The following is a 72089-nucleotide window of genomic DNA, read 5'->3' as shown; positions in this document are numbered from 1 at the left end:
AAGAACTGAAAAGGGAAGATATGTGGTATGGGTTGCTGCACCTCCAGCTTTGAACCTTCTGCTCCTGTGTCAGCAAGCTATCAGTCAGCTCACCAATGAACAAAAGAGTGCTCCAAGGCATGGATTTTATTTAGTATAATTTTACAGGACATTCCTGATAACAGGAGAAATAAGGAAAAGTGTAAGTGAGAAAAATGAAGGAACTGTTGGGGCTGCAGACTGCATGGAGAAACACCTTCAGCTGCTGGCCCTTCTCTTGAAAAGTATCAGAAATTGAGCTGCATTTGGCAGACAAGATGGGGAAATGATAGAGCATAAACTGCTTTTATTTGTAGTGATTTTCTGCTTTTCTGCTTGGTCTCTAAATGCTGCTGCTCAGAATAATGTATCTCTGTTCAATTCCAGCATAGGAAAGCCCTGTGGAAACCAGATGGAAATTTGTTGAGATGACTTCTTTTTAATGGTTAGAAATCTGGGGGTGGGAGGGAGCTTGTCTGTAAATACACTCAGAAGTTTTCTTATTCTGTTTCTGAGTCCTATGCTGGTCCTTGCAAGAAACTCTGGAGCTTTGAGGTCCCTAACAGCTGGAGGAGAAACATGGCCTTTGTTATCTGGCAGATCTTCGGCAGTCTCTAGGATTTAAGAGACATAGACATACTGGAAAGAGAACAAGAAAGGGCCACAAAGATGACTGAAGGACTGGAACATCTCTCTTATGAGGCTGAGAGAGCTGGAGGAGAGGAGGCTCAGAGGGGATCTCATCAATGTATGTAAATACGTGAAAGGAGGGTGCAACAAAGATGGAACCAGGCTGTTTTCAGTGGTGCCCAGTGCCAGGACAAGAGGCAATGGGCACAAAGTGGAACATAGGAGGTTCTCTATGAACACTTTTTTTTTTACTGTGTGGGTGACTGAGCATTGGCATAAGCTGTCCAGAGAGGTTGTGGAATTTCCCTCCTTGGAGATCTTCAAAAGCCATCTGGATGTAGTCCTGGGCAAGTGGCTCTAGGTGGCCCTGTTTCAGCAAGGGGCTGGACCAGGTGGCCTCCAGAGATCACTGCCAACCTCAGTCATTCTGTGATTATGTTATTATGTGATTCTATGATTTCAAAGCCATTGCCTCCAACTCTCTATGTGGGAGATATGTTTAGAACAGGCTTGTTGCCTGACACTTAGAAGTAGCCTAGCAGTAGCAGCAGTGGGAAAATACTTTTGGTTGAAGTTCCAAGATAACAAAGATGTGAATTTCATGAACTACAAAGAATAAACTGTAAAATTTAGTTTTAACCAAGAGTATTGATGCTAAAGAACCTGATAACAAAACTGTCTTTTTCACAGATGGAAATACTGCTTTAATGAGAGCTAATGTGGACTTTTCCTATTGCCTGCTCTTCGGCATGCAGTAACAAAGGAGATACAGGCAGTATGAAAGTAAGTTTGCTTTGGGTCAGGGTACTCTGAATTAAGGAGGTAGGTAGGGAAGACTGCTAGAAATCTAGCAGCTATTTCACCACATTTCACCAATGATATTTTGGAAGAAATTACCTATTTTTATTCATTATTATTCTGGTGAGTGAAAGTCCCCATTGTTTGTGAGGGTTGGAGGCTGGTGTTTGAGTCAGAGGGACTGTGCTCACTCCATTTTCTCAGAGACAAAGACTGTAGAAAATAAACAAGGAGAATGCAATACCTGGGGATTTTTTGAGTCTTCTGCTTTCTAACTATGCCCAAAGTGACAATTGTGTTAAAAATTATGTCAAAAAGGAACTTGTTCGTGGAAGTTACAAGCCAGAAAGCAGAGAAGAGATGTTGAGATTCAGCCTCACTACGGATAGCCACCATCCTACTTGCAGAACTGTACACAAATAAACACATTAAATAAATACTACGAATATAAAGAAATAAATTTACTATTACTTTAACTTGGGTCTGTCAACCAAACATGGTTCCTTCATGTTTGACTTAAGCAGGCCCGCAGAGTCAGCAGGAGTCCTGTGTCCCATTATAGGGTTTTGGAGTTAAAAAAAGAGCCTTCTGAGTCTTTGAAGATAGAACAGCACTGTCTGCTTTTCAAATCTTTTTCCTATTGACTTTGTGGTGCGAGGTCACAATGAAAAGCAGAGTTTTTTGTGACAAACCTAGGAAGCACATGAGCCATTTTCAGGGAGTGAGAAATCTGGAATATCTGATGACCGTGCTTGTTGTTATCCCAGTCATCCAGGAAGAGCTTAAGAACAGGCACAGCTCTTGGAAAAATAAGCTACTTTTCATGTATGACATTCCAGTTTTACAGTTAATGAAGAATGGTTTTAATGCAGAATTAAAAACAATTACACATATAAACCAACTATGACATATTTCTATTTATGAACAAACCTGGAAAGGAATGAGGTGGGAAAACTTTCCTTTTAAACTATATTAGGAACAAAGGGTTGATATTCTGGAGCCTAAAATATGTGTGTGTGTGTGTGTGTGTGTTGAGAGAGGAGGATAATTACAGTAAATAATCTTTAGGGCTGAGCCAGTACTGGGGTGCTCATTGTATGAATTCACTTTGATTGTCTGGGGGACAGTTACAAATATTGGAAATAGGGATTCAAGGTTTTCCAACTATTTTCATGCTAAAGGCTTTGAGAACAGACATTCAAAAGCTTGGCGTGGATGAAAGAAAAGATGTTTCTTTCCATTTTGGAAGAAAAATCTTACAAGAACCCTTTCAGATCTTGCTATCCATGGCATTAAGTTGGCTTATAAGTGGCTTGGATTTTCATCAGGATTTCAGTGAAGTAGGTGAGACTATTGGATAGCTTAGGACCTATTTTAAAATATGTGGGGCCTAATGCTGTGAGGTTTTGAAATCAACAAGAGTGGAGAATGTTTGGAATGCAGGAGTTATGCAACATCTCAAAAATTACTAAATGTACAGTGTTTTCTCTTTTATATTTTGTGTAAAGCATTAATTTTCACTGTAGTCCATTTCTAAGGAAACAGATCATGACATGGTCTAAGTTTATAGCCTTACATTCAAAAAAAGTATAAAAGGTATCTGGGTTTTGCTGGCTTTGTCTTTAACTGCTTACTGATTTCTGAATACTATGAATACAGCAATGCATTTGTACTTCAAAAGCCTATAAAAAAAAGACAAAAAAATTGCTAAATTTTATGCTTTTTTTTTTTTTTTTTAATGCTAAGTTTTATGCTTTTAAGAAGTTGGTCTGAAGTTTCAGAATTTTTCAGAAAGCCAACCCTCCACCTCGTCAATCTTCATTAGCCTTTTTTTCTCCAATTTAAATTAATGTGATCACTGTTTGCATTCTTTCGTGTGTAAACAAAGCACTTCCAGGAAAAAAAATACATTATGAAGAGAGTTTTATTTACATGAGAAAGAGATCTAGATGACAGCCATGGCTTAGTGACTGGCAAAGTGCCCTTGACAGATTTGTCTCCTACCAAACCAAGCTGCACTGTTTTCCAGACAAAGAAAAGTATTTTCCTCCTCAAGTGATTTACTGTTTGTACAAATTAATGTCAAGGATAGATTTCAGTGCAGTGATGACAGATTTGGAACACACAGTGCAGTTTACGTGTCAAATAAAATTATGTGGATATTCTTCACTTTCACAGCAATCGTTCACAAAACACAGGAACATCAATAGATTTATAGCCTGCAGAGTGTGAAAATGTCTTGGTGAGCAGTGTCATACTAGGTCACCCTTCCTTAATGATACTGTTTCATATTTATGCCACAAACAAAACCAGCTCAAGGCAAAATGAAATGTTACACTGATTGTTGCTGGCCTTCCATGTAGAAGGACAAAGAGAAGCCATCAGACCCTGTGGCTGGCTTCATTTACAAAGTAGTCAATGTAGATTAAAGATTGTTAAATATCTCCCAACAGCATGGGCCATGTGATTAGAAGCCCTGGTGTTCCTGCAGTGAAGACAATTTGTCATCCTGAGTTTGGTGGTTTGCTGCTAAAAAAAAAAAAAAAAAGGAGAGAGAGAGAGAGAGAAAAGGAAAAGAAAAATGCCTCTGTGATAATTTAAATTTGGAGGGCATCTGTGATGTTCTGTTTCATGATATACCTAATAAAAGGAACAAGAGCTTGGTAAAAATGTGACATGGTACAATGACATTTTAGCTAATTTATTCCATAGCCTCTGAATGAATGTATACACTGGGAAGTGTATACAGCACTTCCCAGCATTAGTTGGGTTTCACTGCTGAGGTTTTCTCCTCCTGCCAATCTTCACATGCTTCCCCTTTCCCCACCCCAGTCGTGCCTCCGGCTCTGGAGCAGTCACCTGGCCATGCTTTTCACGTTGGCAGCCTCAGCCCAGTGGGGTTAGTAGCACCTTGGTAAGGAACCAGTGGTGCAGGGCTTACCTTCAGAGGGGCTTTTTCTTTGTTCTAAAGGCATCTCCACCTTCTGTAAGTAAGGAAATACAAACCCTAAGATTTTATAGTCTAACTTAATGATAAGAACGCACCGTTAAGTTACAAAATAATATCTACAGTTTCAGGCATATTGCAATGTGAGAAACTACCCTAAATTGAGTGATCTGGAGGAACTGGAGAGATTCTTGAAGAAATTAGGTCTCCTTTCCTTTCCTTTCCTTTCCTTTCCTTTCCTTTCCTTTCCTTTCCTTTCCTTTCCTTTCCTTTCCTTTCCTTTCCTTTCCTTTCCTTTCCTTTCCTTTCCTTTCCTTTCCTTTCCTTTCCTTTCCTTTCCTTTCCTTTCCTTTCCTTTCCTTTCCTTTCCTTTCCTTTCCTTTCCTTTCCTTTCCTTTCCTTTCCTTTCCTTTCCTTTCCGGATTTGGTCTTTTGTTACCATTCATGGTGTTCCACAGCAGGGCAATATGAGCATCCTTGGACTATGCTTACATTTATTTGTTCTTAGAACACTACTAAATAATACATCAACCAGCAATTAATTATTTAAAAAATGCGAAATCATTATATTATTCATTAAGCTTGAGATGGACTTTTTCCTCTTTTTCATTCTTGGAAAGCTCAGAGGCAGAATTCCTGGATGACAGGGGACCACAGTCCTCCAGTCTTGCATTTGCTAACCAGGGAGCTTATTTTCCTAAGAGAAGAGAAAGCATGTGAAGCCATGGCTGGTTCTTGCTGCTTGTTGTGAAGACTCATGGGCAGACTGAGAATACGAATAAAACAATATGAGTACGGTATACAGAAGTACATGAGACGTAAGATTACAGTATACATGAAGTATTGTTAGATGTTGTTAATACATTGAAGCTGACACTCCAGTGTGCACTTGTGAGCACTTCTTGCTTCCCTAACATATCAGCATCTTCTGCAAACTATTAGTAGGACAGTTTGTCTGGAGCTTGAGGTTCAGAGCCATCACTGCCTAAGAGCTGCATGGCATTATTTTGTTGAAATCAAAGCCACCTTGCCACATGCCTAGCTTCAACAATATCAGAGAGGTGTTTTTCCACATATTCTTGGAATTGCAAATAACAGACCTAGTGACACCATTTTCAAAGTCCCATTTTTGAGACTAATATAATATTCAAAGTGTGCCTTTGATTTCCAAATTATAACCACTTTTTGAAAACTTAGAAATATTAATGAAGATCAGTTTTTACTATGATTAATCAAGAGGTGTCAGGAGGTATGACAATATAGTTCTTATCAAGACAGTTCATTATCCTTCTTTACTCATCTCAAATTTTAAAATGTCATTTAATCCTATACCCTAATTTGTAGATGGAGGGGTTGTAAAGCAAGCATGCTATGTTGTTACCTCATAAAACCATTTTATCTGCATGATACTGCTCTTAGATCACTGCTAGACTTCCATATAATCACAGAATCATTAAGGTTGGAAAAGACCTTCAAGATCAACTGGTCCAACCATCCCCTACTAGCAACGTCACCCACTAAACCATGTCCCTAAGTACCACGTCCAACCTCTCCTTAAACACACCTGGGGACAGTGACTCCACCACCTCCCTGGGCAACCCATTCCAATGCATGACTGCTCTTTCTGAGAAGAAATGTCTCCTAATTTCCAATCTAAACCTTCCCTGGTGCAACTTGAGGCCATTCCCTCTAGTCTTATCACTAGTTATCTGTGAGAAGAGCCCTACCCCCAGCTCCCCACACCTTCCTTTCAGGTAGTTGTAGAGAGCAGTAAGGTCTCCCCTGAGCCTCCTCTTCTCCAGACTAAACAACCCCAGTTCCCTCAGCCACTCCTCATAGGACTTGTGTTCCAGGCCCTTCACCAGCTTTGTAGCCCTTCTCTGGACACATGCTCCAGGGCCTCAATGTCCTCCTTGTACTGAGGGGCCCAAAACTGAACACAGTACTTGAGGTGCGGCCTCACCAGAGCAGAATACAAGGGGATGATCACCTCCCTGCTCCTGCTGGCTACACTATTCCTGATACAAGCCAGGATGCCGTTGACCTTCTTGGCCACCTGGGCACACTGCTGGCTCATGTTCAGCTGAGCATCGACCAACACACCCAGATCCCTTTCATCTGCACAGCTTTTCAGCCACTCTGCCCCAAACCTGCAGTGTTGCATAGTGTTGTTGTGACCAAAGTGCAGGACCCAGCACTGAGCCATGTTGAACCTCATCCCATTGGCCTCTACCTATCGACCTATCCTGTCCAGATCCCTCTACAGGGCCTTTCTACCCTCTGGCAGATCGACACTTCCCCCTAGCTTGGTGTCATCTGCAAACTTACTGAGGGTGCACTCAATCCCCTCATTCAAATCAATAAGGATATTGAAGAGGATGGGCCCCAACATCAATCCCTGAGGAACACCACTCATGACCGGTCGCCAGCTGGATTTCACTCCAGTCACCACTACTCTCTGGGCCCAGACGTCCAGCCCATTTTTAACCTAGCAAAGAGTGTACCTGTTCAAGCCATGGGCTACCAACTTCTCCAGGAGAATACTGTGGGAGACTGTGTCAAAGGCTTTGCTGAAGTCTAGGTAGACTACGTCAACAGTCTTTCCCTCTTCCAAAATGATGATTACAACAAATATGAAGAAGACCAGATGAAAGAGCAAACCATACAAAAAGTGAGTTTTTATTTTAAAAGCAAATCTTACTCACCAGTGAAAAAATCTTTTTTTCGGGGTATGTGCATAGAAAGAAAGCAGTGGTGGAAGGGCCAAGAATCATATGAAAGGAGCTTCATGCATGAATGATTTATTTCTACCTCTAAAATGGTTTTATTTTAAAGGAAGCATACTTCGTCTTATGCATTATCTGGTAAGTCAGCATGTACCTACAATCAAATATTTGTGTAGATAACTTTTATGAGCAGGCAGGCACACGCAAACAGGCTAGTCTTCTGCTATGCTAGATTTTTCAGACACGATAGTCCTTGGAGATCCTAAGCCCTACCATACACGTAGGACTGAAATAGAACAACTAACACAAGCAGGACTGAAAACGCATACCATTTGTTTGAAATATCACACGTAGGCCACATGTTCCTCCAAGGTAAACTGACTCCAGAAAAGATACAGCAGTTATAGTAGCTACAGATTAGTATGCTATGTTGAAAGGAATGCATCTGATGGTCTCACTGTCTTGCTCCATTTTGAGACCTCTAAGAGTGTATATGTCATATGGACTAGAGATTTCTCTGGTAGCCTAGGGGGATTTGTTATTTCTTAGTTTTGTTTATTTTGGAGGGGGAGGAGAATGAGTAGGACTATAAATTGGTCCCTTCCCACCCACTTAATTTTGTTTGTTTGTGGCCCCATCTGGGCCTCATTAGTTGCAGAGCACCAGGGCTGCAATCAGCAAAGCAAGGGACACGGCAGAGCTCCTTACTGTTCAGCATCAGAACAAACACTGTCAGGGGAAATTAGGTCAGAAAATAATTTCCTAAACCCGTATTCTGTAAGAGACTGGAAGCAAGCATGTGTTTCAAAACAGAGCTCTGTTAGCTCCGCTATGATGAGTTTCCCTTTTTTCTTCCTCTTTTTTTGTTAAAATATTGTTGAATTTGTTGTATTTTAAACCCTATAATGATATCAGGACCATATTACAACAATGCTTTTTAACTGGGTTTGAAATGCCTTGTTATTTTCTACAGTCATAAAATGATCTAATCAGATGTCGTTGGTGTCTTCAGCCATATGTGTATTGTATACTTGGGTTTGTAATCAGATGCATTAGCCAACAGTACAAAAATCTCATGCAACTTAAGTATTTGAGTAGAATACTAAAACCAAAACAAAACAAACCCAGAATAATATAAACATTTATTTATAGTGTTTCATCTAACTCTATGGTAAACCATAATATTATACTTACTTGAACCTAATCAACTAAACTGCATGTTAAAAGCCTGGGGTCAGGTTATTAAGGAAAAATTTTGTAGAACAAATTCCACATAGTCACTGTAAATTACATCTGCATGAAAATCAGTGTCAGCTGTTGTATAATATCAGATCTTTAAAGTATGCCTGCAGTCCTTTAAAGACACATTTGGGCAAGAGCTACTCCTGTTGCTGAAATCAATGAATCATAGAGTTGGTTGGAAGGAGCACTTGGAGGAACACGACCTCAAATCTAGCACCAGCAACACATGAAGTCAGCTTTGTGTAATTAAACCTTGAAAATCAATAGAGATTCTCTAACCTCTTCTGATACTGCACATTTTATTATAGGAATGAAATTTTTTATCCTAATCCTTGACTTGGACCTCCTATGCCTCCTAAATCCCTCTTGCAGACAGGGCTCAGAAGCAAAACCTGAAGCAGAAACAAAGTCTTCTGATTTTCAGGGTATTGGGACTAAGCTGGTATTGCATGGCAGGTACATGCTTTATATTGTTACATTTATTTGTGAGGTATCGTGTGTTTTCCTTGATTTACTAAAGCATTATAAGTGAAATTATTAGAATCATCATCAGAATGCAAAAGTTTTCTGTTTCATTCTCAAGGAGCTTAAAATATTTGGTTATAAATCTGACATAAGCCTCCAACTAAGGTGAGCTCTTCAGGTGAACATAATCAGAATTTAAACCTGATTAACATTCTGTAATGATGACAAAATTTATTTCTTCATGTTTTTGCTGATTTTTATGATAAGCACTGAAGATTTTGAAAACCTGTGCAATGAATGAAATGACATTCTCATTATTGTAATAAATCCTTGAAATGTAATTTAGGGAACTATTACTCAAATGATAAAATTTTCTATCAGAACAGTGCTTAGCAACCATGACAAAATTAGGTAAACATATTTTTAGAAAAATATTGAGGGTAAATTTTACAAACTGGAAATTTTCATGCTAGGCTGACATTGCTAAAGCTGTAGGAGGAATAAAAAAAAAAAAAACAAATTACTACCTTTTCAACAAAGCAACTATATTCTTCTTTGGGCTTTTAGGTGTAAAAATGTTCATTAAAAATATATTTATTCCATCTGAAATGCTGTCTGTTCATTTACTTGTGCTTCCAGATGGTTATCATCACTTTATGGGAAAACAATGGCAGTTGTCATGTCAGCAGTGGAATACCCATAACTGTGATAGATATTCTGTCCATAAAATCTCTCAGTTTTAAGCGTTACATCAAATAGCTGCAGGACAGAAACAGACTGAACTAGCATGTTATTGTTAATATACCCACTTCCAACGGTCAGAAAGACCTGACCTGAACATTGTTAAAATGGAATGGAAAACTGAAGTGCATTAATATCGATTTATGGCAGTGGAAAAGACTGAAAGTAGGACAAGGTCATTTTGTCCATAAAAAGAGAAGTGTGAGGAAATGCATCTCAAGTGCAAGACAGAAGACTGAACAGCTTGTGGAGCTGGCATCTGCTACCTGCCAAGCTGGGATGCATTAGTGCTTTAGACTCCGATCCTTGTGCCTAGTTTTCTGTCCTGCACGTATATCTGTCAAATGAAGTGTTATTTTGGGCTATTAAAGAAGGTAGTTCTGTGTATCTGTGTGATGTTTTTAAACTTTTTGTTTGTTTGTTTGGATTCACTGGCACTTTTTTTTTTTTTAATAATAATCCAACACATTTTTACAAGTAAGTTTTTCAGCTTTCTCTGAGAACACGAGTACTACTGGAAAATGGTTGTGAGCTAAAGCTGAAGGGGCATGGTAGGTAGTGACAAGCACAAATCCATGTTTTTCTAGCGTTCATAAATTGAGCACTGTGACACTAATAAAAAATTTAATTAACTCACAATTCTGTTACTCAGGTCATGCAGGCCCATAACAATCACTTACTAGATGATTTCTAATCAGTAATTTCATGATAAAAGCTTGAGAGTCATATGAAAAGAGTAAGGTATCTACTTTGCTGATACCAAAACACTCCATGATGCACTGATGGCTCACAAGGTTTGTAAATCAAAAAAATGTGAATGTTTCTCCACAATACTGTTTTTTAAAGGAGAGGCCAAATCTTTTGTTAGGTTGAGGTTTTAATCCCATTCAGTCTTTGGGTGTTTGAGGATAACTCTGATAAAATATGGGAAGAATGGTGATAATAATGATGATATGGGAAGAATTATGGTGATAATTCATTTCTCCGTGTGAAAGTGTATTCATTAACACCTGTGAATATTTTCTTTTGATTACTTGGAAGCATTGTATTTCATTCAGTTTGTTTCTGCAGTGTTCCTTTCCTTAGTCTCAAAACTTGCTCATTTAAACCTGCTTTTAAAGAAAGCTATTGTAATGGATGGTTTGTCTTGGCTCACTCTCGTTTGCAAATGGCATTTAGTTCTTATATTAATTTCTCATGCTTGTCTTATTTAGCTGTCTGTACTTGGGTATGGGAACACTGCTTTACAAAACCCCACAAAGCAGCAGAAATAATGAGTCATTAACAGAAACTGACAATTGTGTGTATTTTAGAAAAAATGACTGTGTGGATCTCGTGCTTGAAGGGACAAGTTCATGCATGGTCCCTGTCCACTGACAGCAGAACATCTGAGGGAAAAAGCAAGCATCGTTGTTCAGTAAAAGGGGTGCTGCAGAAAGGAAGGGAGGGATGGCCCTGCAGATGCACACTGAGAATGGGGAGCTTGACACAGGATAGCAGGGAGGAAAGAAAGGGGAGGAGCACAATGTTGAAATCATATAGCAGTTTGTCTAATTAAAACCAGATGTGCATAGTGATCAAGATATTCTTAACTTTTGTTTTCCTTTTTCCTTTTTTTTTTTTGTTGTTTTGTTTCCATAGTGTAAGCCAAGAAAAATGGAGTATCTTCAGAGTCTGACATCCAAACTGCATGTATAATATAATCAGTGGATGATGGGATTCATATCTAAAAGGTCACTTTCATTTTATTTGAATATGCCATGGTTTTGCTGCAGCAGCACAGACCCTTCTACCCTAAAGTATTATTTAACCTCTTATCTTTCCAGGGCTTTAATCTGTACAGTCTCACTCTTTTGAAATGGGTCCATGTCTGGAACCTGTTTCTGCTTTTAGGAAAGTCTTCCATGCATTAACCTTTGCATTATGAGCACAGACCTCCTGGTTAATAAATGGAGCCATGTGCTGTGGCAAAGGTAGCATCAAGAGCCCTGATTTCACTGAGAGCTTGCAGCAGCCACACACTGCCTGGATGCAAAAGAAAAGAGGCAAGACAACGTGAGGCCTTCTGGTTCATTTTAGTTTGGGAACTCTGATCTCTATTGGATTTATGTGGCCAGGTTTTGGTAGCGGGGGGCCACCAGGTGGCCTCTGTGAAGAGTCCAGCAGCTGCCCCATGTCAGAGCCAGCTCCAGCTGGCTCCAAAAGGGACCTGCCACTGGCCAGAGCCAAGGCAAGGAGTGATGCTGGTTGGGCCTCTAGGAGAACAGATTTAGGAAAGGGAAAAAAAAAAAAACAACAAAAAAAAACAGCAGTTTTTTGTTGTTGTTGTTGTATAACAGCAGCTGGGAGAGGGGAGTGAGAAAATGTGAGAGAACCAGCCCTGCAGACCCCCAGGTCAGTGCAGCAGGAGGTGCTCCAGGCAGGCAGCAGCAGTTCCCCTGAGGCCTGTGGAGAGGCCCCTGGTGGAGCAGGCTGTCCCCCTGCAGCCCATGGGTCCCACATGGAGCAGATCTCCATGCTGCAGCCCCTGGAGGAGCCCCTGGTGGAGCAGGTGGATGTGGCCTGGAGGAGGCTGCGGGCCATGGAGAGCCCCTGCAGGAGCAGGCCCCGGGCCGGAGCTGCAGCCCGTGGAGAGGAGCCCACGCAGGAGCAGGGGGTCTGGGGGGAGCTGCCGCCCACCCGTGGGGGACCCGTGCTGGAGTAGTTTGCTCCTGGGGGATGGATGGACCCTGTGGTACGGAGCCATGTGGGAGCAGTTCTTGAAGAGCTGCTGCCTGTGGGCAGCCCCCGCAGGCTCAGTTCAGGAAGGACTGCATCCTGTGGGAGGGACCCCACGGGGAGCAGGGGCAGGGAGTGACCGTGAAGGAGCGGCAGAGGCAGTGTTAGGGACTGACTGCAGCCCCTATTCCCCATCCCCCTGCACTGCTCAGGGGAAGGACATAGAACAGAGTGGATTGGGGGAAGGTATTTTTAGTTTGCTATTAGTTTCTCACTGTTTTAGTCTGTTGGTAATAGGCAAGAAATTAAATTACTGTTTATGTTGAATCTGTTTTGCCTGTGACAATAATTATTGAGTATCTCCCTGTCTTTATCTCAAACATTGAGCTCTCTTAATCATATTTCTCCCCCTTTCCCATTGAGGAGGGGGAGTGAGAGAGCAGTTGCAGTGAAGTTCAGCTGCCCAGTGGGGTAAAACCACCACAGAAGCACACTGCTTTTTGGACATACCATTAAATGTTGTCTAGCTTCTCTCCGATCCAGCACTACGCTGGTTATAAACAAAACAAATCTGATCCTAAGCACTCTTTTAGCAGAGTGCTGTGACAGTGTTGAGGCACTCCCGAGCTTTTTTTTTTTTTATTTTCCCCTGAGTGCTTTAGTCAGTTCTATCCGTGGTGGATGTGCCTGCACCTCGTTAAGGTCAGTACCTAGTGGTGGGGCATTGACCTCAGGTAGAGGGGAGCTGCAGCGGCATTGCTTGTCTCATTCCTGGGTGAGTAGGACAGGACATTTTGTGTGTAGGGAGAAGGGGCTGATGGTGCTGGGCTCTGGCTGTGGGTGGGCAGTGCCTGAAGGTGTCAGCTTAGTGTGGCTGCATTAGTTAGAAAGCCACCACCAGCTCCTCAGTGTCTTCCACCTTTCTCTACTTTAGTGACAGGTTCTTCTGTTCTCATGGGAGTATGCGCATCAGCAGCCATGATCCTTCTGCCATGAGAAGCTGCTTAATAAATTGAATAGGTGTATATGCACCTGGTTAAAGAGAGAACGAAAGTCCTTCAGGGAAAGGTTTATTCAAGGGCTCCCTTAGAATAGTACTACATCTCCCAAGAGAAGACATAGATAACTAGAGAACCCATTCAGACCATGCTGAATGCCTGTAGGCTTGCCTTCAATTTTTCACTTATGACTTAACAAGGCGAAATTTTTCAAGTTGTAAGACCACTTTTTGTTTTAGCTCATCTTAATTAGGTTTTTAATTGAGCGTAGGGTTTAAAATACCTATTGTGGAAAATATGATTAATGCTAAGTGCTACACAGGAAAAAAAACAAAGCAAAACCTCAGTAAACAGCATTAGTAAAAGATGTACTTGCATAGTTGTCTTCCAGCTGGGCAGAATTAGACAATTTTATTTGCAAGTAATACTTAGAAGTTGAAAAGTTCAACCTGGTTGTAGATTTTCCTTCAGGGATACTTGTGATAGTTCCAGCGCTGCTTTCTTGTTGTTATAACAGACCTCAAATTGCTAAAGAAAGCAAAGTTTATTTCAGAAAGTTAATTTTACTGTATGAATTTCCTTATAGTTTTGTTAATAGTAGCTTAGAAATTATTTTGAACTTTTGGCTATTTTTGATTATTTTCTTGCAGAACCATTAACTTAGTTTTAATGCTAGTTGTGACAGCTACCTTGAGCACAGCCACAAAGCTTTGCAAAGATCTGCTGTCAGTAGTAATATCTGACCAACCTGCAAAAACAAGCACATGTGCGAGTGGCTCTTACAACAGCAGAAATGTATTAGCATGATAAGAGGTCAAGCTCTAGTGGACTGCTCATACCCCTGAAAAATTCAGGGAGGGACATCAACATTTCAAGCTATGCATACAAGAAGTATCAAGTGCTTCAGAAGCTTTTAATCTGTGTGAAGGACTGAGCCGTGAGCCACCTTTCCCGTGTGTCATCGCTGTGCCACATGGAGCACACACCAAGGAAGGGGATTCTGTCACTCCAGTGGGTCACCGGCCTGTACATATCAGCCCATATGTCTACAGTTATTTAAATTAAAAAAAAAAAAAAAAGGCATCTTGGAGTATTAGATGTGAGTTTTTTTTTTTTTTCACATGCATATTTGGAAAACCATAGGCATGTTATGACTATAATCTTAATGCAGGCTAATGGAAAAATTTCCATGCACATGGGCTTTTACAATAATATGATTTGCAATGTAAATGTTACTATAGCAACATAAGTTTGCAGCCAACTGGTAATTTTCTAATTCATCGTTATGGATTATTACATAGCATGATGGATGAAATGTCATTACTAGTAAATATTTATCCAGAAAGAAAATAGAAAATGGTAGGCTTCTGTATGTGTACCACCAATGTTATATGGCAGTATCCTCAATGCACATAGATGTTAACATACTGGGGGTGGGGGAGTGGGGCAGAACTTTATGAACCCAGGGTCAACAATGTCAGCACTTAATTCCTATTTTTCAAATGTAGCATATGCAGCTGGGGCTTGATGCCCATGTGGATTTAGGCTCTAAAACAAATATCACAAAGGAAACCTTTTTGATTCACCATAGAACCAAAGACCTCTAGTAAAATACTTAGGCACTCTCTGTGGCACAATAGGAAAATGGATAATGATGTAAAAGAATGCAAAAAAAAATCAGCAAGTAAAACACTTAGAAAAGTATTGATGACCCACTTATCCTTCTCTGGCGTTTTGGTAGGATGACACTAGCTGGCAGCTAAGCTCCTAGCAGTTGCTTGCTCACCCCCACTCCCCAGCAGGATGCGGGAGCAAGTTGGAAGGGCAAAAGCAAAAGAAACTAATGGGTCAAGATAAAGGGAGTTTAATAAGTAAAGGGAGAAAGAAGAAAGGGAGAAAGAAAAGGAAAGAAGGGAAAAAAGAAAAAGAGAGAGAGAGAGAAAGAACCCACAACTGATTCAGCAACAGTCACCCACTCGTACCAGCTGAGCAACAGCTGTCTTGGAAGATCTCTTGCCTGCTTCTCCCTGTTTTATTGCTGAGCATGATGTTATATGGTATGGAATATCCCTTTGGCCAATTTGGGTCAACTGTCTTGGCTGTGTCCCCTCCCAGCCTTTTATTCACCCCTAGTCCATTACTTGCTGGGGGGACAGATAGGAAATGGATAAGCCCTTTGCACTGTGCAAGTATTGCTCAGTAATAGCTAAAATGCTGGTGTAAAAGAACGAAAGATTCATAAGGCCAAAGATGTGAAGGAAGCAGAAGCATAACCCCTTTGACTAGTGGTTGAAACTTTAATCTTGAAAGAATGAGGTGTTGGTGTCCAGTAGCTGCTGCAACTGTATGTAAAGGTAGGATGATCATGGCTGCATCGTTTGTACAGACCCTGACTGTGTTCATGCTGTCTACCCACAAGCTGGTACCTCCTGCATTGTAGGGTAGTGAGGCAAAGAGTCCTTGCCTAAAAATCATGAAGGGTTTAGTACCCTACAGAGGATGAGTATAGCTGAACAGAATGGTACAAAGTAATGCAGGGAAAACCATGGGAATACCAACCCACCACATAACTTCACATAAGAGGCAAGCTGCGTGGGAGAAAGAAGATACTTTAACTAGATTTGCATCTAGATCCAAAGACAGCTCAAGCAAGTAAGAAGATGAAGCAAGGAAGTCATTGTGGGTGTTAAGTAGTATGTTTAGTTTGTTTCTTGAATTACCTAAAGTGAAAGTGAGTAGATGTGGAAACCTCGTGAAGCCTGCAGGTCTGTTTTCTGCAATAACTGAAAGTGAATAGGTGAATCATAAAACCCAAGGTGTCCCTAACAGCAGACCTCTGGAAAAGACTTACTTAAACTACTGGTAGTTAAGCCAGGAAGTTGTACTTACGTGAGGAAGTGACAGGGAGAGTCTGTTTTCCATGAAATATGTGAGATTGGACAAGCAGTAGCCATGGTGTTGTAGAAGTGACTTCTTCACAGAAGGATATAAACAAGGCAACTTTGGAGGGTGAAAGCATGGCTTTTGTTTAGCTAACATGTATATTCAGAAAACAGTTAAACTTTAAGCCCACGAGACTTCTTTTGGTGTCAAACAGAAGCAGTAATTTTCCAATTTTGTAGAGCATCCACCAATTGTTCCAAGTTTAACCTGAGCTAAGCAGAGAGCTTGAGAGACTGCATATGAACCAGTGCTGCAGCTTGCCCAGATGGAGGGAGCAGTTTCAGGTATCCCATGCCCCCTGCGACGCACCCCAAACAGTTGCTGGGTGGGCATCAGTAACAGCTGCTTGATGGTCTCTGCAGCCCTTTAAAATACAATGAAGTACTTCTGAATTTAACCCATTACTGTGAGCTACTTTTAGCTTCATAGAAAGATCTGATATGCACGCAAATTTTAATTGCTGTATCTTTGTTTATGAGAAACATCTGTGTTTATCACTTGGAAGCAAACTGCTTTCAGCTGCAGACCACAGCAAAACTTTATGGATTTTCCAAAGAGAAGGGAAAGACTAATTAGTTAGCTATCGCTGGATATGTAGCATCACTATAAACTAGAGTATCATCTATATAGGATATCATCTACTGGGGAGGTCTTTGATTTTATTTATTTATTTATTTTTTAGTATTGGTATATTGGTATATGACATATGATGAGAAGGAATGTTTAATCTCACTAAACTTTCACTGTAAGGAAGTTCAGCACCCAGCCTCCACTGTGGTCAGTGGTGAGAGAAATACTTCTTCGCATTGTGAATCATCCCCTCTGTGTTGGATGCAAATCCTCAGAGAGAAGAGCTCTCTGAATTCTGGAGCTCAGTTATAGCATAGTTAAGAAGGCAAACATTAGTTGAAGCCCACCGTAAAAGCACAGATGTAATTTGGTTCTTCTTAATGTGTCTTCCATAGGACTAATCTCTTTTCCTGACTTACATGTATCCATCTGTTTGTGTTTATCTCAGGGAAAGGGACCAACGAAGAATGTAATTTATTTCACATTGAGGGTTCTGAATAGAGTGGTACTAAGACATTAACATAAATGAAAAAAACAACTTCTCTTTTGATTTTCTGATTCATAAATATATACTACTGAAATTTCTAAGCTTCTGTGAAGTGAAATGTTGTATTGTATTGCACTGCATTTTCCTTAGCACTATCGAGTGATTTTGTAAATATCATCTTTACATAGTTTTAGTTTAGAATTAAAATTAAAAGCTGTTTTACAGTAGAAATAAGTCTGATTTTTCAGTCATATATATATATATATATATAAAGTTTTAGAAATACTTTCCCCAAAAATTTCATCAAGACATTTTGTAGGCACATATGATCCTAAGTCTAGGCTTGAAAAGTAGCACTTATTTAATATACATGAGATAGTGTTCTCTACCACAAAACAGAGAAGTGAACAAAGCACATACCGTCATTCTTGTATAAACATAATCAATGGAGAGCAGTAGTAATGATCCACAGATCTCTGGGATGTACTAGCAATCAAGTTTCAAATTCTACAAATGCATATTCTGCTCCCTAATTTGAGCAAAACCATGAATAACTTCATGGCTATTAACCACCTGAACTAGGCATGTTAAGTTGATGTAAACTAAAATAACACCTTCAATTTACTCTATAAATGTTATGCTAATATGCAAAAAACAGAAAGACCTGTGATTTTCTCTGTCTCAACTACTCATGAATATGAGCAAAGTTCCCCAAATCATGGGATTTCTTTAAATACAATAAATCTCTAAAGATAGTACATTCTGTGTTCTTTTTCCCAGCCTTACAGTTTTTGAGCACTACAAGCTGTATATTCAGACTTATTTGCAGTCAGGACAAGTAGAAATAAATTGCTATTTTTTTAAGAACATCGAGATACATAATTGCATCACTTTAAGGAACTGTGTCTTTTTAGCAGGAGTTTCAGGAGACACTTAAGGTCTGATTTCAGTTAATGCTGAGTTTAAAAGCATAATGGATTGGTTAATATAGATAAATTGCAGCTGATTTTTTAAACTTTTGGATGCTAGTTAACTTTGAAGACTGTGAATTCCGCAGAACTGGAATTTAATGATGGTTGGTGTTGTACATTAAGATATATACTCCTATTCCTAACCCATTATCTTTTAAATTGACCTTAACTATGTTTGATTTAAGTACATTTGTTAAGGTGTGTTTTGAAACAAGGCCTAAATGACAACATCAGCATTTATTGGACTGTACAGGGGTTATAAATGATTGATTGTACTGCTTTAATCAACATCCCATTTCTTTTTGTAAGGAGACTGTGTCGTAAAACTAGAATGGACATTGGAGAGATAAGCAAGGAATTTAATATAAACTAGTCACAGGATGTGGTAAGGAATATGGCTGACCCAAAATAAAGTCCACATCTGTTCAGGTAATAGTGGGAGAGGGAGGGAGAAGAATTCAGGAATGCTTCCCTAGTTACTTTAACAGGAAACTCTGGATCTGTTTTTGTTGTTAATTCAGGAAGTGCCGATATATGAGGAGCTGTGACAGAACTTTAAACAAGGAGGAGTGAGCTCTGATTTTTGTAGCTACATTTGAATTTTCGCTGCAGTGAGAAAGCAACCTTTCAAACACCTTGGGAGCAGGGCAGTGTAGAATTTCAACTGATTAAAAATTGTATATGACAGCTATGAATGCTGCAAATGTAGTATTTTTGTATACCAGAAATAATGGTGAAGAACCAAAGGGCTTACCCAATGCAAGAAATATTACTTTGGAATATGCAAATTTTATGCTGCTATGCATTTGCATTGTCTCTCCAGTAATGACATTTTGGGATTTTTTTTTATTAATATTTTTGATCTGCACTGTTCTTACTAGAGTCTTCACTGAAAACCATAAGACTTAACAATTTGTTTTAGTATTGGCGCTGCTGCATTGCAAGCATGTGCTATTAAGTGTTACAGTCTCCTAAGGTTTCTTGTGTGGTTTTGATTAGATTGGATTAATTCATTTACTGACATGACTGAAATATTTTTTAGGAATTGCTCTTGCTTTCTTCAAAATATAGATAAGAACATATAAATGTCCATAATGGATCAGACTAAAGACGATCTAATTTTTCCTGTTTATATAAGTGATAATAGCATCTGCATAGGAAAGACTGTATGAACAAGGAATGTATACCAGCATACTTTTTCACCTCCATCAGGGATTTCCTGAGCTTTGTAGTTAATGGTCCTGAATAGATTCTTTTTCCACGAGTTTGTCTGATATGTTTTTGAAGTCATATAAACTATTAGCATCCACAACAAACTATCTAGTTATATTAATTTCACTTGTTGGTTTTGGGGCTGGATTTGACCTTAACTGCTAGCAGAACTCTACTGATTTGTTCTTATCTGGAAAAAGCATTCCAGATGACACAGGGAATTTGGTCTCAGGAGTACATATTAAACAGAAACATATTCAATGTTAATACTGCAATAATATACTCTGTCTTCGAGAGAACTTAGTGATATCATAGACATCTGTGCTCAATCAAGTCAAACGTCTGAGCTGTGAACTGGTTGAATACAAAGATTGAAAGGCCTCAGAGTTATGACACCAATGCATGGAATTTCATGGATGACTTGTTTATATACATTTTCATTCTCTGAGTGACAGTAAAACAAATAAAGAAAAAAGGTGCAGATTTGTAGAACAGATTTGCCTGGAAATGACACTGTAACCTCTTTTTAAACAAGATGAGGCTGATTTAAAACCCATAGTAAAGCATGTTGCAAAAGCATTTAAGTAAAGATCTACAATACTGCACCTGACTTTATGAGCATATAAATCTCAAAGATGGAAATATCATTTCAAAGCAGCTATTTACCAGACAGAAAATACGTCTGCTCTGCGCACAGACTTTGATCTGACTTTGTGGTTCCTCCAGATTCGAATTCAAGCGATAATGTCTTTCTGACTATTGGCACTGAAATATGGAAGGTACAGAAGACTCAAGTGTTTACTGCTGAGAAAACAGATCAAACATTTTTCGCTAGAGTATGTCCAAGAAAATGTAATGGTCTAAAACCCAGGAAAAATAAGCATATAAGAATCATATCAGTCTCTTCTGGCTGTAGGAGTGGACTAAAAATTCATCCTTTTTATTAGTATTTTTGCTGCAGATTGAGTAATTACCTGAGTGACTTTCAATATAAAATATTGAAATATTCCACTCAAAATATACCATTTATAACTGATTACAGCCTCAAATTCTGTGTTGAAATTTTGAAATGTAAACCAAAATCATTTTTTTTTAAGTTTTGTACAGGAATTAAATAATACAAAAAATGTTTGGGAAATTGTTCTGTCTCCTGATTTTTCACACCAACTGTTCCATTACTGAAGGAGTGTGCTAGAGTCAGGGCACTGTGTGGGGCAGCCCTGTGGGATCAGAGGCAGGCAGAGGAGTTTCACGGAGCCTGAGTTTCACAGAGGAACTGGGCAGCCTAACAATACTGGGAGCCACGGTATAAACAATGATGCTTTTAGGGCAATCCCTGAAGAAGCTCAGTGCTGCAAAGTTTCACTGGAGAATTCCTTATCACTTCTAGCATTTTTTCATTGTTTTCATGTGTATGTAGTGTATAGATTGGTTGCACAGTGGAGGCACATACTGAAGCAGATTTTCGGAGTATTTTGCAACTAAACAGACACATCATCACATAGTTCAGGTTTTCAGCAGCACATTGAAACATTCTGGTTTGAAATCAAGGTACCAAATTTAAATGCCTTTGAAAGTCTCACTAGGGACAGAAGGACAGCTTTAATGACCTAAATAACTCTAAAAGTGTCATCTCTGCTGCTAGGAAAGTACCAGAAAGGAAGGTAACAGGCTCAGAAGTGGGACCAGATTAAAGGGAAGTGTCTTGCAGTGGTCAGGCCACGGAGAGATGAAATTCATGCCAGCTATCAAGAGTCCTGAGCATGTTCCCTGTTGACATAATCTCTCCTGAATCAGAATCTGTGAAAGATGCAGTGGCTACAGAGACCTTAAAGATCTTTTATGGACATCCAAAAATGTTTCCTCCATTAAGTATTGGATGAGTAGGCTTTCAGACATCTTCCCTCATTAGTGAAGTACTAAATCATGGACTATTTACTAAACTACTGAACAGAGTGGAATACATTGAGTCTTTGTAGATTAATTTATTTCTTTACCAGGCTTGCATTATGACATATCGAAATAAACTGGTCCCTCACCTCCAAAAATACCTGTTCCTGCCATGAAATAATTTAAGTTGCTGGGGTATTTGCAGAGTGTGTTATATATTTGTATGAGAGCTAACAGACAGATCCAAGCATACAGTCTGTGTGAGTTAAGTCATGTATCAATAAGTCCCCTGGCAGCTTGAGCATGTATGTGAATTCATCCAATAGTGTGCAAAATAAAGACCTTAAATAAGGTTTCTGGACAAATCTTACTCTTTTTCTTCCTATAGAATCATAGAATGGCTCAGGTTGGAAGGGACCTTAAAGATCATCTAACTCCAACCCCCCTGCCATGGGCAGGGATGCCACCCACTAGATAAGATTGCCACAGGCCCCATTCAATGTGGCCTTGAACACCTCCAGGGATCGGGCATCCATTCATTGCTTCCCTGGGCAACCTGTTCCAGTGCCTCACCACCCTCTGAGTGAAGATTTTCCTTCTAACATCTAATCTATATCTCCCTTCAAGTTCAAAACCATTACTCCTTGTCCTATCACTACACTCCCTGACAAAGAGCGTCACTCCCCCTCCCCAGGTCTCCCCTGTAGACCCTCTTTAGGGGGGTGCTATGAAGGCTGCTATAAGGTCTCCCCAGAGCCTTGTCTTTGCGCTGAACATCCTCAGTTCTCTCAATCTTTCTTCATAAGAGAGGTGCTTCAGCCCTCTGATCATTTTCATAGACCTCATCTGGACCCGCTCTAACAGCCCCACATCCTTCTTGTGCTGGGGGCCCCAGACCTGGATGCAGTACTCCAGGTAGGGCCTCACAAGGACAGAGCAGAGGGGGACAGTCACCTCCCTCGACCTGCTGGCCACTCCTCTGTTGATGCAGCTCAGGATGCAGTTGACCTTCTGGGCTGCAAACGCACACTGCTGGCTCATGTTGAGCTTTTTGTCCACCAGAACCCCCAAGTCCTTCTCTGCAGGGCTGCTCTCAATGAGTTCTTCTCCCAGTCTGTACCCATGTCTGGGATTGCCCTCAGCCAGGTGCAGCACCTTGCACTTGGACTTGCGTATCTGTTGCATAGGGGCACACTGGGGGCAAGGGGAGGATCTCTCCCTCTGCTCTGGGCAGAGGCAAGGGTCCAGTCTCCCTTGTCTTGTGAGTCAGTCAAGTCCATCAGCTCAGGGTTGGAAGCTAGCTTGCCTTCCCCTTGCAAGTACATAAGGCAGAGAGAGCTGCCTTGCAAGTACATAAGGCTGGAGAGCTCCTCTCACAACACATCAATTCCCTTGAAAACTCCATCCAGCTGGCCACACTAGCACCCATGACATCCACCTCTGCCTTCAGGCCCTACGGATACTTCCAGATTCTGGAGTTCCCTTCAGCTGAGGGTCTAGGCAACTTTTGATCCTAGGGAGGCCTGTCTGGGTGTTGGTGATTGCCTGGAGAGGTTGTGAAACTCTGTCTGAGCTTCAGCCTCAGCCTGGCTGTTGCAGTGGGTGGACACTATTTTTGTTTCAGTAGCAGGCTGCTTCTTGTTGCTTCCAAAATAGAAGAAAGTGGCCTACCTTCTGTCCTCCCTGCACAAAGTTCTCCTTTTATTTTTATTTTTATTTATTTTTATTTTTATTTTTATTTTTATTTATTTTTATTTTTTACAATTGGTTCAATTTTCTTATGTCCTTCAACATATACCTATTTCTGATTTATGTAGTTATTTGAGATAAAATTGGCCTGTTACAGAACACCTCATTCTCAACTCTCAAATGCTGAAGCTGGGAATCCCCTGCATCTCACTATGAGGGTTTCTGTTGTTATACATCATAAAAAAAAATGGTTCGGATTACAACTTCAAATTCAAAGAACTACTGAAATTACTAACTATGGACTTTTGATTCCACCCTTTGCAGTAAAACAGCAGTGACTATAACTATCTCCCTTCCCCAGAAACTTCTGTATTCCAGCAACTTCAAGGATACAGCTGTGTTTAAGAAGCTCACCTGATGACTAATCCTAAGACATAGCCCATGTTTGCTTTATAAATTCACTCCAATCCTGTCATCCCTTTTTAAACACAAAACAAAACAAAACACACAAACAAAAAAAACCCTATATATTTTGTATTAAGCTTTTTAAAATGCTTACCTTTTGTCCATAATCACAACTCTCCAGTGAAAATCAAATGCAAAAACCCTCTGCATTGTTTAGATACAATGATAATGACTTAATGAGATTCTTTCTCTAACAGGGAATCAAAGGATGGATATTACAACATTAGTAAGTTGTTGTTGTATTTAATTCATGGACTTTCCAATCAGATATGATGCCAATGATGCTGTTTTTAGGGCATATTTGTAATGAATTGCAAAAGGAAGAAAACTCAATTCCTAGTGCTAAATTTTGAGAAAGTAAAACAAAACATTGGAAAGCATCACCTAATGAACAAACCTTATCCAAGGCTGAATACAACTGGAATATAATGACAGATGTCGGTACTGCAGTTGGTGGTATTAAGGTGGCTGCTGCAACCATATTTAACTGTATTTATGATCCCATGAATTTATTCTGGGAATGTATTATTTATTATTAAAAGTATTTATGGTCCTGTAGTCTTCATGTCTACGGTTCTCTGGCAAGGTTTTGCAGTGTAGTTAAGCTACACACTGCTGTCTTAAGTTATGTGCTTAGGTGGCTTGGAGTTCATCTGTGTACAACTGTAATGCACTCAGTGCAGGGATCATTCCCTTTGGTCCTTGTAGATTCTGCTGTGAAATGCTCTGTGGTATGCCAGAGTGCAGTGAAGATAAGGAAACAGGCCTGGACTGGCTTAACACAGATTCATGAGATACATACTCTAAACTGTATCCAGAATAGAGGATCCAGCCCACTGATTTCTCTTTTATTAAGTGATAGTATTTTTTACTGTTTTCTTCTGAAACTAAATTAACTAAAATTCAAATACATTTCCCAGTGTCTGAAACAATGAAATCTATTTTAACCCTAACTTTGAGAAACAGAAAAAAAAGATTCCTTTCTTAAAATGGTGGAGGATTGCAGGATGTCTTTGGGAGTTTTGTCATGCATCTCTAGGACTGCCTGATTTTGATCTGGAAAATCCCATAGCCTCTAATTGACAGGAGTAATAAGTCTCAAAAAGCCTGCCAAAAATTGCCATGCTTTTTAATATATATATATTTAAAGCAGTATTTGGACAGAAGTATGCAGTGCTGTTAGGTGAGGCAGTTGTTTCTGTAAGCTTATGGACCAGAAAGCTGCTGGGGAATGTTACTCATGTCTGAGGTGGTTCTAGTTACGGGAATTCAGCTCACTGAAATTTTGGGCATAACAACATCTGGAGCTCACTGAAGTGCTGCTGGGGCTTGGCCAACTCACAAGAAAGAAAAGAACAAAATTTTCTGTAATAGTATGTAAAAGTTTTCAAGATATTCTTGCCTGAAAACCCATGCAATCTGATGAGGAGTTGTACTTGATACTTCTTTAAAAGACACCAATGTTGTCACAGCTGCTTACCCACTTGGAAGGTATGTCTCAGTTTTAGAGGTCCACATTCAGTCTCCTTTACATTGTGAACAGTCCCAGTGAAATTACTGGGAATTAACTGAAGAACAAGGCAAGAGCCAGCTTGAGTAAATGTATCAGAGTAGAGGCCCAAATTTCAAGCATGGAGCCACAATCTGTGTATGAAATATGGAAACTGGAGAAACATCGGTAAAAAATTCTCTGAGACTCAGGGAATTCAAGTAGGGGAGTTCCTAATGAAACCCACGTATTTAAATACATTGATCAAACATTTTTCAAGTATCATAGTTATCTAAAAACATACACTTTTTTTTTTTGACTTGTAGCATGTGTTTTTAAAAGCTTTCATTACATGCTTCTGCTTTTAAAACTCAAATTTACAGCCTTATTTTCTACAGATTGGCCATGTCCAGTCCCCATTATTTGGTGCTGATCTTGTCAATTTATGCTATACCTGTAAAGGAGGAGAAGAGAGCCAGTGCCACATGCAGTTAAATACAATATAATTTGTTTTATCTACTGCCTGTGTGTAGCAGTATTAACTACGGTATCGTTTACTGTTTTTCTGCTCTTCAGGGATTACCTATACTGGGAAAAACATTGTTCAGCTCTGGAGACCTTTCCCTGCTACTCTGGCCAAAATGTTGTGCTAAACCTGACAGAAGCACATGTCTCCATTGCTTCATACTGTGGGTGGTCATTAACAGCAGAACCATTTTTTTTCCAATTAGGCTAACGCTTTTTGAGCACATCTCAATTTTATTATCTGATGTAGGTAAATCTACAAGGCACAGAACAATGAGCAATCCATTGTTTATTCACCAGAAATGTGTTGGATTATCATCGTCTCTATTACACATACAAGTGAGGCATCAGAGGGCAGCGATTTCCACTCTTTGTCCAGAGAAGAGTGAAACTGAAATCATCATATCTATAGATAAAATTCAGATGATTTTTTTTTTCCCCCTAAGTGTAGAGGGTCTGAATATATGAAAGATTTTAATACTGGTCTAAATTCCAGCCCCTCAAATTTGGAATTGATTCCAGTTCAGTGAAGTCAGAAACACCAAACTTTGCTCATCATATGCTCTACACACATCGGTAATCCAGTGGTTCTATGATCATACACAAAATCAAATGTATGTCTATGAATTAGCAGATGTGTGGACTCAGCATGGTTTTCTATTGCTGAACAGAGTTGTTTTGAAGTTGGGATACAGGTAAAGGTCTAGCAAGGCCTCAGAACAAGACACTGATTATTGCTGGTAATTTCAAGCAGCTTGGCAATGCTTCAATTCAAGCACACTGAAAATATTAAATGAAGAATTAATTGTTGTTGTAACTGTATTAGAAGGACTGAAACCTTTTTTTTTTTTTTTTCTTTTTTTTTTTTTTTTCAGGAATACTTTAGAAGTTCATTGTATAGACAGTTGTCCAACTATTAGGTCTCATTACTGGTGTAGCAAGTAAGTCCTCCCGTCTTGAAAGAGAGGCACAGCTCTCTTTCAGTTATTTTAATTAAAAAACAAGTTTGTTTTATTTTTCCTAAACTTTTTGGTTCAGTTATTCAGGAAAAAATGATACCATAAAATATTCATCATATTCTGGAGAAAAAAAATAGAAAAAAAGGAGGGGGAGGGGGAAGAGAAGTAACGATTTTCATATGATATGTAAGAGTAGACTGTTACAAAATTTTGAGATTTTTAAAATATGAGACTACTGTTACATGAGGGATACAAACATTGTAAACTGGTAAATTGACTAGAGGTAAAAGGAGTGCTGTACTAGACGCTTGTTAAGTTTTGATGGTTAAAAAAATTCATTGAATCAGTATTGAGCCTGCATGCTCCATTTAAAATGAAAAACATCTGCTCAAGGGCTGTTCAAATGCTATCCAGAACAAATTAATTTTGTCTGGAGAGAAAAATACCTATGTAATGGTTAGGTATGGTTTTGAAAAGATAAGCTAATATGAATTTGAAAGAACTGCACTACAAGAGAAGGGAAAAGCTTATTCCACTTCTTTTTTTCTTTCTTTCTTTTTTTTTTTAAATTATTATTTCTTATGCTCACTTATTTGTCTGTGCTAACACACCAAAATGCCAATATCTAGATTTCCTCATTTGCAATTCATAGTGAAGTTCCTCCTTACCTGTAAGACTAACATTCTCCTATATCCTTTGGTGGGAATTTTGAAATAATGAATCCCTATGGATATCTGTTTAGCATGTTACATCACATTGTAAGTGAATTGGCAAATTAAGCAACGTGAGCTTAACTGAATGTGTTCAATAGTGTATGCTAACACACAGATATTAAACAAACAAACAAAGAAACAAACAAAAAACCCAGCCCAGTCTAACAGGGCAATCAGACTTTAATCTCCCTCTACAATTAACTAACTGATCTTGTATATTTCAGCATCAAAGAATCATGGACATATTATGACTTCATTTCCTTTTTCTTTTTTTTTAATTGAACAAATTTATTTGGATACATGCTGAAAAAAAAAAAAAAGTTGCTTCAGAACGGAACTGGAATTATTTAAGGCTTTTCATTTATTCCTGGCATACTGCTTTTGGCAGGAATATAGTCTAGTAACTGAAATGTGCTTATCTTTTGCAGAGTCAAATGTGAGGTATTTCTACAGAATCTCTTTGCTGTGGAAAAGCTCTATATAGAGACAGTCCTATTAGCAAAGCCCAGACATGAGATTTGAATCTATCACTACCAGTAATGCATTTTTGCAAGTGTTGAACACTTCTAGAGAAATACTCATAGATTAAAGAAGCAACAAAAATCTTTCATTAGTCCGTTTGCTACAACTGACAGCTAAGAAGATCACCTGTGGCTCCAAAAGGAAGCCTCCAAAATGTTTAGAAGTTGTAAATCATTAGCCATTAGCATTGTTTTACTTTTGTAAATTTTGAGCCCATACTCCACCATTCTGAGGATATAGTGCTTAACCAATACCACTTCTTCAGAAAGGCTGCCTTTTCCAAGGAAACGTTCTTAATTTCCTGAGTAGATGTAATTTTGCACCTCATTGTCCCTTGCAAGATATTGCAGGCTACTTTTCTTTCAAGGACACATTGTGGTGATTTAGCTGAAGCTAAACTTAAAACAAATTAAGCAAATTATTTCTGTGGTATACTTCCGTCCAAGGTATGGTTGATTTAGATTTTTGTACTGACCTTCACAGCCTTATCCCAGAATTTGATTTTTTCTTTTCTGTAATGTCAATGCAAAGCCACACCTTGGGGCTGTAAAGGAGTCTTTACAAAGCTCTGCTAAATGGAATTTGCATGAATGAGTCAAGATCATCAAGTCCAACCACCAGCCTGAGTTCCGTCACTAATCCTTGTCCCTGAGCACCATGTCCACGTGTCTCTTAAATACCTCCACTGATGGGGACCCCACCACTTCCCTGACACACCCATTCTAATGATTTTTTACTCAGGAAGAAATTAGGAGAACTACATATGGTGGGAGGGTTCTTTACTTTTGTGTCTTCTGACTTAGAAGGTAACATTAATACATAAAGAAATTTTTACTGAAAATTCTCATGAATTTCCTATAATAAGTGCAAGATCCAAAATGTTTCTAAAGACTAATTTTATTTTATTTTCTGTCTATTTAGAAATAACCCATCAGGGCAGCTGAGTTGTATTTCTAGTTTCTCATGACCTTTAGTCCTTCTGTGGGGCTGTCCACATTTCACTTGATGTATGGTGCTCTCATAGATCATCAGCATGTAGGTCTGAAAGTACTTACCGAGTCCTGGAAAATATTCATTTGGTCCAGAAGTCTGCTATTCCAATAAAAAGGCTGTAAGCTCATGTTCACAATCACAAATATATCAAGCATCTCTTAAAACTCACTATGGTGGTTGCCTTCAGGTCTCCAAAGGAAAGATATTCAAGAACTAAACTTTCACTCTCATTTCAAGCCTAACGGGTTTATGAACTTTCTGATGAGGCACTGTTGTGCATTTTGGACTAATACAGTTAAGCTGCATCACAGAAGATAATGAAGCAGCAGACGCAAGGATACAGCACTGCTAATAACAATAATAATAATAATTATTATTTTAATTCTCAGTCTAAAAGCAGGAAACTTCCTGGTTTCAAAAAAAATTTTAATTTTTCAATAAAAGACAACAAACCTTAGCAGGTGGAAGGAGAGAAACTTGATTTTACTTTTTTTTTTTAATGATCTCATTCACATTTTGACTCCCTTTCTTCCCAAACTCCACTATACCCTTTTCCTCTTCCATCCCAACACTCATCTTTCCAACCTTGAATTCAGATATTTTCTGCCCCATTCCTTACTATTTTTTCAGGTACTTCAAGTACTTCAGGCCCCCTAGATTGCAGCTCTTTAATAAGAAAAGTGGTCCTTTGACTTGTCACCACTTTCTTTGCTGACACTACACATACTTTCCCTATTCAACACCTTCCTGTTTCCTCCACTTACAAGGTTCCAAAACCCCTCTCTCCCATAAATTAGAAACCTGGGTTAACTTGGTTGCAGTTGCTCACCTCTGAATTCTTGACCTCCCTTCCCCAGAAAGTTGTATTCCTTGCTTTGCAACAGCTGCTTCTATTTCCATCTGCACTTTGTGTGCTTTTTAGGGCTCTATTCAGGAACTGTTTCTTTAGCTTCAACCATACCTGTACTTTTTATTCAGAAATGCCTCTGTTTTGTGCTTTATACAGAGCAGATACATTAAGCATATACAAAGCATCTACTCTGAGGGAATAGCAAGGTGGAAAGGACAGAAGTGCAGAGGTGACACGAGGAGTGTCTTGTGGGAGGGGGGACTGGTGAAGTATGCATTGGTGTAAATGTAAATGCAAAATCATAAAAGCAAAATGGAGAAACAAGCAAAATCTGGTCAGTGATGTATCATTTACTTCCCTTTTATGACTCAACAAACCAAGTGAGTCACCTAATTTTTCTAGGAATTTATTCTTTCAGTTTGCTTGTACTCCTCAGGATGTGAGTATGGGCTGTTGGCCATGGAGCCCCATTTGAGCAGAGAGGCTGGTGGTATCTGGACAGAGCCTCAGCTCCCTGAACACTGGTGGATTGGCTATGCTTGTGGGGCAAGCCAGATACAGGACACTTTGGATAAGCTGTTCAACACAAACAGAGCTACTATATAATGCAATTTAACTACACATGCTCGGCAAACACATCCAAAAAGTTGCTGGATTTTCTTCTCTAGCCAAGTGGCAAACATATGTAATTGCTGTTGTAGCTGATAGGGTCAGACCTAAAACTCTCACTCATTTCCCAGGAGGAGTAGGGAAATTACAAGGGAACAGGCTGTAGTCAGACTACTCAGGAGAGGGAACAGGAGAGTCAGTAGCACTGTCCATTTAGCAGTTTGTTCAATATGTATGTTTCCATACGCCCACAAATGTGACCTAACTTCTTGTTCCACCAAATTAGTAAGAAAGTCACTATGAATCATTCAGTTACATGAAGTAATTAAAGAGTATCCAGAAAGGAAGAGAGACCAAAGTTCTTTGTGCATTACCTCAGTTATGGCTCCCAGCCCTGGGTAGGGGAAACCACTTCTGCAAGGAGACTGGGATTCCTGTAAGGGGCTACTGGAGTACTAGAGGGTCCTCACCGCACCTGCTCATAGCTCATCCATCAAGATCCCCGAGGTCCCCACCATATGATGCAGGCATGTTCCTGATATCCCCTGTCTCTTTGAGGTAGGTCAAACAACACATGCTTCATTTTGGCACTTTCCAGTGGATTTCACAGCCTGGATCCTTCACTGAGCCAGCTAAGTCTTGAAGTTTCTGGATGCCTCAAACTGAAAAGCTCTCAGACTCTGCAGTGTGCTATACGTGCTGTTGACCAGTTTAGAAATAGGAACATACACATAGGAGATACAGCAGCTTGTGTTATAAAAAGAGATTCTAATTATGTGCAAAATATTTTATCTATGCAATTTGCAAAACACCGCTAGCTTTTTGAGTGCAGTCATCACCAGTGAATTAGCACATCAGACTGGAATCAGAGGATTAAATGATAAACTCCTACAAGTATGGGGGAAAAAAAAAGACAAAAAATGTTATATACAAAGATTTCTGGCAGCTGTTGAGAGTTGAGTGGAATAGCCTGATTCAATAAAAGACTCAAACATTGAATGCCGAACCTACATTTTAGACATATAGGCCCAAGATTGCATTTCTAAAAATCCCCACTCAGATTGGCTGGAGAGACCCCAACCTCATTTGTCTCTTTTTGTTAATTTTGTTCATTTTGGTTAAACTTTAGGGTTTTATTTGACATCATGTCTTTTTGTTTTCCCAAAATTACTCTAAAAACTTGTTAAGACTTCCATTTGTGTGTTATAGTAGCTATATGATAATTACTCTTTATAAATGCATCCTGCTCATGAATATTTATTTATTTACTGATTAAATTTACAGGACAGTGACATCTAGACTAAATATTTTCTCTGCTGATTTTTCCTTTTTTTTTTTTTTTAATGCAGTTTCCACACCTCCCTTTTTGCTGGTTATTTTAATGTGGAATATTTCAGATTCTTTTTCCATTTATTGCAGTGAGTTATATATAATACAATTAGGTAATTCTTTGTTTGGCTTGCAGTTTTGCTTCACTATTACACTGTACTCTTTGCACACAAATTGTTGTTTGCTTCTTTTAAGTTCATCTTCTTCACTAGCCCTAACAGTAGTGTTATTATGTTGTGTTATGGCTGTTCAACCCCCTCTTATTTCTTAATATTCTTTGATGAACATTAAATTTATAGAGATATTTCCTGTCTGCTGTGATTTTCAATTGCTTCCTTTGGCTTGCTGTATATCTGTTCATTTTTCTGTTTCTATAACCATGCTTTTTTTTTTTTTTCTCTCAACACAGCATTTGCTTCGTAAAAGCAGTGCAAATTTTAGCTTATTATTTTTATCTTATTTAAATCAAAATAATGAAAAATATAAAAAGTATCAGGAGAGGAGTGCAGAATTTAATATTTTGAATTATTTCAGTATCACTATATATACACTTACAGATAAGGATTTTGAATTGGGCCTGCATTTTCACTATGTTGGATTCACACTTTCAGTTGTAGCTGTTCAGCTATTATTTTGTTAACAGCAAATCGTTTTATGGAATCTTGCACAATGTCTTTCTAATTATGTCATTTTTTTCAAATAATACTTAATAAGAGCAGAAACTGTGTTAGGAAAAATGTAAGTTTCCTAATATGTAAGTTAGACTTGCATAACATTTTTTGCTTTTCAGGTAGTGTTTTGCTTACAAAATATCACTGCTTTCAAATAAGGATGTCCTATAGAAGCCTGTTGCTGGAGAGGAAATTGTTACCATGCCATTGGTGTGCTGTGATTTTCCACCACCCACTACATTGCAGAGCCAGCCAAAAAGTTAGTTAAAAACACAGCAGAACTCCGGTGTTTCTACTCACTTTAATGGGAATTACTAATGTTACTATCCTGAATAGTATATATTGTGATCTCCCTAAAAATAGCAGCACATACATAAGGAAAGCAGCAGACTGTAGGACTAATCTCACTTAGTTCCACTGGTTATGTATTTAAACTCTGAAGGAATTCAGTTTTGAATAAACAGTGAAAAACTGCAGACACCTTAGGCCATTTGAATGCTCACATGTGAGACAAATACATGGGTATTGTGCCAAAGGCACAGGACACAGAGGAATCGCAGTGGGTGCACCTTCCAGTGCATGGGCTGCTTAGGTTTGGGGTGGGAGGTGGTACACTGGGTCTCACTTTCATCAAGTGGGACTTAATGGTCTGAAACAGCAAAAAATGTGTGTTTATCCAGGCACGCTCCCAATTCAATGACTTTTGAAAGATGTTGCTTGGAATGAGAGTTCAGCTTTGCTAAAATGCATAACCAGCACTGTGAGGTGCTGTGTGGAACTGGATTTTGTGTTTCACTGGATCCATTACCTCTAAAAGTCAGACATTTGCTGAAGGCACGATATTTTCTTGACAACTGTGGAATTCAGTTTTGGAAGACAAAAGTAACATTGAATGTTAAAGCTGGAAAAAATCTTTGCTATAATCCAATCTGCTGCATGAAAGAAGCTGTAAACTATGAAAAAAACTCACCACTTTATACACGAACTCTGCATGAAACCTATCGTTTGGTTTTGAGATAGACCTTTCTTTTCATAGAAATAATTAACCTCGGTTTAAAATATTGACCAATGATAAATTCACCATATTCTTTACTATATCTCAGCATGAGAGGTTTTGAGATAAAAATGTAACTCCTGTCACCTAGCTTTCTCTCAGAAGAACCACAAAATTTGAAAAGTTCAGGTATTTCTTAGAAGATAAAGATAGCAGGCACTACATCAATGCTAGTATGATGGGAACTATTACTAGGTCAGAAAGGTCAGATAGAAAGTTACAGTTATTACATACAGGGTTTCTGAAGAGCAGGAATTTCTTCAAAAGAAAGATTGTGATCCAAGATGCAATCATACAATTCTACTGTAAAGTCAAACACTGTAATCTATCCTAAATTAAAAGCTATTATTGAAATTGTAATAATTTTGATTGTAAAGGCAGTACTGCTAAAATAATCCCTATTCCTGTTATTTTAACTTTGCTCTGGTAGTGTTTTTCAGAAAGGATTCAATTTGTGGTGAAATCAAGTTGGCCAGTGAATAACTGAATGATTGTTCAAGATTTAGGTTGCTGTGCAGCTTGACTGCCATCTCCAGTGTGGCCATATTTCAGAGTTCAAGTATGGAAAATGAAGACAACTTCTAGTTTATAAGAACAACAACAACAAAAATTCTAAAAATAAATAAATAACATTTCTATAATGATTTCACAGTAAAATTTACTTTCAACAAATTAAAATGTATGTCACAATTCAGAACTCACCAAGTTTGTTTTTTCATTTTGCTTTTAAATATAGATTAAACTAAAATAAAAGCCTATAAGATGTCAAGACCAATTTTCCTTTAAGTGTGAGTGAAAAAAAAAATTAGGTCTCTGAATCAACTATTGAAAGTTGGGTGCAATTTTAATGGTTGTTGAGTACTGTTTTCTGGATGATTTTGTGGTCTGTTTGATTTCAAGTATCAATACTCAGTAATGTTGGTTCTAATATCCCAAGGACCTGTACCTTAGATTTTGGATTCAAGGAAGATGTGTTTATTTTTTCTGGACATATACATGCACATACTTAAAATGTATGCTGAGGAATAATAAACTATGTGAAATCTATAAATTATTCATAGGTAGCTGGGACTTTTAATAAGTAGTAAATATGTAATCTCTTAGTTGTTAATCATCATGGTGTCAATTGACCTCTCAAGAGATGAGTTTTTTCTTATGATTTGGCTTATGATTAGAAAAGTTTGCATCTTGTCATTTGGCAATATTACTCAATAACTGTGGTTGACATTATTGACTGTAATTGCCTGTCATTATATACAAAGAATTTAGGTAAATTGAAACAGGTCAACTGCATTAACTTTGACATACAAATAATCCTCAGTAAATGATTTTTTCATGAATTAGTTGACAGTGATGAAAATACTGCATTTATTTATTAGGATATTTATTACAGGTTTTAAAACTGCTTAATGTTCACATTTCAACAAAGGGTGACTGTTTTATTTGGAAATGGACATACCCAGGTAGTTCCACGCTGTATGGAGGGAGTTGCTGGCAGGGGCTGTCACAGGAGACATCCCAAGCTTGGCTTCCACTTTTGCTTCTCAATGCAATTACTCAGAAAACTGAAAACCCCTGTACCACATGACTTGTATGCATTGCTGTGTTTGTCAGGGAGGGTGAGGAAGCATTGTTCAAAAATGACAAGATAAACCAGAAGGTAGGCTGCTGGAGAGAGTCCTCTGTTCCTCCATGAAAGGTAACCTCAAGGAAAGGTAAGGTGCAAGTAGCATAGGAAGCTTGACACTAATCAGACATTAGCTATGTTTTTTCTCTGGCAGAATTATTTTATTGGACTACCAGATTTATTTTTCCCCCTTTATGTTTATCCTTTAAATCACATGCAGGAGTTATAGTCTTCATTTTGCCAAAGAATATGACTTAGGAAAAAATATAAAATTTGAAGAAAAATAATTTAAACATTATTTTCAGGAAGGAAAAAGTTCTACAAGATAATTAACAGCAGAATGCCTTAAGAATCCTACAGTCTATTACACATTTTGTTTGCTTGCTTTTCAAAGGCTGGCAAAGCTCATAGAATAGTGAAGTGGTGACAAACATTCAAAATTAATCAAAAGTCAATATGGATGAGGACTCTCTGAAAGCTGCAAGAGTGTTCAAACTGAGGAATGAATGGACTCACAACAGTGTTAGCTTAGTGCCAGACAGTGGGCAGCAGAGCAGAAAAACCTGTTGAGAAAGAAAATGAGGTTGTGAAATGGGAGAGATTACAGTTCCACTGTATAAATAAGACTTTCCTAGCTGGAATATTCTCAGTTATACATGGCACTGCTGTAAAAGTGTAAGTGGTTTCTTCACAAGGAAATATCAAACAGATTGGACCTGTTTCCTGCTAGCCTAGATACATACAGTGAGAATGAAGAATAACACACAAAACATTCTGAAAGAGGTAACTAAGATCTTTATCCCTTCTTGTGTTACCGCAGTAAGGTACTTCCAGTGAATCTGAGAAAAAATGAATTAAAATTAATTTCAAAATATATAATCAACCCATTGATGATACGTGACCTATGGGCCACAAAGTTGTGTTAAAAGAATAAGACCTTGAAACTTTAAAATGCAAGTGGCCTGAGGCAATGGAAAGCTCTCAATGGTCTCATGCATATGATTGCCCTTTGTATTTTTCTCAGATGCAGCTATATCTGACTGATGTTAGAGATGAGATACAGTATCAGTGGTCTGATCTGGAATGAGAAAATCTACTCTATGCTGTTTTCTTAAGAGGAAGAATGAGTCCATTAATACATGGGAATCTGCTTTCACATCACTTTTTACCGGAATGAATTGTGAAGCCCTCCGATAGCTGTTCCAAAGGCAGGAGTTCTGTATTTAATATGAAGCAGGTCTCAGAAAATACAGCCAGATAAAGCAAAGAAAGGGCAGAATCACTGGGATGAGCTGAACAGATAGTGGGGTTCAGTTATCTTACTGCTTTCAATAAGGAGTGTTGGGATAATCTAAGTAAACCACGAAAATTCAGAACTCAAAATACATGTGAGATCTGAAGTGTTTTTGGGTATCCGAAATTGCTAATTTCATGGGAATCATTAAAAAAGGAGTGTGAGCATGTAGGATTAAGATTCTAAGACCACAATACCATGTGTTTAAGACTTCGCAATATTTATTGCCTCAGAAAGTATGTGATTTCTTCATGTTTCTAGTATTGCTTCTTGTATTCTTGTGAATGCCTTTTTTTTTTTTTTTCTTTTTCTTCTTTTGAAGAGTTTTCAGATTGGCAATGAAGTTATTTATAAATCAACACTAAGAAAAGAATTATGCCTCCACAGTCCACAGCATGGAAATGAGAATAATCTTTCCCTTGCTGTTTTTTCTCTCTCTCTTTTGAATAAGCTGTTTGGCTTGCAGTTCATCCTTCGCTATTTAAAATAAACATTTAACATTTCACAAGCACTGCTTTAGAGTCTGACCCCTAAACTAACAGAAACCAAAGCAAAGAATTGCATTGACATCAGTAAGCTTTGGATTAGCTGTACAATACACCATCAATCACTTTTTCTTTTGCATAAGACTTCAAACATTTTGCTACCAAGTGGAGGATATTGATGTGGAAATACTTTGCAAGGAAAATTAACAGAGAGTGTAGAAGGTCTTGCAGTATTACCCAATTAAAAAAAGATAATAGTGGTCAGGTTATAGCAGCTGCTTTCTATACTGTTACATTTAGTGTCTGGACGTCTAACACAGCTTAACATAAAGGAGAACAAGTTTGCTTCCAAATTTCTCCTTCTACATAATTACATTTAGATTATGGGATTTTTTGTGCTTTTGAGAAGATGTATTTATGTTACAAAAGTATGTTGCATGAACATTGTATGTTATAATTGCTTAACTCTTCTGTCATTTCCTTGACCTTTTTCAGAAGAGGAAATCATACTAAAAAGAAAATCTGAGGAAAACATAGAAGGATCCAAATGTAGTGCAATCCCCCCAGTTTCTGGCAAATTTTTCAGCACAACACCCAGGGGGTTGATCCCAGCCAAAAGAACACTTTGGCAAACAGAAGTCTGAAATAGCAGACACATATGGTGGGAAAATTTGGCTGTTGATAAGCCAGAGAGACCTGGTTAAGGACCAAGTAATTTTAAAGTCTGCTGAAAGATCATTTCTGAGCTGGTTTGGGATTTAGGGTATTTCACTGTCAAACTGATGATCTAACAGTGAGGGTGTGCAAGAGACTGATTTCCAGCATTACTGTAACTTACCGAACGTTATAGTATAATTATTAATAAAACAAAGCGCTGTGATGACTTGTGAAGGAATGTGGTCTCAGTTACCATAACACCCTGGGGTCATTTAAAGAACACATATTTGTGTGGAAAAAAATCTGAAATATTACAATTGCTTATTTTGCAACAGCTACATGTGCTACATAGTTTCTTTACGATGCTTATTTTTGCTCTGGAGGGAAAGTATATATATTACTTTATATTTCTCTAGTAAACTGAAACTTAAAAATCAAGCACTTGCCAAATGTTTATGAACACTTCCTAGCCTCAAAATACATTCTAGGGGTTGGGTGTTATTGTCTCAAGTTTTCATGGAAGAGAAAGCAAAATATTCATGATTAACCACAAGAACATAGTTGTCATCATGAACTTAGCCTCCTTGGTGCATGAATCATCTTTTGTTGAATATGCCATACCTGAAATAATGGAGCTTTAATTCGTGCCAGGGGATGTTAGTAGGGCACAAATAACAATAGTTGGGGAAGAAATCTGTAGCAGAAACAGAAATATAGCCCTTGGGTTTTTCAGCACCCAGTGTTTCCTTGAACAAGACGACACATTTCATGTTACTGGATAGTTAGTCATGCCTCTTTAATATTTAACTATAAAAGTAAGGTTCTTTCTTGGAAGGGATCTGGAGAGTAGACAGTAGGAGTTGTTGCAGGAGATGCAGACACTGCCTTTTCTCAGGTACATCACCTAATTTTCTGCAGTAGCTCTTAGCCCTAAACTGATGTGCTTCCTTCCCAGAGGACTGTTTTGAAAACTGTTCTTCATAAAACATGAACATTAAGGATCATGAGATCCTTTCATGAGAGAGAAGGATTTGCTTTTGCCTGGCTTTGTTTGTTGCATCCTGGACCTTTGTTGTTTCTAGAGTATTTTGTTCTGCAGGTGTTTGAAAGGAAATGACTTTTTGAATGCTAAGAAAAGTCTTGCTCTTGTATAACTTTGTCAAGGTGTATTACAAAGTAAATAAGATACCAGGGAATAATTATAAGTTTTTTAAAAACTCAATCAGAGTTCAAGTAGTGTTATCCTGTTGGAAGGGGATGGGAAGGCTGAAGGGAGGTGACCAAATGTCTTGACTCTTTTGGGCAAATACAGTCTATTCCTGTAGGATTACACACTTACATATGTTGGAGAAAAAAATGTTTGCTGAAGAAATAAGTGAGTGACAAGTGTTTAACCAGCCTGCTGTTGATTACATAGTTTTTGTCTGTTGCTATATCTATGACCCTTATTAAATGTTATAAATTTGTAAAAATTCTGGGAGATCAGAAAAGCCAATTTTTATTACCTCCACAACTGAAATAACTGTAATAGTCCCTTTGTAACTCTGTACTTGCTGTATACCTCTAAGTTTCTAACAATGTGTTTGAAAAAGAGGCTTTGAAACCTGTTCTTTGCTTTGCAGAAAGCAATATATTCATTCTCTGGAAAAATAAAACCTGCACTTGGCCAATATTTTTGACCATCCCCCAAAGAACTGGAAAAGATAAAACCACAAGATTTCCCTCTCTCACACTCACATGAGCGACTAGTTGAAGACAAAAGATGCGTGAACACTCCACCCCGTTATTGTATATGCTATCTTGGTACACCACATAACCTTTTGCCAAGTCAGAGCTGACAATTCTGAAGAGATATGTCTGCAGCCAGTGATGATTTCACAGACAGCGCTACATGCCATGTCTTGGCAGCCCAGATCTGAAATATTTGCAGGGTCAAGGACTTGTTTCTGAAAGAACTGCTTTAAAAGTTTTTTCATGCATTTAGTAGTCAATGTCTTGCATGCTATTCATTAAAACAGTTATCTTTCACTGAGCCTGCATTAATGAACCAGTAAAAGTAGAATATGTGCTCAAATGCTTCATAGATGTTTATTGACCCACTTGTCATTGCTGTTTTACAGAGGAGTTTTCCAAAGGAAGATGGCTGAAATGCTGCTGGAGCTGCCACAGCTCAAATAATGAGTGGGGAGTTTCAGAGAAACAGTCATTCTTCCTTGCCAAGATTAGTAGATGGGGTATTTCAGTGTAAGTAATGAAGTTGTGCTTAGCAGTTCCTCTTGATGAGGATCTTCATGAGTTACTGGATCTGTGCCTGTTAGAAGGACTAAGTCAAAGGAAAGAACCTGTGTTCTTTTTTTTTTTTTTTTTTTTTTTTCCTTTTTTCTTGCTGACCTGTGCTTTGGCAGAGGCTCATTACAAATTTGATGTAGGAAAGAAAGGGCACAGCAGCCCTTTCAAGCTCTGGGAAAAAAAAAAGAACCACAAGCAGGAAAGGCTTGCATTTTGTTTGGCCCTCAGCTGTTTAGAGGAGGCCATATGGTGGAATAAGCAGGAGGAGAATGAGTTCATTCCCTCTGAAGGGGCAAAAATCACAGCTCTTCATACAGGGAAAGGTGGAGCTTCTATTTTAACTTGCTGAGAATAGCCAAGGAATCTAGTAATTATTCTGGGCAGGTTTATGTTAGAGGGGCACTGTCAAGTACTTTATAAAACAGATTATAAAACTCTTCAGCACTTCAGCACTTTCTCTTAAATGCATGAAAATAATTCTTCCATTACCAGTTGCAGCCTTCAGCATTGGGCAGCAGTCTGTTCCTCCTCCTTACTTTAATTTGTATTTAAAAAATGCCGTTAGACATACATTACACATTGACTCTGTTCTTCAGTGGCTTGTAAGTTCACCTCTGCATATCTGCTCTACAGAGACCAAGCTTCAGCATGAAGCTATTACAACTAAATGTAAAGAAGAAATAAAAAGTGGTAAAGGGAAAGTAAATTGAAATATTAACAGAAATGCCTCTGAATATTTCTTTGGCCATGGCCATCATTACAAAAGCTGACATGGCACAGGAAATATTGTTGCTTAAATTGCTGTACCCTTCTGAAGGACGGATCATCAGAATTCCATTTAGCAAACAATAACCTCAGCCACAGGAGCTAATGTGAGGGAGAAGTCTGATGACAGGGCCACAGGGTGATGAGGAAGCAACTGTAAATGGGAGAGTTTGTCTTTCAAGGCTAGGATTGTTTTCTATGCCAACCTCTGTGTGTGTGTGTGTGTGTGTGTGTGTGTGTGTAGGGGTGGGGGAGTTGAAAAGGAGGGATGCCACTCCTTCAGCCTTTTCTAGTAAATCTGTCACCACTAAGTGAATTGAAATGAATTTCTGGTGAAAAGGCAGTTCCAGAGAAATGAGGATTACATCTTTCCCTAAAGCTTCTCACCCCCTTTTTATTCTGGCATCCTATATTATTGTATAACATTTCCCAATATAAGGATCAATTCCTTACTCTATTCACTATTCACTATTTTGAACTCAATCCTTTCCAACCCTACTATGGCACCGGAGAGTGTGCATGGGGTTCCCTTCTGGTCTGCAGGAATGACTTCCTTTGGGGCATTGGGTCTGAAGACTTTTCCTTTCCCTCTGTAGAAAAGCTTGTTTCTCAATATTTGAGTCAGTCTTGGTTTTCTGTTGCACATCTGGGTCTGCACAGCAATCCCTGGTTTTCTCTTTGGAGCTGTTGGTAGCTTTCTTCAGGCGAGGTATTTACTAGGAATGGCCATCTGTGCAAATGCAGGGCGGGGAAGGGCTGGCTGAGCTACAGCTCTCTAACAACAAAAAGGATCTGTGCTTATTGTGGAGCACAAGCTGAATGTGAACCAGTAGTGTTGTGAAAAAGGCGCTCTAGGAGGCTCATTGTTCTGAACAACACAATAAGTGGTCCTTCAAGTCTTCTTGAAGATCTTGAAGCCTCAGTTGGAGCACTAAATATTATTTAGAGTACTGTAATTAAGAAAGGATGTGAACCAGTTGGACAGAGACCAGAGAGGAACACTGAGAATGATCAGAATTTGGAAAAAAATGACTTCAGAAGGGTGACTGCATAAGCTGTTGTTTAGCCTAGACAGCAGAACAAAACAAAACAAACAAACTGCTAAAAGGAACATGATAACTGTCTTCCATATGGTAATGGAAACACAAAAGACTTTTTACCTGATAGCTAATTGAAATAATGGGTCTGTAGTTCAGCAAGCGGGGTAATTGAGACGAACAAAAAACTTTGTCATTGCTAACAGCCATAAGACTGTGGAATAATTTACCCAGTAGGTTTGTAAAGTTTTCCCCAATAAAAGTATGTATAAACAAACATGTTAAACAGACACCAAAAGGAATGACATCTACAGATAACCCTTCTGTCAGGCAGTGGATGGAATAAATGATCTCTCAAATTTCTTCCTGTTCCTATTTCACATTTTTTTTTCATATTAAAAGAATAAAGCACAGTAAAATGCAAAGTTTTTCAAAAAGTCCATATAAAAGCATTTCATGTTATTGTCTGCCCATGCTGTGTTGGAGAGGAAGGTAAGTCCAAGGTAAATCCAAAAGTTTTCAGACTATCCCAGTGTGCATCACTATATACCAATCTGAAAGCCTTCCTCTTGGAAAGAGAGACTTTATCTGACTGGGGTGCTTAGTTCTCCAAGTCCCTACATTTTCTGAATGAGCTTGTTAGGCTCAGTGAAAAGTTGACTTAAACTATGGCTCTCCCAGGATTTTCTAATAACCTTCAAATTTTTCCTGCTAGCTGTCTTTTCGTCATCTTGGGATGAATTGTGAGATCTAGTGGAAAACACACAGAAAAGAAAGATGATGATCCTTCTTTCCTGTGTTTTTCTAAAAGCCTCTGTTATTTACTAGAATATAAGTTGTACAGGAAATCTACTCACCAAAACAGCATGCTTAACACATAAATCACAGAACATAACCACATCTGTCCCCAAAAATTTTGGACATTACAACACAATCCACACCATTTTACACCTGACAGAAAAACTGCAGACTAACCTATTAATTCCTGCCTTACTTCCCCTTTCTAAATGCATCCTGTTTTTGAGTAAAGACTACCGTGACTGAAAGAAAGTTATGAGGGCAATTTTCTTCCCCTCTCAAAATAATTTCTCAATCTATTCTTCAAAATATAGCAACGTGAATGAGCAAATACAACATTTCTTCAAATTAATTAATCTATAGAAAATAAGTCAAGTAGATTAGAGTGTTACTGTCAGTCCAATTCAGGTTTACAGTTTAGCTTTTGTGGAAAAATTTAAAGTGACAGGTGTAACCAAGCTGTTGAAAGTTGAATCATTGTGAAATATCTCTACTTAGTTCTGATATTGAGTTTCTACTAAGCCTTAAAACCATATTTTATTACTGAAGTGTGGTGTGCAAATCCTTTATCTTCATAGCAATAGTAATCACACTGCACTTTTAATTTTCCTTCTTTTTAATGTTGAAATTTTAGAATGAATAGGATTAATGAAGATATATAAAATAGTATTTCAAAATAGGTCTTTAGGTTCTACTTACCTATTCAACCAATACAGCTGCAAATTTATTTTAAATATGCACTTATGTCTCAAGCTGTTTTCCCCAAATCAGCGGACAGATGTCAGCTTGGTCATACACAGGAGCTGCCATATAGTAAGTGGAGAGACCAAGGTATGTCCAGGTTTGCCTGCCATGCTCTGGTGTGACAAATCTCTTTCCAAAGGTGCTCAGTTTTCCTCTATTTTCTACATTCTCTCAGGTGTCCTCTAGTTTTCTCAGGTGTCCTTAGACAGGGGAGAAAAAAACCCTCTCATAAGTACTTCAAATTGGTACCACACAGTCTGATTGTGAGGATTTAATTTTGAAGAGGAAAAAAAAATTCAATACTGGAAATACTTGTTTTTACTAGGAAAAGAAGAGAAGTCAGAGTCTGTCCCCAGTGACAAGATGAGAGGCAATGGGCACAAGCTGACACACAGGAAGTTCCTTCTGAACACAAGAAAAAACGTTTTACCGTGAGGGTGACCAAGCTCTGGCACAGGTTGCCCAGAGAGCTTGTGCAATCTCCCTCCTTGGAGATCTTCAAAAGCCTCTGGGACATGGTGCTAGGCAACATGCTCTGGGTGGCCCTGCTTGAGTCCTGCTGGACAAGACAACCTCCAGAAGTCTTCCAACCCCATAATTCTGTGAGTCTATGATTTATTTATATATGACTCATAGGTATGGATAAGGATATCCATCAATCATATGAGTTATTTTAATAACACTTTGAAAAATTCCAAAATAGTTTTGACTATGATATTCACATCTGGGAATTTTTGCATTTTCCATGGCACCATGAGGAATGGAAGCATTTGTTCTGTGCAGATCAATTGGGCCACTTTAAATCAATCAAGGAACTGAAATAGTTTTTAGCAAATTAGCAAAGGTTTGTGATAGACATTAAACTCTCTAGAGGCTATTAGGAGTGAAACTGTCATAAATACATACTCTTTAAAAATCTAAACAGTCCAAAGAGGTAAACTTAACTGTTTACCCAACATATATATTAAATGAAGCCAACACCCACCAGGACTGAATTATACTGGAAGTGCAGTAAGTGTGTTTCTAGCAATTTGATTAGCAAGGATTTGCTTTGATAGCAAGGATTATTTGCACTTCCCAGCCTATAGATATCTTTACCTAATATGTACAATTGCACAGGGGAATTCTAAATGAGAAACTGAATTCTTTCTCTAATTTTTATTTCCAAGTGTCTATTTTGAACAAAAGCTTGATGTTTTGCTAAGACTTGAAAAACTGTTTTCCATGGAAGATGAATATATTTACTGAAGTCTATTGGTATTTGCTTCTACCTTAAAATTGCACTTTAAAGCAAATTAAATGTAGTCAAAAATTTGAAGATTGTATTTGATATATATACAGACCAGAAACATTCTGCAACGTTTATTTATACTCTGTCCAGTACAGTATGTGTACATTTTCTATTTTGGGATATCTAAGATAAATGTTCATACCAAAACAAAACAAAACAAAAAACTACTACTCTCTAGACACCTTAATTTAGAAGAAACAAGCAATACTTCATCAAAATCAACTATTAAAAGGCTATTGGAAGTTCACGTTGATTCATTTGTCTGTAACAGAAAAAGATTATTAAACTTTGGTACTACAGCAAAGTGAAACAAATGGAAGTGCTCCAAAGTACAACAGAAAATCTAGACATATTCTGTGACCTTTTCACATTGCCATTACAATATTTTGAGGAGTATTATAGAGGTAAAAATAAAATTTTTTTTTCTTATAGGAGAGACTCATTTTAGATTAGTCTAAAGATGTTAGAAAATATGGTATCTTAGAAAACTGGTAATTCACAGTCTGCAAATTAAACCAATGCAGTGATTCTGATATAAACCACTGTAAACAACAACAAAGGTTGACTTAAGATGACGCAAAATAGCTATCTGGAAGGAATAGTTGCTATGAGAATGTAAAATATACGTGTTTGGACACAAGTGCATATATTTGACAATCTCATGAGATGTGCCTTATAAATACAAATTATGGGCCTATAGCCATTCTATGATTCTAAAACGTTTATTTATATGCATTTATCACAACCTTATTTATAAGAACACTTAGATATGTAAAGTTTGCAGGATGGTAGTGTGAGGATATGAATTTCCTAAAGACAGCTTGACAAGACAGTTTCACCCTTGGTTTCCTGACCTCTCCCCTAAGCTTAAAGAGTTCTTACTCCATTTGATTTATCACCTTCTAAATCTGCAACACGTTTTAATCACAAAAAAATAACTGTGGTATGCAGACATTTATTAAAAAGGCAGTATAAGGGAAACAGATATAATATAATATTAGTAATGCTTATCTGTAAAATTTTGCCAAGGAAGAGTGGTCTACTTATCTAAAGTGCCTTGTCTTGTACTAGCAAGTTCTAAGAAAATCCTGCACTATTCCTTTATGGCTCATTCTTTGATCATAGTTGACAAATAATAATTGTAAGACGTTTAATTATCTAAATTGCTAAAAGATTTACACAAGTCCTTTTAATAAATACAAAATTAACAATGTCAAGAAAAGTTGTGTCTAGTCATTCTCAGCATGTAGGTGTATCAATAACATTTATTTCCATCTTTTTATAAGGTTATATAAATATATTTATAAGGCTATATATAATATATTTATAAGGGTACTATTGATAAACTAGTGATAGCATTAATTTTCAAACATGCTCAGGAGTCTAAGCTCTGTATCTGTGTTATCTTAGAAAGCACTTCCAAGGGTCTTGAAAAGACCCTCAGGTGATCCTCATTTGACAGATGATAACTGTGCTAAATCAAGAAGACTGGAACAAGTCTCAGAAAGGAAGAAAATATTCAAATAGACCAAAAAAAGTTTGGTCAGAACAGAACAGAGCAGAGCAGAACAGAGCAAAGTAGAATAGAAAAGAATAGAATAGAATAGAACAGAACAGAACAGAACAGAACAGAACAGAACAATTTGGTTGGAAGGGACCTTCAAGGATAAGTCCAACTGCCTGACCATTTCAGAGCTAACCAAGAGTTAAAGCATATTATTAAGCATACTAAAAGCATATTAATTCTTAATTATTTTTATAATGTAATTAATAACATATTATCCAAGTGTCTCTTGATCACTAACAACCTCTCTAGGAAGCCTTTTCTGGTGTTTAACCACCCTCACAGTAAAGAAATCTTCCTAATGCCCAACTGACCCTCCCCTGGCACAGCTTTGTGCCATTTCCTTGTGTCCTATCATTGGTGACCATCAGTGTCAAGGAGCAGAGACTGGCACTACTCTCTGTGCTTCAGACGTTGCAGAGAGCAACGAAGTTGCCCCTTAGCCTTTTCTCCAGACTGGACAGGCCAGGTGTCCTCAGCCTCTCCTCACAGGAAATGTTTTCCAGCCCTTTTAGCAGCTTTGTTGCCCTCCTCTGGATGCTTTCAAGAACCTGAACATCCTTGTTGTGCTGTGGAGCCCAGAACTGCACACAATACTCAAGGTGAGGCCACACCAATGTTAAATACAGTGGGAGAATCACCTCTTTTGACCTGCTGACTATGCTGTGTTTAATGCACCCCAAAATGCATTTTGTCCTTTTGGCTGCCCTATGTTGAGCCTGGTGCTGACCAGCAACCCCAGATCCCTTTCTGCTGAGCTGCTCTCCAGCCACTCATCTCCCAGTCTGCACCTGTGCCTGGCATTACTCTGTCCCAGGTGCAGAACCTGGCATTTTCCTTTGCTGAAGTTCATGTTTTTGCTGATTGCAATGCAATCTATCCAATCTATCTAGATCCCTCTGCACAGCCTCTCATCCCTCCAGGGAGTCCACAACACCTCCCAGTTTAGTATCGCCAGCAACTTGCTGAGGATGCATTCAACTCCTGCATACAGATCACTGATAAAAGCCTGACCTTCTTTCCAGAAATCGCATATTCTCTTTTTCTGCCTTAGTTCCAGGAGGATTTCACTGTTCAGTCAGGCCGGTCTCTTGCTTGACTCATGGCACAGTGGGATTGCCTGCTCCTGTGCTTTTAAAAAGCTGTTCTTGTAAAGCTACCAGCTGTCATGGACCCCTTAACCCTATAGGCCCAATTCACAGAGCACACTGCTAACTAGCTCCCTGAGAAGCTTAAAATTTGATCTCTTAAAGTCAACTCCGCTGACCTTTTTGTTCCTTACACCAAAAATTTTGAACTCTACTAATTCATGATCCCTGTGGCCATGACAGCCACCTACTGTCACCTCTCTCACAAGGCCTTCCCTATTCTTGAGCAAGAGATCCAGAAGGGCACTTTTCTTAGTTGGCTTACTGAGTACTTATGACAGGAAATTATTTTCAACATGCTTTAGGAATTTTACAGACTTGCTTGTTGCGGTATTATGATATCCCCAGTTTATGTCTGGGAGGTTGAAATCTCCCTTAAGGACAAGGGCAACTGTTCCAGAGATTTCTCCTAATTGCCTATAGAAGAGCCCATCTGTGCTATCGTCCTAGATGGGTAGTCGATAGTAGACATCCACAATGACATCTGTTTTGCTATCTGTCCCCTTAATCCTCACCCAGAGACTTTACAGCATCATCCCTAATGGCAAGGGCTGCGCAGTCTAGTCTCTCTCTTAAGTACAGTGTAACATCTCCACCTCACCTGCCCTGTCTATCCCTCCTGATAGCCCTCCATCCCGGTACTCCAGTCATACTTCTCATCCCACCAAGTCTCACTAATACCGATGATAACATAGCTTTGGGAAAGGATGAAAGCATCCATTTTTTTCACATTTCTTCCTCATACTTTGTGTGTTGGTATATGAGTATTTCAGATGTGCTCCCTGGAGTGGCACAGATGCTCCCGTTAGCTTTGCCACCCTCAGATGCTGCCGCACTATCCTCTGGCATAAGTTCAGGGTTCCTAATGGTATCCTCTCCATCACTGATCCTAGTTTAATGCCTTCTCAATCAGTCTTGATAGCTTATGAGCCAAAAAACATTTCCTGCATCAAGACAGGTGGGTCCCATCAGGCCTCAGCAGTTTTGTCTTGAAGATTCTTTCCATGATTATAAAACCCAAAATTCTGGCAGATGCACAAGTCTTGGAGACACATGTTGATGACCTGGGCTCCCTGTAGAAAACAGAGAATGGGACAGAAAAAAATGTGTTAATTCTTGGCATAATGAGAGTTAAATATCCTGCATCAATTATGCCTTTTATTATTTTTCTGAGTAAGCTTTTTAGTGGTAGGAATCCTTATTTATACTTATAGATTAGTAGCTTTGGGTCATCTCAATGGTTACCAATGAGGAAAAAAGATAAATTTTTGTTGTGTACTTTTCATATGCACAAAAATACTGTGATGGTTTTTTTGGTCTTAAATTCATTAATATTACCAGTTCAAGTAGTATGTTAAACAAACCACACAATTCAGTCAGCACCACTCATACTGAAAAATATGAAACGATCTCCCAGTTACCTATTCTGACTTTTGAAATGTTTTAAATTTATGTACATAACTGAATGGAAATGAACATACACTACTGAGCATAAAGTAAAATATTTCTCCAGCTATTGTGATACACTTTATATTTTATTCACAGGTAAAATCAAATTGAATCATCTAAGAAAAATCAGACTTATGATTTTCTCTGTTTTGATGTTTGCATAGGAACAGTACAGGAGGAAGTAACTCCTGAAATTCATTTGTGGAAGTCAGATTGTTAACAGTGCAGTGTTGGCTGGTCGTGTCTCATTATTCAAGTGAGTATCTTTGCTTGCTTGATCTTTCGTGAATCACTTACATAAAGAGCTCTGGTGCACAGGGAAGCTTCTTGTAAAGAAATAGGTTGTCCCCAGTGCTGCTTCTCCCTTTATAAAAACTTGTGGCTTCCTTCTGACTGAATCCAGTGGCAGAGACCATCTGAAAAGAAAAAAAAAGATATTTTTTTTTAATGCTGTTTCCAAAGTAGGGTCTGGTGAAGTTTATAGAAAAAGGAATAAAGGGAACGAGTGTGGAAATAGTAAGAGGAGTCTGACTGCTCACTCTGAGCATGGCATGTACCCAGTTCACTTTTCACCAGGTGAAAATCCAGGGCTCTTACTGAAAATTTTATTGATACTTGGGTCTCGTGTGATATGGAGGCCCAAGACATCTCTTATTCTATGAAGATAGAATTCTTACTGTAGGTTTGAGGTTATCATCTTATCTATAGATAGTTTGTCTAAAAAAGAACATCATGGCTTCTTTCGCTACTGAAAAGAGATAAAATCCTGAGCAAACCCTGATATTCAACTGCAAGCAGAATTGATTTGTTAAATCTTTTGGCAGCACTGCTGCATCTCATCCCGTTGTTGGTTGCAGGAAATGTGCCAAAAATGATATCCCCTTCCATGTGCCAAACTGATAATATTTTCAGAAAGCAAGAATATTGCCAAATAAAATAGATTTCTGGGAAGGAACTAGTGTGAAGTCATGAACCATTTTTAAACACAGTTTGCACATTGAACTTATTTAAGCTCTGAAAACTGGTTGAAATATTGCACTAACTTAGAGATGACAGGAGTAGCTCCTCCCAATCAACTGTAGCACAGTCAGACTGCAATCTCTGGCTCATGTGTAAATAGTCACCATTTTGGTAGGTGGTCTGTTTCTAGTGCTCTTACTGTTTTATTTCAAAACATGGAAACAGTAAAGTTGTTAACTGATTCTTTCTACCACCTCTTTCTGTGGGTCAGATTACTTTACCCTTTTTAAGTGTCAATGTTTCTTCTTTTCTCTCTCACTGAAAAACATATTAATAGACCTCTGGGCTGATGACTGCCTTTGGTACTGGAAAATGCTGTATGAGGCTTCTCAGCTGTTTCAGGTATGCAAAACACCTCTGCATTAATGTGGTCCTGTGTCCCAGTGAATGACTTTGAGTACGTGCCACCTGGCACAACTCTGCTCTGTCTGAACCTGCAGCAATAACTGTGCTATGCTGGCCAGAAAAACAGACATGGCTTGGTACTCTCTCAGCCATCAGAGGGGCACATTGTAGAAAAGCTTTACTTTGATTGACTAGCAGTCTTAAAAATCACTTAGGCCTATAAGGTGGAATTAACAAAAAATAGATTAAAAATGAGTTGAATATCTCTCCTCTTTCTTCAGATTTCTGTGCCAGTTGCTTGGCAAGAAAATCTTTCAAATCTTTTAATGCTGACAAGAAGTTCTCTTTACAATTGGATTTTTTGCACTATAAGATGCTTATAGTGTTCATCTTTTCTTCATCTACATCATGAAAAAAAAAAGTCTTGAAACTGATGAGAGAGAAAAAGAGAAAAGCAGAAGAAAAAGATGGGAGAAACGTATTTACCTAAGAAATAGTAGTTTGTTCTGTGGTCAGGAAGTTGGTGCTTTTTAGCTAAATTAAACTGAAGTTGATGGCACAAACCAAGCAGAAAGAGAAACCGAATCTTAGCTGTCTCCCATTGACTGATGTTCATGAGCCAGTTGCTGATCTGGGAAATGTGTTCTCTTCTCAGCTTTTGAGCTGTCATTCCACTCTGCGTCAATTTGGCTCATACAGTGCTGCACAGAGTGATTCTGACACATCTCCATTTTTGAAGAAAAACTTTTTTATTTTATTTTATTTTTTTTTTTTTTCAACTGTTCACATATTTTTCTATCCAACAACTTTCATGAAAACTATTAATACTACTACGCCAGTCAGCCACAGTAGAAGTGTCTGTCCATGGTGGAAGAAAGTCATTGAGATGTCAACAGGGATTTAACAAAATGGAGAAAATGATGCAATTGTGGCTGAAATCCAGTCTATGAAAAACTAATTACATATGAAACCATTACATAAGGCAGATTTTTCTGTCCGTTTCCTTTGTGTATCAAGTCAGTTTGACTTGACTGTAATATTACAAGAAGGCTTTTATCATACATGGCAAAGCTCATTGTAGGGCTGAGATTAGAAAGTGGTGTTGTAACAGTTCAGTGAAAGTAATGTGTTATTGCTCACTAGAGAATACTGTCATAAGAAAAATGTAAATTCCAGAGGTCACAGTTCCAGCAGGGTCAAAGAAAACCAGTCTTAGCCTGATCCCTATTGCCTTTAGCTTAATAAAAATTATGGAGAATCCTGGAATAGTTTACCTGCCAAGAGAAGGACTAAAACACATCTAAAATACTTGTAGACCACCCCTCTTTTGCCTTTTCTACAAGCATTCACATCTGTGCTCTCTGTTTGAGAGGAACAGATGTGCAGAATAATTAATACAAGCCCAAAACAGTAGGAAACACCCCTTGATCTTGATTGGAAACACCAAGTGGAGCAGCATGAGAATATGCAAAAGTGGCTTGTAGAGCAAAAAAAGAACCTCCTTTCAGCTGCCTTCTCCAGCAAATACTTCCCTCCTCTGAATTTCTTTCAAGACTGAACTTTTATCTAAGAAAAGTCTCTTGACCACATGTCTGATCCAGTAAAGCAAAAGAAAGAAAAAATGAGGTTAAAAAAAAAGAAAAATGAATTCATGCAACAGCAACTTTCATTAAGACATTCCATCTACAACAAGAACACAATATAAACATGCAATTAAGCATTAATGTTGTGACAATATGATGATAAAGTAATGACATCAAGCCAGATAATTCATTTCATGGATCACGGTTTCTGCTCTAATTAATTTATTCCAAAAGCCTAATATGAGGATGATTTTATGCAGTCAAACTATCTAAACACCCACAAAGAGAGGAAAGTTATGTCGATATTTATGTTCACTTTGGTGGTTTTGTATTTGCTTATTCAATTGTTGCACAAGAGTCTTGCACAGACAGAATATTTGTCTAATAGGGGGTACTAATACTAGTTTAAAGATATGAAATCTTAAAAGTATAAGCACATGGTAAATTATATATATTTATAGTGGATTATTATATACATGTAGTCTTAAGTTTTACAGGTTGCATAGGTTCTAGTCAGTCCACCAGCTTAAAAATTACTGATATATTTTAATGCTCCGTGATCTTTTTAAAAGCATTTCGCAATCTTCTTTTCTTTTTTCCTTGATTACTTTACTCTTTAAGTTATCTTTACTTTTACAAGGTCTTCTCACATTGCAGATATAGTTAAACTTACAGAAGTACTTCCCCAGATCTTAAAGAAGAAGAAAAAAAAAAAAAAAGCTCAGTCTGCTAATTAATTCACATATGGAATTCTTCAGAGGCCAACATCATCTCAACCAATAGTATCAGAGATAAAGTGCTCTGGGGCGAGAAAGAGACCTTACCTCAGAGTCTTTAAAGTGACTGCTTTTAAGTTATGGTGATGGTCTGGCCTGTTCCCGAACTGAATAAGGACTCCAGCAGCTATGCATTCCTGTGATAACTGTTATTGTCACCACCCTCACAATTTTCCTTTCTGTTCTTGTAAACACAGATCTTGATCAGGAACAAAATTAGACGTTAAAGGTCTGACTGACTGACTGGCAAGTCCAGAAGGGCAGAAAGTGAACACCTTGGTCACAGAACAACACACTGATTACCGGCCTTAGAGGCAAATGAGGGATAGATTCAATATACTTCTTAGATGTGTGCCATGTTTTGGAGGGTATAAATGATGGAACAGTTTTGTACAGCCTGTGCAACTCACTGAAGTCCTGCAAAAATATGCCCTTTTTGTGCAATGAGGTCAATTAGATTAACACCTTTATGGTGGTGTTTGTGAGGTAAAGAAAGCTACTATTCTATAAAATTGCACAAAAGTGAGACATCCCATTGTTACTGGTAAATTTACTAGAGTGCTATTTTTAATGTACCTTTTTTTTTTTTTTTTTTAAACAAGCATAACTAAAAGCTGAGCAATCATCAACAACCAAAGTATATATTTGCTATGAAGAGTCTGGGACAATTATTAAAGAAAAACCCTACAGCTGTGTTATTATTATTATTATTATTTACTCAATTTATGCCATTCATGCCAATTACTCATTTGTTTCTGTCTCGTTGATGCTTGAGTAATCTGTGTTTAACCAGGTTGTTTGAAATACTGTGTTCATTTGAACTGTGACAATTAAAGTTGGTCTGTTACATTGTTTCTGAACTGGAAATGTTACTGCGGGGAACAGGAATTTTCATGACAAATGTGGCTCTCCTAAACAGACAAAGGTAAAAAACTACCACGTGTGCTGTTGGTGCTACAACAGAGAATTTATGAGGTATATACAGTTGCATAAACATTAACGTTTGACTTCCACATACATTCTTTTAGATTAAATCTTAACCTCTATAAATGTTCAACTGAATTTTACTGGAGCATAATGTGAAATTCATTTACTAGTTAATTTAATCTGGACTAAAAGTTTAGATATAAAAGGGGAATAAATGCAAATAAGACAAATAATTGTTGCAAAACATTCCATCCAGATGAGAAAATATTACCCCACAATTTTAGCTGGAAATGAATAATTTGTTCCAACACTGAGGAGAGCCCAGTATTTCATTAACTACTGATATGTGGTGATCTAATTTGGGAATTATATTTTCTAATCCAGATGTTTCCTTTATTACACAACTCTACTTTTTTTACAGAGAGGGAAGAGCAGATGGGAAGGTGTTTCACTATCTCCAACACATGTTCAGGATTTAGTCTCTTGTTTGTCCATTGCTTATGGTTTTACTGTTTTCTGGTCTAATGTTCTACTAGGTCTTCCCTCCTCCTCTTATAGAATCGTAGAATCTTAGAATAGTTTGGGTTGGAAGGGATTCTTCATCTAACTGCAACCCCCCTGCCAAAGGCAGGAACACCTCCCACTAGACCAGGTTGCTCAAAGACCCATCCAACCTGGCCTTGAACACTTCCAGTGATGGGGCATCCACAGCTTCTCTGGGCAGCCTGTTGCAGTGCCTCACTACCCTCAGAGTAAAGAATTTCTTTCTTATATCTAATCTAAATCCACCCTTTTTAGTTTAAAGCCATTGACCCTTTGTCAAATCACTACACTCCCTGATAAGCAGTCCATCCTCAGATTTCCTGTAGGCCCCCTTTAGGTATTGGAAGGCCTCTATAAGGTATTCCTCAACCTCCCATCAAAAGCAAAATCAACTAACCCAAACCCCTCAAACGTAATTAGGCCTACATACATACTGACACTAACAAGAAATACACAAACACAAATATTGACTAAGAGTTTTTTCTTTGAAGAATGAATTTAAAGAAAAAAAAAGAAAAATAGAGGCTAAATAAGGATCTTAGAAAAGCTGCTGATTGTAATGAGCTAATGCATAACTTAATTCTAGGTGTTTAGTTCATAAGTATCTACTGGCTCTAGACTTGCGTTAGGTTACTGTGCCTCTAGTGTATTGCTTTCTTAGGTCTGGGTTCATCTCATCCCAATGTAGGTACCTAATTGAACCACAGATGTTAGGAATGTAACCATCCATTGCAATATCTCTCACGAGGTGGGGATGAGCAAGTGTAATTTGGCCCAGCTAAGAGCTGTTGAGAAGAAACTAATGTATTGACTGAAAAGGCAAACTGGGGTCTAGCTGGTTGAATCTGGTCAGACATCCCTTTTCAGAAAAGTTTTGAAAGCAAAGGACTGTTAACAGTACCTTTCAGCTCTTCCTTTTGTTCTAACTATGGTTGTAAAATCAGTAAGTCAACAGAGCTGTGCTCATGTAGAGCATGGAAGATAGCACAGTCTTTTAGCTATGAACATTTGCACTGGTCACTATTTACAAATGCAAAGCCAAATTTTTATGGAAGAATAAGAATGGCTAGGGTTTCTTGCTTTCAGTTTAAAGGAGAAAAATCTGGCTCCTGAATTCTGAAAGAAATTCCATCAACTCTTCTGTACTTCCAGTACAGAGCAGAGTGAATTAAAATGAAAAATCAAATAATCCATAACAGTTTTAAAAAACACTAGAGAATTAATTTAAAAAATATTTATTGATAAAAGTTGCAAAATAGTGGTAAAGTTTCATTTCATTATCAGAACAAACATTTAAAATTTTGCTTCTCATACCTGATTTCTAGTGGATTAAAATGTCTGGCAGAAAAGGATCGAGAAAGAAAGAGTTCTCTTCCTTCTCACAGATATGAATTTGTGAAAAGATTTAAATTTCACCTTTCAAAAGTTTCATCAAATTGGGACATTTCTCCTTTCATATAGGTACATGTAATCCTTCAGCTGTTTTCCATAATGAAAAAAGCTGATGGAATGTTATATTTCCCTGTTTTTTGAAGCCAGATACACCACAGTAACAGGCTTAGTCTGGGAGCAGCATGTAGGGTGGAGAGACATTGTAAAGCTGGGCATTAACCTAAATCCTCACTGACATTCCACCCTGCTACTGCATACATTCCCTACTAAATCACTTCATCCACTTCTGAAGACCCTATAGAGAGGTTCTTTAGATTCCTCTGTGTAGCAAATACTACAGGACAAGGTTTTAAATGGCAAGAGTTAAGGGAAAGGTTAGAGTGTATTTTTCAGTTCCTTTTACCCCCACTCTTTTATTTACATGCACCAGTAATAGTATTTTAACAATGAATTTGTGTCTTCCTTGTCAAAATTCAAACACCGTTAATCAGACAACTCTTTGCCCAATGACCTAATTTTATTTTTAAAAATCAATAAGCACTATTATATAACATATAACCTGTAGTAATTTTAGCTCTATTTTTAATGCTGTTGTTAAAATGCATAGAATGAGCTGACAAAGGGATCGGTTATTCTATCCCTGTCTATTAAAGCATCTACATTGTCATACAGAGATAGGAATGCTGCACAGCTCCTTACGTAAATTAAGAATGCCTATCACTATCTAAGACATTTTTGTTTGTTAATGTGTTTTATTGCTAATGGAACAAACATACTTTCAACTAAAAACTCTCTGAAGTTGAAAACACAACATTCCTCACAACAGTAAATATTTTCTGTCTGAAGACATCAAGGGCATTCAGATCTGGATCCTTCAATTTTTAGTTATTTATTTGTTTTCCACAACCTTAGATTATTGGATTATGACAATAAAAAAAAAAGTGAATATGGAAGAAAAATTTACTTTTCAGGTGAATATTTTAATTACTTAACCATCTCTGTGAACTCTGGCAAGGTAGTTATTTGATGTTACTAAAAATGCTGCCCATTCTGCTTTTAAGACAGAATAGCTGTCTTTGAGGGAAGAAGAAACTAAGGAATTACACAGATAGCATAAGACTTTGCTTCATGGACTAACTGTTGTGTTCTGGCCAGCAAATGAAGTTTATGGCTCTGGGATAGCTGCTGAAGGTTCTAAGGTTTTTAGGGGCACGTTGGTCCCTAAAATATTTCAAGAGATGGGTGGGTCATAGGGCATCTGGGCAGCATTATGGTGCTAAAGTAGTGGTGGCACTGAAGAAAGTCACTGTCCTGACCCTGGGAATATTTAACGATACCAAACGTTGCAGAGAGAGGAAGAAAATATTTTGGGTTTTAAAAACCATTATCTTCCCATCTGGATTCACATCTCCAGATTGGCCTGTGTGCCTGTGTACCTGCTCAGACCTTCTTCACACACTCACAAGGATGCAGCTGGTGACCCTGGCACTGTTTTTTAGTACATAACTTGGGAGTGAGAATGTGGGAGATCCAGATGTGTACCTTCTTTTCCTTGTCCTGGTATCAAAAAGTAATGTATGAGTAAGAATGGTTTCTCTCCCCATCTCCTCCTGAATCTCTTCTCATTTGCAGATTACATAAATGTTCATTGAGCCCCGAGGAAGAGGAGGAATGAATGTATGAACTCATAATAATATGAGAACTGTCACCTAAGAAAGACACAGCAACATTTCCATCCCTTCTCCTCTGAACAGAGCCGCAACTAACTCAGGCATATTTTCGTTTGCCATGCTTTATCTAATCATGCTTATTGAATCTGGACTCCCAGCTAATGAAGGTAGAAAAATACATAATCTGTGAGTCTTGGTAGAGTTCAAGACTATTTACTACACATTTATGGACATGTCCAGCATCAGATACTCAACTGTCCCTAAGAACTGATCACAACACAGGAGCCCGTATGTCTTAATTATCTCCTAGGACAGACAGTCATTGCAGGGGAATTTTAAAGTTCTATATTCTCTATTGGGTACCCAGTGTGGTGACTGGAACTCTTGGCTTCTCCCAGTTCCCTTGGCAGACCTGGCCCTACACCTTGCGTGTCTACAAAATTACACTATCCAAACATTTTTGATGCTGTGATACTGCTTGTTTACACTAGCTTATTTTAAAAGCATTCAATTTGGCTAAGTCATTTGCTCTAAATCCCAAACACTGAATAATTATTAACTTTTTTTTTTTTTTTTTTTTTTTTTCCCACTGGAGGCCAGCAAAATCTTTGCTTAGATTGAGGAGAGTTTTTCTACTATTTCCACTGACAGGTCTGTCAGTCTAGCTATTAGTAAGAAAACAGCCCTTTTCCCCATCTAATGATGGATCATTTCTCTTCTCCCCCTTCTCTCAAATGAGAGTTCCCTGTTCTGGTACAAATAGGAAGTTAGTTGAAGCTGTAACTTCACACAGACTACTTTAAAGGAATTCTACTTCTGCTTCCACTAGAGCAGCATTTTGATTACATTTTTAGAATTGTATCATTGTCCTCTCGTAATTACAGCCTTTCTTTGGTTTAGAGTTAAGAGAAATGTTTTGTAACTATCTACAGAGGTCATTTCAGGAGGAGAAATTCACCCACTATAGCTGGAGATCCAGATTCATTGTATACAATTAATTTTACAGATCCACTCATGCCATAGCAGGCTAACTGCTATTGTCCTCACCTTGTGCACAAATATATTAGGTTCATTAAGGAGAAAGTGGACCACTAGTGCTCACACAGATGATAAACATGTCCAGAAAAATTGTGAAGAAGCTATACCACAATGCCATTTCTTAAAAAGAATGCACATAAATAGACATGTGAATAGAATCCATATGCATATCTTTGCTTTATTTGTATGGTTTTAGTTTGTTGTGATTAACTCCTCCATCTTGGAACACACATGTTATTTCTTTTTAAATGAATCTGAAAAGTAATTTAATTTTCTATCTTAGTACCATCTAGGGACATATGTAATTCACCACCAAATTAAAAAATCTACTTTACCCTTTCTTTCTTTTTTCTTTTTTTCTTTTTTTCTTTTTAGAATGATCTGGTTAGCATTTGTGAATTGATAGCACAGAATATTTGCTTTGAAGATTTTTATGAAAATAAATAATGATTATGCCTCAAGTCTACCAGTTAGCATATTGGGTCAAAACTATACTGACTAATTTTCCTGATCAGCAGTCTGCTGTGGGAGTTTTTCTAGTATTGGCTTTACAAGTCTTTGGAACAAATCCGTACCTTGATTGTGAGTATACATACACAAGAAATAAATATGGCTCAAGTCACATAAACTGTTTAGAACAAACTATTTTTTTTTTCCTATTATTACTACTAGTATTGCTTACAGGATTTCTACTTATTTCAAAAAGCAACGTTTACACTTCTTGGACTCTTGTATATTCATTTATCTTTCACATCTGATTCCTCAAATTGCTTATATAATACAATTACTATCCTGTTTACCTTGTATTAGGGGAAAAAATAAAAATTTTTTTGAACATTATTTTTTTGACCAAAAGAAAGAGAAGGATGGTTAATAACTTAACCCTTTTTTTTTTTTTTTTTTTCCTCCAAAGATGATGAATGCTAAGTAAAATGATTAAGTCTACACTTGCATGTCATGTACTTCCTCTTCAGGCTGAGCTGCCTTTCTTTTTGATACACTTCTGGTGCACTTCCTGGGTCAGTCTGAACATAGAAACAGAAACAAAAGACAGCCATGATATTTCTGGCAGTATTTCCAGACCAACTGGATCAAGAATGCCCAAACACTATCCTCCTCAAGCCTGCTAGTTATGAAAACTTTAGGGAGCATACAGAAATGTTTGGATAAAATGAATAGAGATGAATTCATGTTTCTCCAGTGTCAAAGTTTTGGTTTTGTGGAAAGTGTCCCCTTAATCTTTCCTTTTCTCTTAAGCTGGTAGTGTTCTCATCTGGTTGAAAATTAACATAAAGTGTCTGCCAAACTTAAATGGTATTGAGGATGTGCAGAAAGGTACTTATACATGTTAAAACATGCTCAAGAATATTTTAATTCTCTTGTATGAACATTTTGTGCAAATCTCTTATCTCCTCTAGACCTGGTCACACATAGTTTGGCTTTACCATACTGGAAAGTACACATTCATTAAACATAAGCATACTTCAAACACAGGTTCCCTTACTCCACAGACTGTCATCTCAGCCACAGCATTTCTGTGGTTCCTCCACTTTCCATTTCAGGAGAGTGAAATTACCGACCAGGCAAATTATACAAGCGATTTCCAGATCTTGGAGGCTGTCTCTTGGAAGCCTAATCTCCATGTGATCATTGATGAGTCTATTTCCATTTCTTCCTTTTTCAGTGGAGTAATATAGGTTCTTGAGATGAACAGTCATGACATCTGGCTTGAAATACAACTTTCTAACCCACCTATTCCCCTAAAAGAGGAGAAACTGGTATCATCTGTGAACAAACACTGTCATGTCCAGTATTCTGGACATCACATCTGAGCTTCCATGCAGCTCTGTGATTTGATATTTCTTGAATAGTTTTACTTTTGTGGCATATAAAAACTACCCAGACAGGGACTGTGCTATGGCAGACATTGTATACAATATATGATTATGCTTCAAATACCCCCCAAGGATCTTCTATTTAGTATCTGGCCCTTATCCACCCTCTGTTGCTTAGCCAACCAGAACCATATATGGAATTAATCTCCTCATTACTAGCCTTCTCTCAAGTATTGGAATTTAGATATATGCTCATTAATTGAGCAATGGCACATGAGAAATTGAGTATAAAATTAATTAATTGATGCTTGCTTTGAACACAGGAAAAAAACAACAAGACATTGTTTTTCTTCAGGAGATGCAATTAAAAATTAATAGAAGAAAAAGATCTTTTCAAACACATCTCTCAAATTATTTTAAAATTTACTATTTTAAAAATATCTACAAACATCTATGCTGATAGCTGTGAATTATACTTTATGCCAATGGGAAAATTCTAGGCATACTCAAATTTGAACGTCTTGTTAGAAGTAGATATTCTGGGAATAAAATGGACAAAAAAAATATCATGAGTTGAAAGAAATCTTGGGGAGACAAAGGGTATTTCGTTGTTAGATATATTTGCATTATTCATTATAGATCTGAAAATTATTTGCCTTTAACACTTTCTGTATTCCTCATCAAGGAAATGTTACATTGAAACATAAACTGAATCACAAAATGTAGCATGTATGTTATAGAGAACTTTTAAATCCACAATATGAATGACAATTCAAGAAATCTTGAGGCTATTTTTCTATATGCTATGAATATAAATTTTTTTTAAGGGAAAAAATTCTTCTCATCTTGACGCTACCCAGATGTTGATTAAATAAGCTCTTAAATCTTGTTATTGCTGTGCTTATTTAAAATTTATTTTCATTTAAATAATTATCGGTGATATTGTAGGCATAATTTATACTATGCAGTAGTGGGCTGTTACTTGTATGAAGTGCAGGAAACAATTGCATCTTTTGTTATATGACTTCCAGAATGTAAACTAGCTGATGGAATATGAAGTACTCAATATAACCAAGACATTATATAGGAAAAATATATGTGATTCCTTTCCAACCTGAATTACCCTAAGAAGCTACAAGTCTAAGAACTACACATCTTCTCCTGCTTATCCTGCTTACATGTGTTTTGGCCAAGCTTAGTGCTTTATTTTTATATATCGGCTTGGCAGAAAAGAAAAATAAAACTGAAAATAGTTCAAAAGGAGAAACCATTAGATGAACCTCTTTAATAGAACACATGGATTGAAGAAATTATCAGAAAGAAACAAAACAAAACAAAACAAAACAAACAAACAAAAACCCACAATATGTTAGATTAGAAGTGGTGAAACAATGTAAAGAAAAGTTAAAAAACATTTCAAACTAATTAGATGCTGGGTGTGGCTTCAGCCTGTGCTCAGAGTTTTATTGTTCAGTAACATTTGTGAATAATCTGAGAAATTTTTGTTCCTATGACTGTTTTCAGACAACAGATTCCAGATCTGTAAGTCATGGTTTTGTCTCAAAATGTGTTCCAACAAACAGGGAACCAAAATTTGCTGTGGATGGAGCAGCTGAAGAGCTTTGCAGCAGAACCAAAATCCTGTGGCATGGCATTTAGGAAAGCAGATACCAAGGGCCTCAAAGGATGACTGTGTACACAGAATGAAGTCATGAGTTCAAAAACACCAGCAAAAACAGCAATTAATTCATTGTTTGGTCATTAATTTTGATTGCCTTTTTTTTTTTTTTAATAATCATATCAGGTTATTAATAAAGTAATGTTAAGTGCACACATAATAGCTCTAATTTTCTTTTTCTTTTAATACGCAGTCACTTCAGTCCTGCAAATGGCATAATGAAGTCATTTACTAAACTGGTTATCCTGTGTACTAAAATAGTTGTCAACACTTAAAAATATATCTGTTCTACTTCAGAGGCTTTTGAGAACCTAATGTCAATGCAGTTAATAAAAACCAGAAAATTTAAACAAATTTGTTCTTTAAACAAAACAGAATTGAAAAAAAATACTAATGTACTTATGTAGGTATAAGTGGATAAACCATCTAAATTTTATAGAGATAAATCTAAATTTAGCTATTTACATATATGGCCTATAATGCTAATCACTCAATGGCTTTTTCTCTCTCTAAAAACTAATTAATATCCAGTGACCTTAAATGGAAATATCATTTGGGATAGCTAGGGCCACAGAAGTAATTTTAGAAAAGAGGATGAAATGTATATATAAACCTAAATCTATAAAATGACTATTTAACAGAATCTGACTTTGGTGTAGAAGAAAACTTTATTCAAATAGTGAGGCATATAATATGTCCCATAATAAGTAGAAGACAGTTGCCACACTAAATGAGAATAATTCTGTTTTTTTTTTTTTTTTTTATCTTTACCATTGGTCATACTGTAAAAGTAAAGGTCAAATTATAGAACTCTGACTTACTATATAAATTGCTTCTTCAGGAAAGTAGAAGCAAGTAATATTTCATACAAGTAACGGAAGATAAACATGATGATGACTTAAAGTTAATGTGTCAGTGTTTACTTGTGTGGAGACTGTATTTGCCAAAACTGAGTCTGCGGTGGCTTTTTTGAGACAATGTTATTAAACCCAGAAAATAAGGGTGGAAATACAGAACAGCTGGAAACAGAGCATAATTAATAATGGAGGAAGATGCACCAATGGAATATGTGTAAATATGTAACAAACAAACAAACAAACAAAAAACAAACAAACAAACAAACATTGGGAACCACACGGTGTTTCACTGCTAAACATGTAAAGCAGTAGTTGCTTTTTGGCATGTGCCCAGCAGGTAGCTGCTGTAGTTACGGTGGTGTACACTCTTCAACTTGTTTAAAGTGGAATGGCTGCCATTCAATTTGAAAATAGGAACAGGACTGTGTCCATGGTGTCTTGTGACAAGAAACTTCAAAGCACTGTAAAGTTTTCTTTGGAATTTTACATGTAGTTTCTAAATGTCTTTTTTTTTTTTTTTCTTCCCATCAGTACAGCAGTAGTTTCTTTGAAAGACATCCACATTTCCTGCTAGACCTTATTACTGTTAGAACAGCCTCTCCTACAATGTTTAATTCCCTGCCTCTTCTTTTCATGCTTTGGTCCATTTAAAAAAAAAAAAAAAAAAGCTTTCCTTAGACATCATCATATTTCCTCTGGCTGGCATTGCTGTGGTTGATGTTGCTTCCTTCACCAATACTTGGGTATGACCCCAGCTAGAGCTAGTTTTGGAATGAGACAAAGGTTTTCTTAACCATTAGGCATGAAATTAAAAAAAAAAAAAAGTCCCTTTTCTGCTTCCACAAAAAGGTATGACAAGCCAAAGAAAATATTAACAGGTAATTTGTCTCAAGCATAGCTCACAAGTGTTCCTTTACATGGCACAGCTTCATGGAGAGCCTATGCATTTATTTTTACTGTGTATCTATGCAGAAGACAAAGACACTTGATAGACAACAGGGAAATTGTCCATATCACATTAACTGATCTCGTTTGATTAACAAAGTAGGTCTCTGCGAAGGGAAAGCTTGTAATATATAGCTGTGAAAGTGTTGTGGTTGGGCTAGATTACCTGAGATTTCTGAGTTTCCTGTCTAATAGGAGCAAGGAGGCACAGCTGGAGCCTTTTTTTTTTTTTTTTTTTTTTTTTTTTTTGGTTTGGATCCAACTTAATTCCCACAGGGAGCCTGGATAATGGTTTTGATCTACTGCCTCAGACCATAGCTTCGTTTCAGAATTCATTGTAGCTTACAAAAGGGCAAGGTTAGTTGAACTGACTTGACTGGTACACCACACGCTCAAGGTTTTCACCATGTCAGTTCAATTAAATGTTTGTTTCCACATAAAACAAAAACCCAAACAAAAAAGGCTCTCTTCTGTATTTCAGAGCCATATTGTTTAACTGCTTTTTCCAACCATCTTTCAGAACTAGTCAATAGATTGTAAAACGTTAGTACCTGACATACAGAAACAAAATGAGGTAATATTTCTGTGTATCAGGATTTCATGTGTACAACCAGGACTAGAATTTGACTTTCACCAAGCTTTTCAAATCTTTAGCAGATCATGGATGTAAACAAAGGAAATAATCAAGTATGGTTCCTTAGTGATTTTCAAGAAAGAAATGGATAACATTGGTGAAAATTTATGCGGAGATTAAAACAAAATGTGTTTCCACATAAAAGAAAAAAAAAAAATAAGACTTCAAGACACAGGTTCATCTATATTTTAGTGAATTTCCTCTAAGACACCTTTCCATCTCTCTCTTATTTTCTCTCTTCTGAGAGAGAACTGACGAAGTGTTGTCTACTACCCTTAGCCAGGAGAGCTAAGGGGAAGGAGGCCTATCTCACATTTGGGTAAAATCTTTTCCTGTTGTGGGTGGCTCACCTAGACCTCAAACATTGCCAGGTGAAATCCTCCAACTGATGAACCTATAAAGATGTGGTGAGCAGACTGTATTTTTATATGACAGCCAGACCTTTGATGAAGGCCAACATATGGGGTGACTTCATTAACTCTTGTGAAAGAAGCAGGGAATTGCCTGATTTACTGTACATACCAAACCTGTGACTCAACTCAAATGAAATTGTTTAATCACTGTATGATTTTAAAGGTAATCTATCAAATTTGAAACTGTGAGGTGCTAATTAAACTTACATAGTAGAAAAGACACAGATGCAGTAAGAAACTTGCTCCAAAATATGCCAGAAACTGAGGTCTGTAAAACATTTAAATTATAAAAAGAGAGATTTATTTTTCTCAATGTCCCAAAGCAAAACACAGATTCTATGAGAGGAAAACTTGCAAGGCAACGCTGAGGGAAAAATGTCTTATTTTTATCATAATCCCTCAATGATTTCTGATGTCTGCAGAGTAGTTGGACAAGTAAAATACTATTGAGATTCATGAACAAGTGCAGACAAACTCATTTTTCTTTGTGTTACTATTTTAGATCCATAGGACTCCTTGCACAAATGGACTTATCCCAAAGAGCAGAATTAAAGTCCTGTATGAGGTTACCAGGAACAATGCATGACACAGGAACCTAAAGAGCTACCAATGTTGGTAAAATAATTTTCCTAAAACAACCAACAGATGCTCATGAAGACAGCTGGGCTCTCTGAGTCTCACTCAATGTGAAACTTCATTGTTTATGACTATCCTGCTCCACCTTGGACTTCATCTTGGCCTATTAGTTGTGGTTAGAGGCTGAAGAACTCTCTCTCCTTACAAAACACATGGAAGAATGTACAAAATACTTGATGCAGTTCACTCTTACTGCATCTGTACCCTTGTTCTGAAAATGCACACTAACCATGAAACACACCTAGGCTGACAAACAAGGTATTGAGGACAAAGACAAGCATAACAGCAGCTTTTGAATAACATTCATCAGAGCCAGCAGCTGGTAGACCACTGAGAAATGTTTGTGAGAGCCATCTGTTTCCAGCTGCTGACTGCTGTTGTCTTGCTTCTTTGGGAGACAGCATTTTTTAGTTCCCACATGCACAGAGGGAGAAAAATGTGATGTGCCAAACCACTCTGAGAAGACAGTCCAGTTGAGTTAATGTATTTGAGGGGTATGGAGAATATTCTCTTTCCTTCCTGTTGATGCTGACCCTCTTTCAGTGAACAGGCTTGGCAGTCTGGGCCCCTCTACATCACCCATGTACACAAATGTGATTCAGATCATGCTCAAGACGTGCCAGCATTTCTGTTTTGTCAGATTAGCTAGAGGATGTGATATGGAACTCAGGCTGTCTGTGTGCTTTTGTCTCAGCTTGGCTCTGGGTGTGCATGACCAGATGGTCCCTGATACAGTTTAAATCCTTTGAGTGCAAAGTTAGCCTGAACAAATCCATTTGACATTCCTACCCTTGAGCAGTGATTTGTGTTCTGTGACCATGTTGTGTGTGACCCAAACTTACTCTTCTAATCAATGACTGATAAGATATTACTTAGGTCCCAGAGAAAGTACATCCATATATGCTGTTGGTATAGAAGTTAGGATATTTACTTCAGGGGACAAGGGAGGCAAGGGAAGATGGAAGCACTGTGGCCTAGTCCAGTATTAATCTGTAAAATGTTTGTAGAAGCAGTCAGTATTCATAGGTCTTTCTTTCCTGCACAGAGGGATGAGAAAATAGTAAAAGTTGGTGTAATATCTACCTTTAAAAGGGAAAAATTTCAGTTTGATGTTATTTGTTGGCAAATGAATTGTCTATACATAGTTTTATTTAGTTATTTATTTTTATAATGCAGTTTACAAAGCATGTAGGTTTGCAAGAAGTTTATTAATATGCAGTGTGTTTGGGGGCTATGTGTTACTTTGAGGATAAAGATTCTGCAGTTGTGTGTGTGTGTGAAGCCCTCTGGTTTCACTACTGTTTTGTAATTAATTCTAAAGCTATTCAGATGGCAGGACTACCTTAAGGTAATAAAAAATAATAATAGCAAAAATAAAACAAACAAAACAAAACAAAACAAAAATCACCAAACTAATAGTGTCCTGACATCAGGAAACATAGTCTTATATGTCATTTTACTATTCTCTTAAAGGCAACAGCCAAGAGTATTGAGAAGTTCTGAAGAATATAGAGACAGAAAAATGGTCTAGATGTTGGTGTTAAGCATCTGTAAAAACCTGGCAAGCAACATTTGCATGATCTTTTGCCTCATTGCAAACAAAAAGACTAGAATTATGTTAGAAACCAATGGTGGAGTTGAGACGGTTGACAGAATATTGAATAAATAAATCTGAGAAATGAGACAGGATTGAGAGAAAGCTCATAAATGGCCAGGATTTGCAGATATTCAATCCAAGACAAGCAGGTGGTTACGTTATCTGAACAAGTATGCTGACATATGTAATTGTGGGACCGTCAGGTAATAGGAACTCATGGGGGGTAACTGAATGGCAGAAAATATATTCTATGTTGCAGGACACTGAAAAGAAATGGAAGATGCAGAGGTAATGAAGAAAAAGGAGACATCTACTGCCATAAGAAAGCAGGAAGAACTATGGAATGAAGATACAAGAGACTGGACCTGAGAAAAGAAAAAACAATGTAGGTTTGGTCTTTATTGAACATAAGTCACAAGAGTTGCTCAGGAACGATAAAAAGCATAAAAAAATCCATTTCTGTCATGACAGTCTCAAATGGGACTATTAAGAGACAACATGGAAAACAGAACTAATTGATTCAAATCTGTGTAAAAACAAATATATATTTGGAAATTTGCTTTACATCTCTGGCTTGGATGTAACTGTGAATATCAACTATTATTAGAGATATACTATTAGGAACTATACAATTATGGAATGCACTTATTTCACAGAAATTGAAGAACTAAAAATACCAGTAATGGTAGGATGGTTGTGAAGGAAATAATAAATATCTTCACCAGCTACACCACTAGGAAGAAATAAGGTATTTAAGATTTGTTGTCAAGTAGTGAAGATACTATAGAAACTCCAAGTACAAAGGAATTTTGGACAGTAAGCTGAGTTTAAATAGAAAGAAAAACAGAAGTAACTAAACAATAAGAAACAGGAACAACTAAATATAAAAAAGTAATTAATATTCAATATTTAAAAATCTAAATATCTAATATTCAATATATAAAATAATTTAACAGTTTAACATTCAGTATTGAAAGAAACTAAGTTCTGATGAACTGTGAGAAGTAGTTAAAGGAATCAACTAAAACATAAATATCAAGAAACTATATGGGAAAAGTCAGAGCTTGTACGTCAATGACTAAAAAAAAAAAAAAGGAAAAAAAAACTACAACCCACAAACACTATATTTGAAATTGTATCTAAATCAGATGAAAAGTTTTATAGAGAATAGTTCCTGAAAGAACTGACTTAAAAGATAATGCAGAAAAGAATTTAGGTATAAGAGAGGATCTTATTAAATTATGTTAAAAAGATCACATTTTTAAAGAAAGAATGCTGCTTTTAATGGAAATACAAGATCAATGAAAGAAAACTGCAAAAATCAAGTTGAACTAGTCCTTTGTAAGGAACTTAAAAGAAGGAACAAGTGTTTCTGTAACCAGAAAATAAAGACCAATAAAAAGCAATAAATATACTGAGAAGGGCAATAGAAATTTTAGATTGTCTATATATATATAGACAGTTGACTGGCGGTTAGCAAATGTGATGCCCATCTACAAGAAGGGCCAGAGGGTAGACCAGGGAAACTATAGGCCTGTTAGTTTGACGTCAGTGCCAGGGAATCTCATGGAGCAGATTATCTTGAGTGTCATCACACAGCACTTGCAGGGCAAGCAGGCGATCAGGCCCAGTCAGCATGGGTTTATGAAAGGCAGGTCCTGCTTGACAAACCTCATCTCTTTCTATGACAAAGTGATGCACTCAGTGGATGAGGGAAAGGCTGTGTATGTGGTCTACCTTGTTTTCAGTAAGGCTTTTGACACTGTTTCCCACAACATTCTCCTCAAGAAACTGGCTGCTCATGGCTTGGACTGGCATACACTTCGTTGGGTTGAAAACTGTCTGGATAGCTGAGCCCGAAGAGTCGTGGTGAATGGAGTCAAATCCAGTTGGAGGCCGGTCACTAGTGGAGTCCCCCAGGGCTCAGTACTGGGGCCAGTCCTCTTCAATATCTTTATTGATAATCTGGATGAGGGGATTGAGTGCACCCTCAGTAAGTTTGCAGACGACACCAAGTTAGGTGTGTGTGTCGATCTGCTCGAGGGTAGGAAGGCTCTGCAGGAGGATCTGGATAGGCTGGACCGATGGGCTGAGGCCAGCTGTATGAAGTTCAACAAGGCCAAGTGCCGGGTCCTGCACCTGAGGCACAGCAACCCCAAGCAGCGCTACAGGCTGGGAGATGAGTGGTTAGAAAGCTGCCTGGCCGAGAAGGACCTGGGAGTATTGGTTGATAGTCGGCTGAATATGAGCCAGCAGTGTGCTCAGGTGGCCAAGAAGGCCAAGAGCATCCTGGCCTGTATAAGAAACAGTGTGGCCAGCAGGACCAGGGAGGTGATTGTCCCCCTGTACTCGGCTCTGGTGAGGCCACACCTTGAGTACTGTGTTCAGTTTTGGGCCCCTCACTACAAGAGGGACATGGAGGTGCTCGAGCGAGTCCAGAGAAGGGCAACGAAACTGGTGAAGGGTCTGAAGAACAAGTCTTAAGAGGAGCAGCTGAGGGAGCTGGGCTTGTTCAGTCTGGAGAAGAGGAGGCTCAGGGGCGACCTTATTGCTCTCTATAGGTACCTTAAAGGAGGCTGTAGTGAGGTGGGGGTTGGTCTATTCTCCCACGTGCCTGGTGACAGGATGAGGGGGAATGGGCGAAAGTTGCGCCAGGGGAGGTTTAGGTTGGATATTAGGAAGAACTTCTTTACTGAAAGGGTTGTTAGGCATTGGAATAGGCTGCCCAGGGAAGTGGTTGAGTCACCATCCCTGGAGGTCTTTAAAAGACGTTTAGATGTAGAGCTTAGTGATGTGGTTTAGTGGAGGACTTGTTAGTGTTAGGTCAGAGGTTGGACTAGGTGATCTTGGAGGTCTCTTCCAACCTAGATGATTCTGTGATGTTTGTACTCCAAGTGAATGGCTACTCTACCCTAGTTTTCATTAGGCACAATAATCTGATGGCAAAGTCAGAACGGCTCACAGAATAGTTTCTAGCTTTTGTTTTGATACATTACTGGTGGAAGCAATGCTCTGGGTTCTCACTACAGCCTTGTTGGTAAACTAGATAATCTTTATTGGTGTTTGCCCATAAATCTGGAGTTGTGATAGCACAGTCTTTACTGTGCATGGTATCTGGAGTTGTGCATTACAGCATCCTCCTCTTTCATAGTGCTGAGGGTGTGTGCTCAGGGAACAGCAAAATACTCCTAGTTACACAAGGAGGGAGGAAGTGACAGTACAAGCCAATCTGCTCCCCCAAGTCCAAGGATTCCAAAGGAACATATAATGAGAAACATGATGATAAACAGTTTATTTTTCTAAACACAGAACATTTTCTTACTAAAGATGTACCAGCTCAGAGTAACACACTTGCCTTCCTGGAAACAAACAAATGCTGTAGACATAGATTCTTGCAAAACATCTCATACTACGTAACATATAATATACTTATACTATATATCAGAGAAGTTAAATGCTGAAACAACCTTTCCATAAGACAGCAGAAGCAAAACCCTGTTGAAAATGGGGAGTGGTACAGGTTGCTGTGTATCACTTTTAAACCTGCTCTATCTGAGATTTCATAAATATTTATTTTTCGTAATTTGGAGTAGAATAGCTATAAGAGGGACACAGAAAGTCACTTTTGGAAGACCCAAACCGTAACACTTCCATGAGTTATAGTTTTAACACATTTCAGGAAGAGAATGCAGCTGAACCAAGGATGGAAAAGTCGCTTCATGAAAGTAGTAATTACAGTTGTTTTAGTTAGGGAGGGAAGGAGGTTGTAAGAATACCATGCTTGTCTGTCTTTGTCTTAAACTTAGCGTAGACATTGATGAACATTTATCCTCAGAACAGACACAAGGAGACACATTTTAGAACTAGGACCGAGACAGACTGTAGCTCCACAGCACTACTCAGGTTGAATTTTCTCTGGGCAGAATTTTTGTCAACTAAGGGAATAGTTTCTCACACACCAATCAGATATGGATTTTGGTATCAATTTCTTCATCCTCCCAGCTGCAGCCTAGCCCTGAAGTCATGTGAAATATGAATCAAGACTTTGTACTAAATCCTTCAACAGATCTAGTCTGCAGTTTTGAGAATGTTTGCTTTTACAGATAAACTTATATCAGTTCATTCAGAATTAGGCTGTCTCTGATTTTGACTGCATTCATGTTGCTCTTTTAAATAAAAATATATGATTTGCTTCACCAGATCTGTTTTTTATTTTGGAGTAATATGAAACAAATCTCAAAGATGTACTTGTACTTACAGGCTTGTTAAAACTGTTGGACTGATTGGTAAAATGATAACAAAATGCAACACAAACTTAGCAAAAAAGTTATGGGAAGTGCATTAGTTTTTCTGTAAGAGATTCGCAGAGTAAATAACCAAAATGTTTTAGTCTCTGCCAAGAAAATCCTGAAGGAGAGGGATTTTTTTCCAAGTCAGGAAAGGATGGTTCAGACAAGGAAGTCCATGGCATCACAGCAGAACAAGCAGATGACGTGAAAAATGCGTAAAGTTCCAGTCCAGCAAAACACTTAAGTGTGGGTACCCTCTTTGACAACAGTTCACTAGTCACCTACTTCAGTTATGAGTTGATTACTAGAATATTTTTTCCCCCTGGAAAATAATCTGCAATTTTTTCCCAGAAGTAGACTGAATACAAAAGCACAGATAAATGTTGAAGGAACCCTTCCTTATTGCTGGGCCTGAACCACACACGCTCTAAAATTCTTTATGGTAGCATTTTAAACCTTTATACTTTTTCATATAATCCATTCTTGTTAATAACACACAAAAGCATATCAATGGCTATACTCATTATTAAAAATCTTACGTTGTGAAAGGAGAATTTTTTTTTTTGTAAAAAAAGAAGAAATCATATAATGTCAGGGCAGTTTTTATGGCAGTAAATAAAAACAGTGGCTACCAAATGTGACACCAATTTCAACAAATACAGTAGGAGAAATCACAACAAGTTTAAATTAAATCTCTAAGAACTCTTTTAACTGAAAATAAATGGATGATGAACACAGAGGAGTCCACAATGAATAAAATAACAAATACTGCAAAACTGCTGACAGCAGAGTTGAACTGCTAAGGTGACAAATGCTCAGGAAGCTATATAGTATAAACAAAAGCATGTTTTAAGTATCCAAGTGAGCCCACACTTCAAGAGCAATGCCATGTCATTTCAGCCTCTGGCTGCCTGTGCCTAGCATCATCTCAGTGTTGGTAAACCTGCTGATTACTTTCAAGCCCCAAAGACATTAAGACCACAAAGGATAGAAACAAGTGATCTGAACAAAGAAATTGGTCATCAATATTTTATTTTATTATTTTATTTTATTTATGTATTTTATTTATTTATTGCTTAAATAGAACATGGTTTGAATTCAGAGGACGTCTTAAACAAGTACCAGTCAAGAGTTGAGTCTGGTAATACAATTGTAGGACCAACATGAAAGACATTCCTTAAACTGATGTCTTTTAGAGGTGTCTCAAACTGGGAAGAAAAAAAGAGGGCTACTCTATATCTTCCATACATCTTGAAATTCTGTGTCCTGAGAATTTTATAAAGAACATGTAGGGCTTAAACAGGAGTGTTTATTTTTTTCCCCAGTTAATATGAGTTATCCTCTTATTAACCCAAATTGTATAAATTTTGTCCAGTGAGTGCTTAAGAGAATGGTGTTGTAGCCATTATGGTCTATTGACAAAAGCAAGACAAGTTTAGGAGAAATAGAGAAAATACGTTTTATGAGGCCAACTAATATAGTAAAAACAAATTAGATATGTTAAGCACAAAAACCTTTCCTGAGGTCTTGATACAAGTC

General features: G+C 37.8%; 1 long non-coding RNA gene across 1 annotated transcript; it reads left to right on the top strand.

The window, feature by feature from the left end:
- Positions 1 to 30531: 30531 nt before the first annotated feature.
- On the top strand, positions 30532 to 51762 carry LOC118245739 (uncharacterized). Its single transcript, XR_004777958.2, has 5 exons — positions 30532 to 30728; positions 39408 to 39531; positions 48537 to 48628; positions 49670 to 49734; positions 50019 to 51762. It is a non-coding gene; the product is annotated as an uncharacterized LOC118245739 (long non-coding RNA).
- Positions 51763 to 72089: the final 20327 nt, after the last annotated feature.

The sequence above is a fragment of the Cygnus atratus genome, chromosome 1, assembly GCF_013377495.2.
Source record: "Cygnus atratus isolate AKBS03 ecotype Queensland, Australia chromosome 1, CAtr_DNAZoo_HiC_assembly, whole genome shotgun sequence".
Classification (NCBI taxonomy): Eukaryota; Metazoa; Chordata; class Aves; order Anseriformes; family Anatidae; genus Cygnus; species Cygnus atratus.
This window is presented reverse-complemented; position numbering and strand designations above follow the sequence as displayed.